The 65,799-nt window shown below is 35.6% G+C and overlaps 2 protein-coding genes and 1 long non-coding RNA gene across 4 annotated transcripts; 1 reads left to right on the top strand and 2 right to left on the bottom strand.

The window, feature by feature from the left end:
• Window positions 1–7,767: 7,767 nt before the first annotated feature.
• On the bottom strand, window positions 7,768–25,445 carry LOC121992648 (something about silencing protein 10-like). The gene is made up of 19 exons (XM_042547150.1): window positions 25,288–25,445; window positions 24,808–24,931; window positions 24,677–24,724; window positions 24,553–24,599; window positions 21,887–21,998; window positions 19,880–20,040; window positions 19,611–19,766; window positions 19,327–19,457; window positions 14,827–14,911; window positions 13,700–13,879; window positions 13,429–13,572; window positions 13,298–13,360; window positions 13,065–13,207; window positions 12,829–12,958; window positions 8,710–8,975; window positions 8,546–8,612; window positions 8,384–8,452; window positions 8,095–8,300; window positions 7,768–8,006 (listed from the first exon to the last, which is right to left on the bottom strand). Exons 2-18 carry the CDS (start codon window positions 24,917–24,919, stop codon window positions 8,169–8,171), a joined length of 2,046 nt encoding a protein of 681 aa, XP_042403084.1. The 5' UTR covers window positions 24,920–24,931; window positions 25,288–25,445; the 3' UTR covers window positions 7,768–8,006; window positions 8,095–8,168.
• Window positions 25,446–41,029: 15,584 nt separating this feature from the next.
• On the top strand, window positions 41,030–46,288 carry LOC121992647 (NADP-dependent malic enzyme-like). 2 transcript variants are annotated; one of them, XM_042547147.1, is made up of 20 exons: window positions 41,030–41,186; window positions 41,686–41,867; window positions 41,954–42,074; window positions 42,160–42,234; window positions 42,335–42,486; window positions 42,565–42,670; window positions 42,764–42,829; window positions 42,948–43,043; window positions 43,129–43,200; window positions 43,306–43,389; window positions 43,514–43,612; window positions 44,185–44,232; window positions 44,328–44,381; window positions 44,490–44,588; window positions 44,706–44,795; window positions 44,897–44,974; window positions 45,046–45,120; window positions 45,207–45,297; window positions 45,722–45,850; window positions 45,952–46,288. In XM_042547147.1, the coding sequence occupies exons 1-20, from the start codon at window positions 41,157–41,159 to the stop codon at window positions 46,038–46,040; spliced, it is 1,836 nt and encodes a 611-aa protein (XP_042403081.1). In that variant the 5' UTR covers window positions 41,030–41,156; the 3' UTR covers window positions 46,041–46,288. The 2 variants fall into 2 exon arrangements, with proteins under 2 accessions (XP_042403081.1, XP_042403082.1); XM_042547148.1 differs by having other exon boundaries at window positions 41,033–41,186; window positions 41,670–41,867.
• Window positions 46,289–52,642: 6,354 nt separating this feature from the next.
• On the bottom strand, window positions 52,643–53,069 carry LOC121990268. Its single transcript, XR_006114531.1, has 3 exons — window positions 53,024–53,069; window positions 52,841–52,924; window positions 52,643–52,692 (listed from the first exon to the last, which is right to left on the bottom strand). It is a non-coding gene; the product is annotated as an uncharacterized LOC121990268 (long non-coding RNA).
• Between the last annotated feature and the right edge of the window lie 12,730 nt (window positions 53,070–65,799).

Raw genomic sequence — 65,799 nt, 5'->3', positions numbered from 1 at the left:
ATTTTTCAGTTTTAAAATAAAATTTTGAAAATAATTTTTAAGTTTAAAATTAGAATAATTTTTAAGTTTAAAATTAGAATAATTTTTAAGTTTAAAATTAAAATTTTGAAAATAATTTTTAAGTTTAAAATTAAACTTTTGAAATTAATTTTTAAGTTTAAAATTAAAATTTTGAAATAATTTTTTTTTAAGTTTAAAATTAAAATTTTGAGAATAATTTTTTAAGTTTAAAATTAAAATTTTGAAAATAATTTTTAAGTTTTAAAATTAAATTTTTGAAAATAATTTTTAAGTTTAAAATTAAAATTTTGAAATTAATTTTTAAGTTTAAAATTAAAATTTTGAAATTAATTTTTAAGTTTAAAATTAAAATTTTGAAATAATTTTTAAGTTTAAAATTAGAATAATTTTTAAGTTTAAAATTAAAATTTTGAAAATAATTTTTAAGTTTAAAATTAAACTTTAGAAATTAATTTTTAAGTTTAAAATTAAAATTTTGAAATAAATTTTTTAAGTTTAAAATTAAAATTTTGAAAATAATTTTTAAGTTTAAAATTAAAATTTTGAAATTAATTTTTAAGTTTAAAATTAAAATTTTGAAAACAATTTTAAGTTTAAAATTAAAATTTTGAAAATAATTTTTAAGTTTAAAATTAAAATTTTGAAATTAATTTTTAAGTTTAAAATTTAAATTTTGAAAACAATTTTAAGTTTAAAAATTAAAATTTTTAAGTTAAAATTACAATTTTGAAAATAATTTTAAGTTTAAAATTAAAATTAAAATTTTGAAATTAATTTTTAAGTTTAAAATTAAAATTTTGAAAACAATTTTAAGTTTAAAAATTAAAATTTTTAAGTTTAAAATTACAATTTTGAAAATAATTTTTAAGTTTAAAATTAAAATTTTGAAAATAATTTTTAAGTTTAAAATTAAAATTTTGAAATTAATTTTTAAGTTTAAAATTAAAATTTTGAAAATAATTTTTAAGTTTAAAATTAAAATTTTGAAAATAATTTTTAAGTTTAAAATTAAAATTTTGAAATTAATTTTAAATTAATATTACTAATTTGAAAATAATTTTTAAGAAATAATTTTTAAGTTTAAAATTAAAATTTTGAAATTAATTTTTAAGTTTAAAATTAAAAATTTGAAAATAATTTTTAAGTTTAAAATTAAAATTTTGAAAATAATTTTTAAGAAATAATTTTTAAGATTAAAATTAAAATTTTGAAAACAATTTTAAGTTTAAAAATTAAAATTTTTAAGTTTAAAATTACACTTTTGAAAATAATTTTTAAGTTTAAAATTAAAATTTTGAAATTAATTTTTAAGTTTAAAATTAAAATTTTGAAATTAATTTTTAAGTTTAAAATTAAAATTTTGAAATTAATTTTTAAGTTTAATATTACAAACCTTATTCATCTCACCCGATCTATATTATCAATTAGGGAATCTTATGATTTTGTGAGATGAAATTAGATATTATTTTTTTTTATGGAGTTTTGGTTTATCTTGAGTTAGATTCAGATTTAGCTTTGGTCTCCACAAATAGGCATTTTTCGGATAAATTTCTAAGCTTGGTGAGTCACATGGACGTCATTAGAAGTAACCAACCTTTCGAGATTTTCCGAATAGTCCTATCCACGGAACTTAGTACTAAATCTTGGTCTAACTGGTTAGGATTCATTTAAGAGTAGCTTCGGTCAGTTCCACTTGGCCAAATGCACCAGATCGAAACCATATCTTTCTAGACATGCGATGCCCAAGCTTTCCTAACGTACTATCATCCAAAAATTTCACCAGTACCATGATTCAAGTTAAACTTGGTCTCTTTTTAACTAATCTTAATTACCCTGCCGGGTTAATTAGTTTTGGGTTACCCTGTCGGGTAAGTTAGTTTTGGAGGTGCCAGCTGTTCTGGAGCCTCCCCCTGAATTATTGGCCATTAGTTTAAGTTTTGATTTTAGGCTTGTGTCGATTCTTTTTATAGTTATAGTTAACTTGGTGATAATTTTGTTGATTTTTAAACTGTTTAGATTTTGAATTTGATTTAGTTTTGTATTTTGGATTTTGGTTTGGTTTATTCAATTTTATATAATGTATTTTTTCTTTAGGTATATAATATTGATTGAGTCCTACTTGCGTGGTCAGACACGCTTTTGGAACCCAAGCTAGATTGGTTGACTTGTATTGGGTTATTAATGATTTGAAGGTTTTATTTGAATTCGACTTATATCCTAGTCCGGTTTTATTATAACATGCTTTTTGATTATTTAGGATTAAGTCTAAATTTTTTGATCTGGTTGTGAATTTTTCTAACATCTCCTTTAAATTGTTTATTTCATTTTTTAATGATAAATTCTCCTCCTCAAGTGTTAGATCTTGAGTTGGATTCGAATTTTTTAGTTGTTCCTTGAGGTTTTGATTTTCCTCAAGAAGTGATTTGTTTTCATTTTCTACTTTAGTTAATTTACTATTTAAACACGAAATGATTCTAAAAAACTTTTTGTTTAAATTAAAATATACCTCATTCGAGCCTTCGGAAACGAGTACGGACTCGTGGCTTGTCTTCATCTTCGGACTCGTCTTCGGTTTTTGATTTGACGGGCCATCGGTCGAGTGGCTCGATGTTCGCTCTTCTTCCTCCGATTACGTCCAGAGGTGGTCCCACGTTGCTTTGAGTGCTTTCTTTTGTTGGCTTTGGTTTTGTCGAACTTTAGTTTTGGGCATTCGTTCTATGTCTCCTTTTGTTCTGTGCCATTAGCAAGTCCGTTCTTTTATTCGGGCTGATCTTTTGAAGATCCTTTTTCAACTCCTCTTTCTCACAGTGAACATTTTTCTTTAAGTTCACCAGGTGTTCGTTGGTCTTGGTGATTCTTCTTCAAATTCAGCTTGCTTTTCTTTTCTTTGGAGGACCACCAAATAGAGCTATACCTTTCTCGGCTCTAGCATTAGATTTGTTCGTGTAATTAATTCACGACTCATCTAATTTTAAATTAGAAAGATCCTTAGAAATTTTGTAGGCATCCACTGATGCCCATAAACTAATACGTGGAAAGGCGTTTGTCATTACTTATTAAGTCTACATTCTCCATTGGGTGGCCTATCTCATGAGGCCGTTGAGGATGTCCTTGATCCTCGCGTGTAGTTGATTCGCTGTTTCTCCTTCACCGCACATTTATATTAAAAATTTTATTTAAAAACAAGTCTCGTACCTTAAGCGTCAACTCGTTCCTAAATGAGTTCGATCAACTTGTCCCATAGCTCTTTAAGCGTTCTTGTGTGGACCGACTCTGTTCTTCTCTTGTCAATCCGCCTTTGTAGAGTGTTGATTGTTTTATTTTCTATTGATGCTTTCTTGAGATGCTGTCCAGTCTTACGGATCCCACGTTCGGTGTTGTTGGAATTTTGTAGGGTGCCGTGATGCTCATCAACTGGTGATGCATTTAAGGCCAGACCTCCATGCTTCTTGGTAAAGTCGTCCCCACGTTGAAGAGTGGAGGTGCTGAATCGCTTCTTGTTGGGACATTACTGTGCACAATTAAAAAAAAAAATCCCAAGACTTGGTCTTGGATTAGTATGTGGAAGAGAAAAATAGAAAAAATCTAGATTATTATTTACACTAATTCCAATTGTTTAGAGAAATATTAAGTTAACGGAAACACCGATTTTAAAGTTAATAAAAAAACAAAAAATTACCCCACAATACGATTGGTGGTTGCACCAAATCGAGTGATACTAACAAATGCGACTTGCAAGACCGTTAGATTCGATAGAGGTGAATATCGATTAAAACGAGTATAATGTGGAAAAATAAAATAGACACGGATGTTTTTACGCCGTTTGAACTGGCGACTCCTGCTCAGCCCGTGGTCCTTGACCACTTTGGGGCAATCACTAACAAGTCGAAATATGATTACAATATAGTACGAAATGCTAGTAATAAAGCAATAAAGGAAAATTAAGTAAAAGCCGGAAGAGCACTTTTGTGGGGCGTAGTTGGCGTCGCAGGCGTCGACGAGCGGCGGCAAGATCAGCAGAAATCGCGCACTCCCGGAGATTCATAGCATCGGGATGGATCCAGTTCGATTGTTACCTGATTCAACTCTCTGGCCCAGGAAACCCTCTTCAACTGCTTCAATCCAGCCATGCAACTCGACCCGATGAAGAAGTTAAACGAGCAGCAGACCGCTCCGAGCAAGGCAACGATTCCTGGCCTGGCGAATGAAGAAAGGGAGGGGGATCTGCGGTAACGATCTCTTCTAGACGGTTTCGGATGGATAAAGAGTATGACTAAGATTAGTCTTTTGAGACGGAATCTAGTCACCGATCTCGACTTAGACATCCGAAATGGATCTAGGATCGGCCTAATGTCCCCTTCCGGAACGCGTCCTCTGATGCTCCCCTCGATTGACTTACCTACCGCTTACTTGCACTTCTGGGTCAGCGAAGTTTCGCCGACTATCTGGTGTTGGTCAACGGACTTTGTAGCGTCCAGTCAGCCCGTCGATCAGCCGATCGATCTAGCAGATCTGGATCGATTAGCCGATCGATTGGAGCATGCCCAATCGATCAGCTGATCGATCGGTTGATGCCCCACGAATAGAACCCCTTTGGATCGATCCGTGGATCAATCCAGAGGTCCCAATCGTTAGTGTATCGCTCGCGGTATGTCGCGATAAACCTTGAATCGATCGCCGTCGATCCAGGTAATTTCGAACGCGAGCTGGCGCTCTGGATCGATCCAAAGCCTCCCGATCGATTAGAGCAATCCAATCGGTGGGATCCGACAGATGGCGCAGATAAAGGCTGTTGGCGTGCGTTTTCTTCGGTAGAACTTCTACTGTTCAATCACGATCTTCACCAGCAACTCCACAGCTCTCACTAAGCTCCAGATCGCCAGTTCTTGAAGGTTCTTGGAGGTTCTTCCAAGTCAAGAGGCGGATCAAAAGCAAGAAGAAGAAACGCTAGGGTTAGGGCTTTTGTACTCATTGTAAGCTTGTGCTTGTATTTCATTATCTTTCCCTTTCTTCTTGTATTGAGAGTCTTGTAGGGCTTCTCCGCCTTTTGTAGTTACCATAAAGGAGTGTTTCATAGTGGAGGGTGCGTGAGTAGGTGTGGATCCTTGGACTAGTCACCTCTTGTGAGGTGGATACCAAGTAAACCATCCTTGTTAGCATTGGTGTTCTTGTTTCTTGTATTTCCGCTGCATATCTCTGAAGAAACAAGCAACGACGAGCACCTAGCACGCGACGAGTTATTCACCCCCCCTCTAGCTACATTTCGGTCCTAACACTAATTTGGTTAGACATGATGGACAAAAAAAATTTGAATCAATTCAAATAAAAATTAATGTAATTCCGAAAGCCTCTTTAATCTATTTATACCCTCTAATTGAATTCAATAGCATAAATTATAGACACTAAATTTATTGTTAGAGAAAATAGTCTGTTACCAAAAATATTGAAAAATTAGCTCAATTTAAATATATAGAATTAAATTTATTTATCTGTCAAAATAACCTGAGTAAATAAACTCAAGCTGTCAGCAAAGGTTGGTATATGCGAAGCACTGAGTCCAGACTTCACAATGGTTGAGTGACAGAGTGGGTTGAGACGTCGAGCGTCCGGTTGGGCAGAGAACCCAAGCGAGCAGTGTACCCGAGTTGCCGAGCGAGAAGAGCGGACTAGTGATCGGCTGGGCAAAGTAGCCGACCAAGTATAGCGGTCGAGCAATAGATTAGTCTGAGTGACCGATCGGGTATAGTAATTGACCGGGTATAGCAGTCGAGCAGTAGAGCAGACTGAGTGACCGACCGGGTATAGTAGTAGACCGGGTATAGCGATCGAGCAGTAGATCTGTCTGAGTGACCAATCTGGAAAATTAGTCGACTGGTATAGCGGTCGAGCAGCAGATCAATCTGAGTGATCGATCGAGCAAAGTACCAAGCGGGCGAGCGAGCGTGCGACTAGATAGGCTTGCGATCGAGTAGACAAAGAGGTCAAGCAAGTGACCGACCGAGCGGGCAGACAAATCGGTCATGCAAGAGGTAGATCGGGAGCACCAGGCGGCCGGGAAGAGAGGTTGAGTCGCCAAGGGACTAAGTGGCCAATTGGGCGGACAGAGAGGTCGACCAGGAAGGCTTTTCTATGTGTGTAACATTTTGTCTGTAGTCGCAGTCTCCTTTTATATAGGAGCTCATAGCAACGGACAACATTAATAATCATTTAATGATTATTATTCATCGAGCTATGAAACACCAACATTTCACTAATCTCTAATTAACGCATTCGTTACAAATAAGCAGCACCACCAATCTGGTTCAGTATAATTAATGCATTCAATGTGTGCAGGTCGTGCTCACACATGATTCAACTTGGTTCAGTATAATTCAGAACCTGAATTTACACCCCCCCCTGTGTACCCACGCATGAGAGAGAGTCTCTCCCCATGCATTTGTTCACATCATCAATGCATATGAATCAATATAAACCAATCAATATGCCTTGAAACTTTCAATGTGGAACCAAAGTCTCATTCACAATGAAGTTTCTTCCTTCTTCCACCTCTTCTTCATTCACATATATACAACTTTTTTAAACTGATAAAGACTCAATAAAATTTGTTAAACCAAACTAGTTGATTGACCTAGAAAATTTCAAATCAAATCAGTTCAAATCAAAATTAATGTATTCTCAGAAGTCTCTTTAATATATGTATGTCCTGTAATTGAATTTAATATCATAAATCATGATCAATGAATTTTTAAACCGGTAAAGACTTAATAAAATTTATCACAAACACATTATAAATCCTAGGATAATGATATTTACTAATTAATATCATCAATAGTTTTTAGGACTCTCTTGTTCTAAAAATATCAAACTTTTAAATTTTTAAATGATATTAGTCCATTAATCAGTTTCATCTGAAATTGACTAATAGGTTTAGAAAACTTTGAATCACTTAAACTAAAATCAATGTATTCCAAGAAGCCTAAAGCCTCCTTAATATGTTTATGTCCTCATATCTAAAGTCGATAACGTAAATCGAGAATAATAAATTTTGAATAGATAGAGTACAAATATAGAAAAATCTCAAAGTTATTTCATGAAAAAAAACTATCAAATTTAAATTCATGAGCATAAATGCATTAAATAGGTTTACAGACATGATTTGGAATTAATAACATTTTTTGATATTAACTTTAATATTAAATTTTGAAATGAAAAATTAAAAAGTTTTTCCATTTCCAAACAGGCCCTGATATGCTAATATTTACATAATAACCACTTGATTTAGTGGCCGTATAGGATTGCATAAGCGAGGGGCAGAATGTCGTGGTTAGGTTGATTCAACGGTAAATCATCTTTCAATGATAAACTTGCATTCGGAATTCCACACTCGTATATTATAAAAAAAAATTCCCTACCTATAAGCCTCGCCATGCTCTTTCATGATAAATTTGCATTCGAAATTCCACTAGTATATTATAAAAAATATTCCCTACCTATAAACCTCGCCATGCACTTCAATCATTGACCAATCATTGCAGGCGGCCCTAGGCCTAAGAGGCGTCCACACACATCGCTCAATCTAACGATCTCATGTATGTGTGTGATATAATTGCATTAAAATGCATGATAAAGCTATCATAAAATTATTATAGTATGACTTAAAAAATAACCTCTTACAAAACAAATCAAGACAGTATGCAATAAACTCCCTTTTAGGACCAACATTGATGGAAAGTTCAAATACCCAGATTGACAGAAACTTCATATAAAATACTAGTAGTCCACCTTAAAATACTAGTAGTCCACCTTATAGGATTGCATTAAAATACTAGTAGTCCACCTTGTTTAATCAATAAAATTGAAAAAATACCTATAAAAATTAATATGTTCAACAAACATTCCTCTGAAATGCTTTGAAAAATACATATCATTTTTAACAAAAATATTTATCGTGCAATATTAAGTCTTCTTTCAGATGACTATCTTGCCTGCAGGTGAAAAAAAAAAATAAGATTACAAATTTGATACTCAAAGATTTAACAGACGGATAGCACACCAGCAAGAGACAACACATACCCTCCCTCAACAGGAAACAAGTCCGGTTGAAAATGAACTTGATAGATAGCACAAACACCCAAAACTCGTCATCCTCAACTTTTGAATCTAATACTCCGGCTAACGTTCATGTTGATTCCAGTCGATTCTCCACCGTATGGACCACTCGGCTTCCTAATTTCACGCACCTGCCCTTTTCTCCTTTTAAGTTGCTTTTCGTGTTTATGCTGCAACAACAAAGGCATTAGCGTGTATACTCTATACAATATAATTTTATCCAGTATGTATACCCATTAAAACTAATAATTACCCTGTATTTCTTCCGTGGATTTTTGTTGAGCTTATTCCGAGAACGAGTTAGCCCTCTATTCTTCTCCATCTGTGACACAAAATGTACATGTAAACTCAACAAAATGTACATCTCAAAGAGAATGTGAGATATTTCTACTAAGAGCATGCGGAAGGAACACACCTGATATGTGATATGTCTCTTACCATCAGCATCGGCTTCAGCTCCCGCAGGTGGAACATCTGGTTTCCTGTGTCATGTTAGAAAATTAAAATGAGAATCCCGGAGAGCACTATTATTTTTTCCCCAATGAGCCCATAGAACTTTGAGTTTTCTTTCAAACCTACCGTGCATATTTTTCTGCTTTAACCATGAGCTTTTCAACCCTTTGCCTTTTTACCTCTTTATAAAATTCATCCTCTGACTCATTTGATTCATCTGCTTCTTGGACATTAGTGTCATCCATGGACCCACCAGTAACTCCATATTCATCCGGGGCCAGATCACTGTCATCTATAGCTCCTGCCTTTGCAAGAACTCGCAGTTCACGTTGCCTACGCCTTTCACCAATATCATCTCTTTTTGGCAAGTCATCATCACCACCAGAGACAATCTAGAAAAAGAACTCTTAAAATTATGTTTTTAACAAAAATATTTAAAAAATAGTTTCCCGAAATAAATATCTGCTCCTCAAAGTCATATAGGAATGATTCATTGTATGGATAATAAAAGGAAAAGTTTGTCTCTGTATATAAAATGATTAATTGTATGGACAACAATTAATTGTAGTATAGGTGTTCGACACATTTAAGACTAGAGCTAGAATGTTTATTAGAATTAAGATCTCCATAGTATCACGTCAAAATGATCATTGTCTACATAGTATTACGTCAAAATTATCAATGTGAATATCCAAAATCTGAATCTATGGTTGATAAGTTAACCAATAAGCACATCATGGGACTAAACTTCTAAAGTTTGGTTTTCCATAAGGTAGTAAAAAGTTTGTGCAATGACAAATTGGCAATATAAGAGACATGGTGCATTAATGTAGAATAGATTAAAATTAATTATTCCTAAAATAACCTATGAACATTATCTCAAATGGAATAATAGGACAAGGACGCAACATGGAAAACACATTGATGCTTTAGGAAATAAGTAAAATAGCATGTGACAAAAATTGTTGGCAAACAGGCACTAAGTAATAAATATTTACATTGGGCTTTCAACTGATGGATGGAAGAGGAGTGAACAATGAATTACAATATAGGAAGGAAGATGACATTCTGCTTTAGCTAGTTGTTGAATTCCAAGGTTCGAAATTTAGAGTTTGTGTCGATATTTCAATCTTTTATTAGAAAAAGTGTCTCGGTATCATGCTGACGTTTCACCATATGGTGCCAGCAACGAATTAGAGGTGAAAGGAGGAAAGAGATTAAAAAAAATAGGACAGTTATATAGATGTTTGCTTTCCATTTGGAAAATTAAGATTAGGACATCATACAAACTTAAAAAAAATAATAACATTAACTCAATTTTAGCATGCTAAAGAGACTTGAGTGTTCACATGAAATGGTAGTCGTCAACTTGATTAGCACAATGACATAGAAGATATTGTCTTAGTACCAATTTCAATAATTTATCAAACGATACATTTCAACCATTTCGTTTGACACAGTATGGGATTTTGTAAATTCAATATCACAACATCAACTTGGCTACACTTTTCATGTTAGACTTAGTTTGCAGCTTAGCTCCACCTTTTTTGCTAGACTAAGTATGTCAGCCAAAGCTGATCCTATTTTTCAATTTCTCAGTGAATCCATTAATAGTTAAATGAAATTGAAGAAATTATATTTTGGATGACTAGGAATAAAATTTGATTAGCATGTAATCAAATTTCTGCTGGTAGTATTAATCGGTTAGCAAGCTAATTTGAATCTCAGTATAAGAAAATTCAAAGAGTAGTGGAAATTAGAAAAAAAATGAAAAAGGTTAAAATAGGAAGAAGAAAGTAAGCAAGGAAGTTTCATGTTTAGGAATGTCACTTGTCACACTTTTCCTCAGTTAGCTCCCATTTGCAGCACAAAATCAAGTCAATGAAAAATCGGAAGTGCACAATGAGAAATTCAAATACTTGGGTTAAAAAAGATCAGAATTAAATTGAAAATTTAAAAACAACTTTGAAGCAAAATTAAATCTTTAAAGCTAGATACAAAAAATTATGGAAGGCACCACCAGTAAACACAAAATAGTGTTCATGAAGATTAAAGGTATTCATAAAATGCATATAAACTTAAAAATCATAATAAGAAGTTATCAAACCATAAGCTATAACTTATTTATTCACAATAAAAACACTAATAGAAAATATGGTACGAATAATAAGATGCACAGTTAAAATTTAAAATATGCTTACAATATACCTAATTGGTAACTTTGATAAAAATAGATCAAATATCCTAATAAACAAACAATTAAATCAATATTATTAAGACATATGGAGTTGCTGCCACCCCGGAATCTGTCTAATTACTGATGGTGCTTGAATCCACCCTACCATTTACTATACTGTTTATAATCTCACCTCACACAAACACAATGCAACCAGTGCAATCAACTCAAGACCTCTGATAGACTCTTCATTTACTCCCTCTGTGTACTGTGTACAAATCATATAATGGCAACTCCAACACTTTCAAGTTGGGATTCGATATTCTTATTTAGAAGTGGACATGCCAAGACACTTAGCTCTAACACCTATATGAGATACTCATAGACGAGTCTAAGTAAGATAGCTAGAGACAATTTTCCATCTTGCAATACTTCAAGCTGCCATGATGAACTTAGGCCAGATGGAGCCAGCTTTTGTCTAATATTAATCCAACTCGAAATTTTTTACTTTCAAAGAAAATTTGACATAACATGATATCTTCCAAATATTGGCTACTATCAAGTGGATATCAAGGATTAAATAAAGTATGAGCATAACACAACATGACATCTTCCAACTCTGTACCAACATTCAAAACAAAAACTATCAGATCTATCAAATATAACCAATTTTAAGATGCCACTTTGATACACTTAAGTTCCCCAAAATTTACTACAACTACCTCAACTTATAGTACTACTTTCTAGGTAAAATCCAAGACTTCAGGGATTATTTGGTTCAAGTACATCTTTATATATGACAGGTAAATCTAAATTGTTTATCTTTTCCACCTTTCTATCTATTTCTATTGTTGATGGTTTTCATATTCCAATTGAAGGGCAAGACTCTGTTTGTATCCCTCATTATTCTTAGGCGATTATTTACGTTTAATATATGCAACCAACTTTTACTAGCTTTTATATTCCCCAAGGCCTTATCCACACAACCATAAAGGTGTATGCACCTCAATGGAATGATATTGCAAAATGTAAGAATTGATATCTGCTTGATTGCATTTTTAAAATGGTTTATATGCATATACCAAAGCAATATTACAAAAATAAGTTTCTTATTTACCTAATTAATCATTCTTTTGCACTCAATAGTAAAATACTCATTCCACATTTTTATCTGAAATAAATTATTTTTCCTTTACTACCAAGCAGTTTTGGTTGTTTATCCTCTGTTCATATTTTTAGATCTGAACAAGGCAAATTTAGACCACGAACTGTTCATTTTATCATTCCAAGTAATCTTGACTGTGAACCCAAAAGAGTTAATAGGCATTATGATGCAATTTTTCTTCATTCTTCTGTGTTTTCTGATGTCATATTCTTGATTTTTTCCCATCATCTTCTAAAACTATACCACTTCCACCAAAACCCACATTGACATCTTCCCTAGTATTATGTACCCAAGAAGATATCTTCGGAGTAGCAACATCTGCAACCTCAATAGCAGATCATCAGACATTGACTTACCGATTCCTTCTGGAAGGTAAGCATACTTCTCCTAAGTATCATATAGCTAAATCGCACTTGGGCAGAACGATGCATTTGGGCAATCCATACCTAATGAGTAGGGCCAACAAGAGCTCAATAGGAGTCCAAATTTTGGGTTAATTATGCATTTAGTCCTCAAAGCCCAAAACTTAGTTTCTTACTAACCACTATTCACTTTAATGTTTCAATTAACTTAATTACAAACGTTAAACCTGGCATTATCTCTATCTTCATATTTGTCTTACTTCCTCATTTCCTAGGATTCCTTTAGGTGGTGATTTAAACCATCTTAGTTTCATAACTCTTGGAAAGATTACTTTAAGGGGTAAACTAAACCAAAATCGTTAGCCTCAAGTGATAGGGAATTGGGAACTTGAATGCTGACCGGAAAATTTATTCGTGGTACTTGAACTGATCTTGGAAACTAATCAATAAAAGAACTCTAAAGAAAAGCTGTAACATAAATCAACATGCCACAATGACAAACATGAAGAATTGAGAATATTTGAGATTTAAGAAAGCCATACCTTTGTCTTGCTTGATTTATTTCCAAATAACTGAGAAGGTTTCCGCAACTTTGATGAAGTAGAAATGCTCTTGGAATTAACCGATATTTGCTGCACATCATCATCAAAATCCTCCAATACTCCACGATATCTGTTAAGAAATAAAAAATTCTCCACACAATATTTAATGCATAAAGTTGATTGAAGCTAACAAGACCAAAGGGAGTAGACATATCGTGTAAAAAAACTTAGCTTACTTGTTAACAGCCTTCTGATCACCATTTTGAACATTTTCAGGTTTTGACTTTGTTATATTATAAATACCTTTCTGCTTCAGCTTTTCTTCTAGATTTGCTCTTACTTTCAGCATTTCCAAACTTTGAATGCCAATTTTAGCATGCTGGTTCATGATTATGTGGTGTTGTTAGTACACTGAGTACATTACCAATTCAAATTATCAAAACAAGCTTATCAAGTTGTTCATGAAAACCTTTTCTAGGTGATTAGGGTTGATTTTTTTAGCATCCTCTGATGAGTTATGTTTCTCAGAATCCTGCATTTTTATAAAAGAGAAGTATAAGAAATAATAAGAATGTGATGTTTAATCAATACAAATTATACTTTATTTGGTTCTGCTGAATAGCTATGTTTTTCAGTTTTGTCTTCTAATGGTACATGTCCTATAAGCACATTGTCTGAGCTGATTGATGTAGCATTTACAAGCTTCTCTAACTCTGAAGGAAGGTTGACATCCACCAACTTAACCTGTTGAAAAAATTGGTATGATATAATACATAATTAAGAAAGATGAAATGTAACCAGCAAAGAATAAATAAAGAAAAGGCAATTTACAATTTGTGCATATACTTGAAAAAAATAAATAGAAATGCACCTTCTCCAACAGATCCTTGATCTCAACCAATCGTGATACTACTGGATGATCACGAATAGGGTGCCCCTCTGACTTGAGAAGGAGATAATAACTTATTGTCTGGCAATAGACCAATAATAAAACATATTTTACCTCCTCAAAATGCATTCCTACTCTACGTCTGTCAGTCCTTTGCCCAAACTGCAAGTGTGCCAAAGAAAAAGAAACATAATCCCAGTGTATTTGTATCGAAGAAAACATTGACTTAAGTAATAAAACACCAAAACCAGAAAATAGAGCAAGTATTAACAGAAGTTCTTATATTACAAAAACAGACAAATTAGTGATCCTAAAAAGGAATCACAAGACAAACAAGTTAAAACTCTGTGCAGAGATGCAAGTACAAAAAGATTGATCCATCAGTATATGCCCAAGAGATCATTTTGTAATTTGTAGCATCACACAGTGAGTTGTCTGTAACGCCATGCTAGGATGAAAATTTGACTCTAGCACCATATTGACAAAAAAACATCAAAGGTAGTTCTCCTTGTTGGTGCAGTATCAGTGTTACTAAAACATGTTAATAATCTATTAATTCGATAAGAATGTACCATTAGATGAACACTATATGGCAAGATGTATAAGTAAAATCCTGACTCCATGTCATTTAAATGTTCATAGGCTACAGCAATAAATCAAATTTCATTATGCGCCAGTTGGAATGAGCCAAATTTTTCTTTCCACACACCAATAGACCAATAGAAAAGCGAGAAGGCACAAGATGCATGTTGCAAGAATGAGCCGCCATCCTCCTCCACAAGCAAAAAAAGGATACTAGGGTCCTCTTCATAAGACTGTTAAAGATGACTATATATCATGGTTATCCTGCTCTACTGGTTATGTGTATCATGGTAGTTATCCTGTTTCTACTGGTTATGCATATTTTGGTCCCTACACATTGCCCAACTTCTGAATATCACACTTAATTGAACTTATTTGCTGCGTTAATTATTTTTACTTTGCAGTGTTCTCAATTACTGAGGACTGTCATTGATGAAACTGAAAAGGGGAGGTATTGCAAGAATGATATATGACAAGAACTCTTTTATTGGAGCTATTACAAAAGGGAAGTATAACCAAGTGTTTACCTTGAGAAGGGCTGGTTTCAGTTTTTGAACTTCGACAAGAGTTTCATTTAATTCAGAAAGCAAACCAACCAATTCTGGAGCAGAACTGCAAAGAACAAATTTCAAATTGCATACATAGAACACAATCGCATCACAAACAAATGCTAACACGTTCAAGATATTCAACTAGGCAATGCCACATGCATTTTGATTATATTCAACTTGGTCTATGGAAGTGCATTAGAATGACATGGTGTACTTTCCAGCATTTGGATATAGTGATTTGGATTCCACAATCTAAAACTTGGAATGAGAATCTCATCTCTAACAAATATATTTAGTTTAAATTCATAAATTAGTATGCAGAAAAAAATAGTTATGTTAATTGATTTAATAGAGAACTTGGATGGCCATATCAACCCAGCCAACCAAACTAAGTTGACCTGGCTATTCCAATCGATTGACTTAAATGATGGACCATGTGAACCAAACTAACTTGACCCAACTAGTTAACCAAACAAACCCAACAAAGCATACTTAGCAAACCACAATGGTTTGGCCAAGCAAGCCATTCTGGATCAATAACCCAATTAAGCAATCTCAATTCATGGGGTGGGCAAAGTGAGGTGAACTAAGTCACATCAATGAACTCGACATGACAAACAAGGCAGCTCAACCAGGTAATCCAAGCCCACTAAATTGGGTGATGTTGTCCACTACAGTGAGCGAAATGCATTGACCCAATTAGGCAAATTGAGCCATGTTGACTAACTCGACCAGGCAAATAAACTTAGGGTTGTAAATGAACTCAACATGAACAAGCTTAGTATTCGGCTTGATAAGAACTTATTTATGTTCGTCCAATACATCAATTAAATAAATAAGCTTGAATGACTCGTTAAATTAAACATACAAGCTGGTGAACAATCAACATACTACATAAACAAACAGTTTGAATTATCAACCTCAATAACCAATCAAACAAGAAAAAGTTTCAAACAAGCAAACAAGCTTTAATAAAAGCTCGATAACATCTAAATGAACCAAACTCAAGCCAAGCTCGAACCAAGTTCAAATACATAATAAATAAACCAACCCAAGTTTGAACAATTATTTCAATGGCTTGGTTCATTTTGTGGCTTGGCTCGGTTACCGTATCAAACAAGCTTGAACACTCAAAACTTGGCTCGGCTTGTTTACAACCCTTTATAAACTTGAACACACTAATTCTATCTAGAGAACTAAGATACTCAGCTAGTCAAATGACAATGTGGATTTTTCAACTCTGTTAAACAATCACAACCTTACAATATCTAGAGCATGGTAGGCAATATCGAAACCAGTATCAGGATCAGGTAATTCAAAGACATGTCAGTAGTATTAGTAAGATCACGAAAATTAAACTAATATTGAAAACAAGGAATGTATGAAGTAATAAAAGATGAAATCGCAATGGTGTATTAATTGCTGTTAAATGAATATATTGTTACACATTATATAATACAAGTTTGTTAAATGAGATTATATAATTTTTCTGTATATTTAGCAGCATACAATAATTGAAAAAATCAATTATTAATTTTTCTAACTATACTAGAAGTTCATACTAAAAATAATTGAATATTAGATTCATGATTTCTTTAGACAAATAGATATTAGTTATATACATACATAAAAAGTTATTTGTACATACATACATATGATTAATATTTGTACATTTATTAGTTATGCACATACATATATTGTTATAGTCTTATAGATACATAAGTACACAAATAGTTTACTAAAAAATATTTGTACAAGTATTTAATTGGATATTCAATGCCCACATGATATTTAAAAATAATGGTAGTTACTAATCAATAACATTATAAATAGGCTAAATTGTACAGACAGAGAACTTGGTGGGTTTTGTAATATGAAAATGATAAAGTAATAATTATATGTATTTATTCTCTACTGTATTTGTAATTGACAAACTGTCTTTAAAGAATACTACCTATTAAATGTTAAGCATTGCTATGCATTAATTATTGTGACCATAGTTATTAAACTGGGATTAGACCAGCCAGTCCAAACAGAAACAAATGAACCTGGGTGCCTCTCCAGGCTGCTTCCATAATCAGATTAGATAAGCAATTGAACCAGCCAAAGGATCAGTTAAATTGACCAATTTTTGTAAAAATGCTAACCAAGTCTTTTGACAAAATTGGCCAAACCATGTAGAATTTTAAAGATCTTAAATACCCTTTATATAACAAAATAGCTTTGAGCAATTGTAATTGGCAATTTTGACTCAATGAACTGAAGCTTAGAGGCTTGGATCGGGTTGTGGAGATGAAGATCCCAGGAGCTTGTGAACTTGAGAGCTACTTGGTATGGGTAACTGCAATGGCGCTCATGGAGAATCTTGGTGGATTTGAGATTTCTCCTGGTGGATTTGAGAAATGATGCCTTCGATCGAGGTGATGCTCAGATAGGGTTTTGCACTAAGAGCTCAGGAAGGAGCGCTCCATGGACTCAAGGACCTAAAGTCCTAACAATGTGAGAATTGTAAGTTATTATAAGATTATAATTTTAGGGTTTCATTTGATATTTGTAACATTATTGTAACAATGTTATGTCTACCCACGTAGTAGGGGAGCTATCTAGGTTTTGCTTGTTGAAGCCTCATAAGTGTTCTCAAGTATTGTAATCAACCGGCTCAAATCTTGGACCTTAAATAACCAACAGTGAAGAAGAAGTAATTTAACTTACAGTGAGTTACTAGAAGGTAATTGCCTATGCATTAAACAGATGGTCTTTTTCATTGGGAAATCCACAAGCAATCCACAAACCCCCTCCCGTGGCAGTCTCCTAGCAAAAGAGTTATTGGCATCCAATTGTTATTTGTGTGATATTCAAAATGTGTTTGTTGTAGCTTTTCTATATAAGCTCTTAGAGAGCTTTTGGACACTAAACATTAACGAAGATAGTTCTAATTTTCATGTGCCAGTCATCAACAAATGCCCAAAAGAATCCAAGAGCTTCAATAAGTATTATAAGGCTTCAACCCACAAACTCATAGTAATTTACTCTCTTTGCATTCGTTTCATATCTTAAGGAAATGAACTTGTGAAATCCTAAAGTTGAGTCAAAGGGTTATCCTCAAAGCCAGGTCATAAAGTTACCAATGGACTATAAAGGCTTACCACATTGCCTTATTCTATAGGATGGTAATAGTCGATATTATGGGAATGACATATTGAACGTGCTATAGGAAGTAGGAATCTAGTAACGGTATAAAATCATCATGTTTATGCCGTGCTTCACATTCTTTAATTTCCATTGCGAATTTATCAGACATGCCAATCAATCACAAATGAGCACACTCTCTACTAATCATTTGTGCTGTTTGTGTTTTTGTACAAGGAATTTGTAATTTGATTATGTCATCTATTCAGCCCTGTACAATTTAGAATGACTGAGTTAGATCAAACTCAACAAGTAGTAATTCAATTTTAATCCAGAAATCAAGCATCATCAAGAAACTCGACAAGTTGCTAATGAAAATAGGCTTAGATTTACTGGAAGGGGGCTGGATTTGGAAAATGGATGTTTCTTCGAAAAAAGCAAGCATTATGACTATTGGACAGTTCCAATAGGAGAATCTTTTCAGACTCTAATTGAAACCTAAAATATATCACCAAACTCTAGATCTAAGAGCAGTTATTGCAAGATGTTCTGATTAACAGAAGATTGTTATTGCCATAATGATTCATGTGGCAAGCTAGGGCTCTTTGACACTAATGTTTGAAGCTCACTAAGGAGATCTACCTTCAACTTAAGGATGATTAGAGTGATTGGTCAGTGGAGAAGGCATTGAACAAGGGTTGTTACTCTACTATGAGGAATCTAAACTAATGAAAACAACACGTAAGTAGTGGCAATAGTCAGAGTTGTATTACAAACAAGTATTAAGGTTATTAAAATATTAATATACAAAATAAAAGAATTATTGTAATTACACTAAGAATTGGTATTATCAATAATAAATATTATTTGATTAATATTAATTAGATTACGATTTATATAAAATAATACAAACTTAATAAATATAATATTGATATCATTCCCAATTGTTATTATTCATATTACTAATAGCAATTACTTATAGTAAAAAATAATTTAACATAAAAAAAACAAATTATTTTATTTTCTTGCATTTTAAATTTACTTTTCTTGATCTAATTTTTTATGCAAGCAATACCAAAGCTTTGGAATGTCATACATTGATAGTGATGCTAATTTCGACACCATGTTTGATATTCATTCCACTGTACAAAAGTAAATGCTAATTTCCAGAACCATGTTCCATAGTCATTCCACTGTACAAAAGTAATCCAAATACATGTCTATATCATTCAATTTTTTTAAGGGTTGCAGAGAATATCAGATTCATATAACATAAGCTTTTCTCAAATATTAACTTCTATTAGAAAGATTGGCAGATTTAGACTGAAAAAAATGAAAGGAAGATACCTATGTACAATATCCATCTGCTCCTCTTTTGACAAAGAAGTAATGTCTTTCTTAATTTCTTCAAAACTTCTAAACGGATCATTTTCCTCAAAACCAGATTTCATTATAGCTGCCTTTCTAACAAAATCCTCCTGTTAACCAAGTTTTTCTCTTATAGAAGAATATTTTATGAAATAAAGAGCGTAAGTTTGAAATTTTTTAGTATTCGCTCTAAAAAATTCATACTACTAATTAATTAATTACAAAACGAAAGAAATCAGTACAAAAGCAAAAGTAAATCTAACCTGGAATGTTTTATTCTGTTTATCATAATTAGTATTATCTTCTTCATAATTTTCTAGGCCAAAATCTTCCATCAAAAGGGATTTTGCCTTCTCTCTCTGAATCTTCAATACCTCAGCCTCCTCCTCTATAGGAAAATCTTCATCACTTGATTGAAGCTGTAGTTGCAAATCAATAGATAGCACAACATAGAAAGAGGCTAAGTAACAAATCTATACCATACTATAGCTTGGTGGAGAACAGAAAATCAGAGTGAGCAAACATTCACTACCTCATAGTCAACATTATCAGCACTATAATATAAGTTCTTCCATCTACCCCATATAGCTTTTCTTTGATCTTCATCTTCTTCAGGATCATCCATCTCATCATCATCATCACCATCATCATTGCCTCCAAACTTAAGCTTTAGATATCTTGCTTGTCTTTCAACTGGAATAAGATTAAAGATGAGTATTTTTCTATTGTTACTATGAACGCAGAAAAATCATACAAAAGAAAAGTAAACCATGTGAAATTTCACATGAACACTTAGTTGCAAAATAAATTTATATGCATGTCTCAACATATATGCAAGATTAGAAGAAAGATTAATACTAAGTAAAAATAGAATAGAGAAGAACAACAACTATATTGGCTGTTTATTCTTTAGGATTTTACAAAATATTGCCACTGTGATTGCAGGATTACAACTCAAACCATGGGATCATCCAGAATCTGCTACCAAATGTATTAACACAGTGATTATCAATAATCTGCTACCAACTTCATATGACTGTCAATTTTGTGATTCAAACCATCGAAATCCTATATGCATAATTAAAGCCTAGACAATCACTTTCTGTATTAGGGAAGGAACTGGTCTAGAATTTTTAGAACCTACCTTCTTCTGAGATAGCGCAATCTTCAAAACCAAACAATGAGCTGAGTCCTGTTTTGATGGGTCTGCCCTATCTTCTCTAATGAAGTGAAAAAAAAAATGTAAAAAGTTGTTGGTTGATCGGTTGTTGACCAATGGAAGCATGGGAGAAAGAAGGCTAACAAAGATTTTTCATTTGAGCAAAAAAGAGAAAGAGGAGATAGGTTTGAAAATCCAATCAAGCCTCTTCCTAGACTGACTACACGACTAGCACTGAAGTTAAAAAAAAAGGAGCAACTCAGTACTTGGCATTCACGCCAATGCGAGGTTCCGATAAAGTGTTGAATCACATTGGGTCTAATGTACGCAACCTTGCCTTACATTGTAAGAGAATGTTTCCGCGACTCAAATCTATGACCACAAGGTTATGCAGCAACAATTTTACCATTGCGCCAAGGCTCTCCACCAGACTAGCACTGAAGTAACCATCAAAAATAGAGAAAGAGAATATTGATTTTGACAATTCAGTCTAGCGGAGTGTGTCGGTGCCGTTGTTGTTTCGGTTGGCGGGCGAAATTAGCCAGTACGGCATGAGATTTTAAATCATGCTAAAAACATTTTAAAAAATCACATGTTTAAATTGTGATATGTTTTACTAAACCTTTTATTTTTTTCAAAAAATAAAATAAAAAGTTGAACTTCTGTTCCTTATTTTTTTGGCATTAAAAGCTTCAGAATCATCAAGCTCTAGTGTGATAGCACAAATTTATAGTGATTTTGCAAAAAATAATGATAAGGGATTATCATTATAGTCATCTCTTGAACCCTTTTAAAGAAATATTTCCTGTAAAATCATCCCAAGACATGCCAAAGCAATATACATCATGAGAACCGAAAGGCAAATAACATTAAAGCATGCTAGAACTATGTCCATCACACCAGCACATGGCACATTACAATTACAAGCCACATCAAAAGAGAGCAAATCCTTGTTGATGTGCTTCTTCTTATGTTGACACTAGGAGCAAATGAAATTTGAAATAACTATAAGAGCTCAGTTAAGTATCACTACAAAACTATCATGTTAGTGCTCGAGAGACACACCATATATCGCTGGGGTAAAAAGTGGGGGCTCTTCAAACCATGTCCTAGAGAGTAGATCCTTGTTAATATGAATATTTCATACACTAACACTAGGAGTAAATGAAATGTGAAATAACTGTAAGAGCTCAGTTAAGTATCACTACATACTATACTGTTAGGGCCAAAGAAATAGATTATAGATCATATTGCTGAAGGATAACGAGTGGGGAATAACAATGTACTTTGCTTACATTAAGATACTTATAGAACAAGATTTAAATTAAGTCGCATTTGGAAACAGAATAAGATCTCAATAAAATTATAAGTCATACTTACTTTTATCAGCAAAGTCTTTCTCTTTGATACTATAACTAGGCCCATCAAATTCCTTGTCATCGTCATCCTCATCCTCATCCTCATCCTCCTCAATCTCAGCATCTTCACTACCCTAAACATCAATAAAAGAACAAGACTTAAATAAATAAATCAACATAAGAGGATAGATATAAGAAATGTGAGTTGAATAATTACTAGCAGAAGATATGCATTTGCATGCACATACATATTGCTTACAGTAAAAAAATCATAATAACCCCCCTCTTTTTCACTAATATCAAAGGAGTGTACATCTTTGAAAACACGAACTCCCCAATTTATATCATCTACCAAATATTGCTTTATGGTCTTATGGAACTGATTTAAACCATGATTTGAAATCTCGTACCATATCGAGCAAAATGGTTGAAACGTATCGTTCTGGAAAATCACATAAACTTGATACCACTCGGCACATGTCGTAGTTTCAATCTTTGATCAGAAAGATATAGTTCCAATATTGTGCCAACGCTCCGATGCATGATGCCAATGACAGATTGGAAGTTGAAGGAGGAAGGAAATGAAGCAAAGGAAAAAGACATTGTTTATGTTGAGTGGTATCGGCTTTCAATAATTTACCGAAATAATATGTTTCAACAATTTCACCGAGCATGGTACAAGATTTAAAACCATGCTAAGCACAAACAATATCTCTTTCCTATGCTTCATCTACTTCCTTCGACTTCAATCCATTATCAGCATCATATATTGAAACATCGACACGACACCGAAAGCAATATCATTCCCATCAAAAATTGAAACTTTGACAGAACTTGAGATTTTTCAACCTTAGTTTAAACCAATTCTGGATGAAAAGAAAACAAAAACTCAAACCAATCATCTCCTCAACTACCCAACTTCATCTCTTCCTCTACTACCACATCACCTCTTCACAGGCATCTTCTAAATTGCTGCATCAAAACCATCTCCTTCTCAATCTCTTCCTATCCTCATTAAGGTCCTTGCCACTGGACACTCTCCTTCTCAATGTCACCTCTATTGTCAAGCTTCTGCTCTTCCATCCTTAAGGTCCCTTCCCACCTGCCAAAACTCCTTAAGTTCCTATTCACCTCCAAGACTCACTCAAGTATGTTATTATGAATTTCCAATCAAAATGAATAGTTTTGACTAACTATTCACTTGTAACCGGTCATTATCAAGGGGGAATACCATATAATTTTTTTCTAAAATTGTTATTTGTAAAAGAGAATTTATTTGGAGAAAATGAAGAATTTGAGATCCACTTTTGTATGTTTAGCAATTCCATGAGGAAAGATATTTAAGGATTATGTTTGGCATTTGTCTAATATTTTTGTTTAAATTTTTTTCATTAGGAATTTCTTGTTATATTTTGTTAGACTATAGATTATTTTCTAGCCATCAATGTTGGTTTAATTACAGTGCATAATAACACTTACAAACGTGCTCTTAGTACCAAAATTATTGATTCAGATAGAAGACTGATGAGTTGTGCAATCGATAGGGAAAGGGAACAATTTCTTAACAAATTGTTCAATTTTCACCGTGCACTTGTTAGTGGTAAATTCAATGTTGTTAGCTTTTGAATATGTTCTTATAGCATGCTTGTTGTATGTAGAAGATTTGTGATATATACCCTCTATAGGGAAAGAAACAATTGTATGTCAAATTGTCCAATTGCAATTGTTTGCTATTTTTAGAGGTAAAGAATGAATAACTTGTTGCTATTGTTCTTGTGATAGGAGTTATTTTTCTCTCAACAGAAAGAATGAACAATTTCATAAGAAGCTGTCTAATTGTAACAGTTGGCCATGTCAAAGGTCAGATCCACAGATCCCTCCTTATTATGCCTTGAAGGTGTTCTTGTGACAGTGGTGTTGCTGTAATGAAGGATGGAAATCTTAGCCCTCAACATTAAAAATAAATAGTTTGGCATGAAATTATTCAACTATTCATTTTAACACTTCAATAATAGTAAATAATAGGTATTATTTTCCAAGCACTTTTCTTTTAAAAAAAACATAGTTGTTTGTGATAAATAATAGGTGGTTTTGGCCCATAGAACAGAATAACAAACAAAAGGCATGGAGATAGAGAAGAGAGGAAGGACTGGGAGGTGGAAATGAATAGACACGTGATGAAATAGTGAGATTTGCAAACAATAGAGGGCTTGAAGGAGACCCAATGGTGGAGGATATGGCATTGATGGGGAGAGGGTTGAGAAAGAGCTCGAGGAGGAGAGGGCTTTAATGCAGATGAACGTGAGGAGGAGAAGATGGCCATGAAAAGGGGGTGGGAATGACTAGTTAAGGATGTTTTTTGTTTTAACTATAATTGATGTAAACTAACCAAATAAGGGCATAATAGCAGATGACAATGTAGGGAATGCTCTTTCAGTAATTTTAAAAGAATAGTACCCCTATGATATTCATGAAAAAAAAAAGCTCTTATGATTTTTGCCCAATCAACAATAGATTAAATAGTTGAATCTATATTTGTATATTTATTGTTAAATAGTGAAAAACCAAACGCACTTGGTAGTTGATAAGATTTAATGGGAAAGGAACATTCAATTTGTCAACTCTAAAAATATAAACACAAAAAAAATAGATAACAATTCTAGTATCAATTCTATATATACTTCTCACCTCAAACTCAAATACAGGCTCCACTAAATCTTCATCCTCTGATTCATCTATCCATGCAACAAATAAACTTTAGGAATTTCAAAGAATCTATGCTGGAAGGAGTTATAATTGTATCAAATCTCACCATGATCGTCATTGACATCAAAGGGAACGATATCCCGTTGCTTATGAACTGCAAGTTTGAGATAACTCAGATCATTACAAAATGTCATACCAAAAAAACTAAACTATGTCGGGCAGAATATTAGTTCTTACATTCATCAATCTCATCATCCATGTGAGTGTCTCTTAAGGCATCCTTGTCACTTGAGTGGATTTTGCTTCCACTTATTGCATCTTTTCTTGGTCTTTTGTTTCCTTTTCCCATCGCCCAAATTGCCTAAAATGAATACATTACACAAAATGAAATCAAAAAAGTAATACATAAGCAAATGAAATAAGATCAGAAAAAAAGAAGCAATTTTTACGAAGTTAACCGACATAAAGAAGACGTTTCGGACTTAAACAAACACTGCCAACACTGTCAACGACATCTTAGCCACAACGAGAAGCAAAACCAAGAGATAGGGAAGAAACAGATCATGGTTCGTCGGAACGGACGTGGAACGGGCGTTCCGGCACGGGAACGCCACACGCCGTTCCAAAGTTCCGGAAAATAAGTGGCTTGCTCTGAAACGCCGTTCTCAGACGTTATAACGGTAAAAGAACGCATCGGAATGGATCGGAAATGATTACCTCCGGATGAATCGGACAACGTCGGAGGCGATCCGGCGTGGCCTTATCGGGCAGCTCACAGGGCGCGCTGTCGAAGAAGAAGAAGGCGGCCGCGGCGGGGGGTTTAGGGTTTCGGCGCGTGAGACGTGACAGAAGACAGAAGACAGAAGACGTAAGTTGGTAATAAAAATTTAGAACTTAGATTTTGATAAATAAAATACATTTTCTAAAAATATAATCATTTTAATATATAATATAATAAGATATAATAAAAAAATCATTTAAAATTTTTAAAAAATCTTTAAAAATTAATATAATTATATAAATCTATTTTCTTATCAACTATTATTTATAAGATTTTTTTCAATTTAATTAAATAAAAAATTTTAAAATCAAACTGAATTAAGAGAATGTCTGGCTAAACTTATTAAAAATAATTTATAAGTTCGTACAGCTTATAAGTTGTTTTAGGAGCTTATAAGTTGTTAGGTCTTATTTTAAAAATAAGTTGTTAAAGTGTTTTGGTGAACTTATTACAATCAACGTAAAGATATTGATGTGTTTGGTATTATAAGATCTTTTTATTAATAAAATTACCAAAAAGGGTATAATATTATTAATAGAGGGTTTTGAGATTTTTATTAATAGAGGATTTTGGGTGAATTTCTACATCAAGGGAGAGAAAATTAGAAAGAGACGTTGGCGAAGAAGATGACACAACGTTAGAAGAAAAGTCGGCGGAGATAAAAAGATATTAGGATTATTATAATTTATGGAGGATAAGATGAGTATTTATGAAATTATATAAGGATATTTTAGATAAATGAATTATTAAAATAAGATTTTTTTTAAAAAAGTAGGGTTTTCCATACTTTTTTAAAAACAGTTTATAAGCTCAAAAACAATTTATTTTGACAGCTTATAAGCTGTTTGAAAAAAAATTTACCAAACAAATTTGAAGAGTTTATAAGCTCCAAAACAACTTATAAGCTGTTTTAGAGAGCTTATAAGCTCAGCTAAATAAATAGATTTTTTTATAAAATATTGAAATATCAAAATAACTCAACAAAATTTTTAAATTCAATTTACTTGTTGAGTTTAATTTAATTGTTATTAACCGTCGAACGTTCTTTCATGCTAAACCCAATTAAATTCATAACTTACAGATCTCGATGACTTAGATTGTGTAAGGCTTGAATTAGTCCATGGAGTCTCTTCGAAGCCGTGTGATAGTTAAGATATAGGATGTTATCATATAAGGTATTGGGATTAAAACTTATGTCTGAGCATGCATTCCCTATGTCTTAGTCACTTACACTATTAGCTAATAGTTATCCATGATTTATCTCTTCTGTATTGATCTAGATATGGGTATTGGGATAAATATATCACCTTATGCCACTTGAATTAGTCCATGGGTGAGAAGAAAAAATTTCAAAAATTGAATAATATAATATGAATTTTACAGTGAACTTAATGTTATTTATTTTGATTAACATGTATAGGTGTGAAATTAAAAATTAATTATGAATTTTATTGTAGTTTTGTTTAAAATAAAATATCTATTCATGAGATGATCCAATTTAATGATAAAATTTTCTCTCTCGTTCTGAATTGGACTGGATTGAGAAATTTTTAGCACGTGGCGGTGACGGACTGGCTTGATGTATTCCACCAAACGATGAATTTTAGAAGAATCGAGCCACCTCGCTAGTGATTCGTTCATCTAATGCCTCGTCAATTTAACCCTAAATCAACATAAAAAGGATAAATTACGAATGGTTAAGATCAATATAAAGGAGGTAAATCATGGGTGGCTACTAGCTATTAGTGCAGATGATCAAAATATGGAGAAAGTTATGCTCGAACGTGCCGAGTTTCGACCTCAATACCTCATATGACAGTACCTCATGTCTCAATCATCATGCCTGAAAGGACAGCTCTACTCTAAGAGTCTGCTTGGTTAGAGGGAGTTGACCAAAGGAAAAGGTATGGCAAATAATTGATATGCTTGGTGAGTGAGATTGTTTACTAAACAATAAATTCCATATACTAGTATATAGGTTTCCTCCAATCCATAATAAATTGGGGTCTTCTTCCTACTTTCCCTCCATTTCCTTTTTATGCCCTATTTATTTTTTTCTCCCATCCAAATCAGTTGTCCCTCTCCTCAAAATTGTCCTCGTCGCGACTCTACCCTCTTTGGGGTGCGTTGGTGAACGTCGGTTCTCACTGCGAAGTTAGGTTTTTTGTTCGACAGTGTCCTCATCGTGACTCTTCCCTCTCCGCGAAATTAGGTTTTTTCCTCAACGTCATCCTCGTCGCGACTCTTCCCTCTCAGTGACATGTTCTCACTGCGACTCTTCCCTCTCCTCGATGCAGTTCCTCGCTCGGTGAGTTATCTCCTGATTTTGTTCATTTAATCTTATTCTGCGATCTTGATCTAATTTTTTTTTCCCACAAAACTGAGCACAAGTTCTTCTTCCAAGTCGTCTTTTAGGTATTTTTATTTTTGTCTCAATCTTTCTAGTTGCCTTGGCATTTGTTTTCTTTGTAGTCTTCTGTGAGCATGTTGCGCGCTAACCAGGTACTGATACAAGCAATTAGAATGTATTGTTTTTCTTTGTAGTCTTCTACGAGTTTGTTGCTCATCATAATGCATTTTTTCCACTCATTTACTTAAATGAGAAATCAAAATTCATATATAAAAACTGTTAACTAGCTAGAGGTAAAAATGGTTCTTTATAAAACTACAGTATATGCCCAAATAATTCCAACAAGGAATACCCTTCCAAGTCATCTTTTAGGTATTTGCAACTTTGTCAATTTGTATTGTCTTAGCCTTTCCCATTGCCTTGGCATTTTTTTTGTGATCTTGATCTTTATCTGATATGAAGAATAATATTTTTAGTAGCTCTTCGTATGAAGAAGAATATAGAAAACAAAACTTGAAACACATGGTTATTTGATTTATATGGAAGATGTACCTCGAGAGATTTGCTTGCAATATATGATGTCCATGGTTTGTTTCTTGTTTTAACAATGATAACTAATTTGCTTGTTACTAGTAATGCTTGCACTACCTTCTAATCCTGAAGTTACAATTGCTAGATTTTTTTATGCAGATCAAATGGCTCGCCTTCCTATTATCGAACAATGATGAAAACTATAGAAACTATTATTGCTTCAACAAACAACAACAATATGTTGGTCTTGCTATTTGTTCTATATTATGTACACATTTGTTCATACTTTTGAGATAATGTTCGTTATATCAAAATAAAAGAAGAAAAAAGAGTCAGTCGAATGAGATGGATATGTAGGTTGACAGTAGATTATGATTCTGCTTGCATTAGTCAACTTTGCATGGATAGAACAATCTTTAGGATATTGTGTGATACGATAATAGACATTAGAGGACTAAAACCCACTAAGAATACATCCATAAAGGAGATTGTAGCAATGTTCATATATACCTTGGCTTATCACAAAAAAAGTAGAACAATTAGTCTACTTTTTTACTGTAGTACAGAAATAGTAAGTCGACAATTCCATCAAGTTCTTAATGCAACTTTGAAATTATATCATATTTTGCTCAAGAAGCTAGAACCTATTACTCAGGATTGTCAATATAAGAAGTAGAAATATTTTCAAGTGTTTTTTACATTTAATAGTAACTTCAATATTTTTTTTATAATAAATGATAATCGTATATTTTTTAACTTTGTAGGGATGGTTAGGAGCCTTAGATGGAGCATTAATTAAAGTTACACCTTCTACCGAAGATAAACCACGTCATCGCGTTAGAAAACACTATATTTCAACAAACGTAATAGGTGTTTGTTGCCCAAACATGCAATTCATATATGTATTGCCTGGTTGGGAGCGCACACATGATGGTCTTGTGCTTCGAGATGCGATCTCAAGACTACATGGTCTAAGGGTCCCTCAAGGTACATTTGTGTTGCAATGTATAACTTGCTCTGTTTTTTTTAATGTTAATAACTAAACAATTTCATTTATTATTCAACAATAAAGGTTGTTATTACTTGGTTAACTCTGGATATTGCAATGCAAATGGATTTCTTGTCCCATACTGAGGACAACGATATCACCTAAAAGAATTTCATGGCCATCGACCAGAGACACTGAAGGAATACTTCAACATGAAGCATTCCAAAGCTAGGAATGTTATAGAAATATGTTTTAGGTTGTTAAAGGGAAGATGGAAGATTCTTGTATCACCATTATCTTTCTCCATTCAGACCCAAGTTCGCATTATCATGGCATGTTGTCTTATGCATAATTTGATTCGCAAGTTTATGAGTTTTGATCCACAAGAGTCACTTATAGCAGATGAGAAAGAGGAATCTGATGGGGAAGTGATGATGAAGAAGTAGAATATATTACGTAAATTAATCCAAGCAATGAGTGATCATCATTTAGAAATAATATGACAACCAATATGTATAACACATGGTCCACTAGAAATCGTATTAATATTAGTGATTGAGTTATGTTATAACAATTGTGTGTTCTAATTTTATATATGTTGGATCGAATGGGTGCGACATAGGGGGGTGAATATCGCGCTTATAAAACTTTTCTTTTACTCGTTAAAAATAAAGCCGTGCAACAAAAAAATAAAGAACAGTTCGGTTACTTGGTTCGAAGCCTAGGTCGACTCCTACTCCAAGGCCCGCGATCCTTGACCGCACTGATAGGCAATCCACTAATACTCTTCTTTCCGAAAACCTCAAAAAGAAGCAGTGCGTACAATATGTAAGATAGTAACACCCTACTATCTTGTAAGAATTTAAGTACAATGCAAGATTTTCTAAAATAAAATATACCGACAATAATTTACGATGAAGCTTGGTTGACACTTCTGGATGGAGCAGCTTGCGAGTTATAGAGCAGTAGCAGAAGGTTGCACAGAGATGCTTTTCGAAGCAGAACAACGTTGCCCAGCCTCGGACCTTGAGCTCTCTTTTATAAGAATCGTCAATGTTCGGTCGACCGATCCCTAGGTTCGGTCGACTGAACAAGCTCCCTTCTTTCCTGGATGAGATCTAATGCTGATTCGATCTTCGGCAATTAATGACCATTAAGGGTTCGGTCAATCGATCCCTTTGTTCGATCGACCTAACATGCTCCTTCCCCGTTCGTCGAGATTTATCGAGATTCGCATTTACTGTGCCTTTAATGTTGATCATTCGGTCGACCGATCCTCTGGTTCGGTCGACCGATCAATGTAGTTTCCTTCTGCTTTTGATCGTTGCTGATTGAATTGATCTGTGCTGAGTCAGTCAACCGATCAGGTCGAACCTGTAAAGCAATGTTAGATAGAGTATTCCTGTAACACAAAGGTTAGCACAGTCATATATATAATGCATGAGTAATATTAGATAAGAGAATTGTCTTGATCTTAACTTGAAAAACCTTCTCGGTTTCTTCAGTTTGATCAGCGACCTTGGTTGTTCCTTTCAGGAATACGACCTCACTGTCGCTCCTCCAGTTGCTTACCTCAACTTACCTATCAAACATTGGTCCTCCAGACTTGTTTGGACTTTCTCTGCTCAGTGTCTGATCACCTGATCCACTAAGGTCTTTCCTGCAATACTACATTAGCCAGCAGCAATAATAGTAATACAAAATGCTATGGTTGTCACGCCCCAGAGGGGTCCCTGCCAGACAAAAATCTGACAACATCTCCCCTGTATGGGTGACAATTTGAAGCAATAAATACACACAATACATCTATATAATCATCAGCACGCACGGCTGGAACATACATAAAATAAAAATAACATAACCACGCAGTTAATATACGCAGTCTACCCGGCTGGACATAAATGAATAAAACAACCACGCAGTTAATATTTAGTCCACACGGCTGTATAAAAAACGCAGCGGAAAAACGAAGAGAAACCCCACAATCCACAACTAAAATTTACTAGCCAATTAGGCTTACACAACCACAAGAACACGAAAGCAAAACACTACGAATCAAACTCCAAACACAGACCAATTCATACAATACCAAAATCATTGTATACTAAAAATACAAATAAAGTGGAAATAAAATCGATATAACGCAGGACACAGGACTGGCAGCCGACATCTCTCCAAGCATCCATGAATCGTCTACTGCTACCTGGCGAAAGAAAATCATTTTGTGGGTGATGAGTATTGGAACTCAGCGGGTAAAGAAAGATAGTGCATGAACATAACATACAACTAGAAAGTGAGCCAAGAGTATACAGTCTCATAAAGGAAATAACAGATACTAGAATAGAACCATAATAAATGCTCATACCTGAAACCATATCCTAGGCTAGTAATTGAAGGTGAGAGGTAGTACTAGTTTACTACAGTACTAATCATAACTACAGAGGAAATAAGTAAGGTATATACAAACTTCCAACAAGTAAACCAAGGACTAAACACCTACAATGAGGGTATATCTCAACATAAGCAAGCATATCAGCATAAGAAACAACAGTAGTATATACTAGCAACAACAGCATAAGCTAATAACGACAACATAAATAAGCAATAATAACAGCAGGTATAATAACAGCGTATGCACGGATGGTCATCCCGCCCACATCTCTGCACCACGACCCCTGTATGGTCAAGAGGTCGGATCGATGACAACTGTATCACCCAAAAGCCGCCACTACTCTCGAGTGACCGGATGGACAGGTGTTAAGAAGCTATCTAGCTACTAAGCAAAGGGGGTCCCTGCTGCTCGCAACTCCAGCTACCACTCTCCATGAGTGACCGAGTACGGCACGACAGGACAAGCGGCATCTCCTCCAGCAACCACTACCCATGAGTGGCCGAGTGTGCGGCGTGACCCGACGACTCACTCCCCCACAAGGAAGAAGTGGTCGCCTGCATGCATGAAATGACATGATGAGTACAATGCAGCATTCATCATGTAAACATAAGCAAAATCAGGTATAAGGTATGCTACATGAAGCCAGCATGCTCAAATACGGTACATAAGTAAACAACAAACAAAACATACAAGGTGGGTATCTCGTATCTGCTAGATATCATTGATAGCAATAAGAGACTGTATAGATATAGAAATGAATATCTCAAAGGTTTTGAGTGGAGGTATCAAGCATAGGAAAAATTACGAGTGGAGTCAAGGTAAAGCGGTCCTTATCCAAAATAGCTTATGCACTAAGTTCAAATAACTAAAGAATCAAAGTAAGAAGTACCCGTCTTTATTGTAGATCGTGTTAGGCTGTCTCCACTTCGAAACACTTTGCTCATAGTAGAGTTCTGCAATAAATCATATGATTACAACCAAATCTCCTCATACCTCAACTAGCTACTTAAATCAAATCCAAACAGAAAACCCTGATTGCACCAGTCCATTATACCATCTACAACATGCCATGAATCAACCCTACATAATTCATGCAAATGACCACTCACGACTAATCGTGTAACAGAACTAATCTGTTAGAACCCCAAGATGTTTTGATGTGATCAAACAAGTTAAGTTAGGTCCTGCTTTGTCTAACTCTTGTGTCTAAGTGTGCAGGAGCTTAGAAACACAGGAAGTCGAGCGGAAGATGCAGCTAGCGAGAAGGACGACACGGGAGAGAGCCGACGGGCTCGGTGCATCCGAGGGACGAGGTGACCGCGGAAGAGTACACCGGTGGACGAGAAGAACGTGCGCGGCGTTCGAGGGACGAGAAACCGGGAAGGAAGACTGCTCGAGGAAAAGGCCGGAACTTGGGTTCGGGTGAACCCTATTTCGGATGGGCGAGATCACCCAAGCTAAGGGAGCCGGAGCGTACAAGACCCGGACCGAGACGAGCTGAACCGGAGATGAAAAAGTCAACCTCTGTTGACTTTAGGGCTCAGGGCGCCCGGAACCATTCCGGGCGCCCGGAGCAGCCCAGGGCGCCCGGACCAGAGGAATTGACCAGATCGAGTCAAACTCGATCTGAACATTGGGGGATAACATTTTATCCCCCCAGGGCGCCTGGAACCCTTCGGGGCACCCCGACCAGTGCTATAAATATAGCACTAGTTTGCATAGATCATTTAACTCACTTGTAATTCATTTTCTCTGTGCTTTCTATTCTTTTGTACTGTCAACGCTGTAAGAGGCTACTCCGCCCAGAAGAGAATCAGATAGTGCGTCATCTTTGCCTTGGATTAGCAATCCTCTGATTGCAAATCAAGTAAACCCTTTGTGTCTAAGTATATTTCTAATTAGTCTCTTTTGTTTATTATTACAAGTTCTTTTAAATTAGTTGAATATCAGAGAAAAGTTTGTGGTTTATTTTTGTAGGGAAATTCACCCCTCCCCTCTTGTCGGCCTCTAAAGGGACCAACATAATCAACTAACATGGATAACGAATTAATCAAGTAAATCTCCAAATAAGTCCTCCATAAATCCATAAATCTATCCAATGAAACAAAGCAAAGCATTGATTCCATTTGATATTAATTCATTTCTACCCACACCTACCCCAATCCAGAATCTGAAAACTTTACCTTTCACATGCCCTGTTAATTTACCAACAAGGAGCAATGATTAGATGCCTATACCTCATCACTGATTTGGTAGAGTTGCTCCTTGTCAACTAGAACACCAAATCAGGCAAGGTCAAGCTCGTGGTCAAAACAAAGGTAGGTGGCCGACAGATATGCGACAGTGAGGTCGTTGTTGGAGCTTGATCCTGGTAAGAGCAACTTACAGAGGATTATTCACTGTGAAGAAAATCCACTTTAGGGCATCCACTCACCGTTAGGGCAAATGATGATCGACGACAGTAGGGAGAAAGGAGGGGCAACGGCGCGATCCTCGCGACTCACACAGGGAACTAAATCGCCGATGGCAACTCCTACACGGCCGGTGGTGTTTGCGGTGCTCGCATGAGAAAGAGATTGACGGGGAAGGAGAAGCTCGACGCCGTGTGGGGAGCTAGGGCAGGCGACTGTGGCTGGAGAGAAGAAGAAGGTCGGCGGCGTCCGGGGTGCTCGCGCGAGGGAGAGCCGACGTCGCAAGGTGTCCGCGTGGGGAAGGGCGGCCGTCGGGGCGGGCGGGGACTCACTAGAAGAGGGAGAGGAGAAGGATCAAGTCGCGTGAGGTGGCTCGGGGAGAAGAAGCTTGGCGCTGTCAAGGGAGCTAGGGCACGGGCTAGGAGGGGTTTTAGCAGTGAAAAAGGGGAGGAGGTTAAGGTTTTATTTATAACTTAGGTTTTGATTAATTCAACTATATGTTAATCAAATTGATCAACTCCCACATTTGGGTATTCCAAACAGGCTTTTCTCGGACCCATGAACGCATCCCCTCTAAATACGCCATACAAACTCCGATTAAATCTCAGAAAATTTCTAAAAATTCCAATAAAATTATTTGTCAAATAACCTTATTATTTAATTATTATTTTGGTACCATATTTTACAATGGTAAAACTAAACTTATAATCACCAAGATCCGCTGGTCCGGTCGACCGCGCGATCAACTTTTCTTGGAGTTCACTCCTCCAAGACTTCTCGCTACCTAAGGTTATCTCCCCTTAGAATTTTCACCATCTGGCTTCACGCACAAAAACCTAAGGTTAGCACCCCTTAGGGTTTTCTCCACCTGGCTTTACTCACCAGGACTCAATATTCGGCTACCAGGGATTGGGTCCTCCAGACCTATCCACCTAACTTCCACGATCTACCGAGATTTCTCTTGTCTCAGTATTCGGCTACCCAGGGATCAGGTCCTCCAGACCTATTGAATCCACCTGGCTTCTACGATATACCGAGATTTTCCTTGCCTAGCCTATAGCTAGGACTTCCCTTGTCTAACCGCAGTTAGAACTAGTCACTCGGTTGACTTCCCACCTTTGTCTAGCCATGACTAAGACTTCCCATGATCAAGCTCCATTAAACATACTTAAACATATTTGTCGGACATTAAAACCTTAGAGGTCGATTGCACTAACAATATATGTATTTGAATGGTACCAATTGTATTCGATATTATAAGATTCATATATTGGTATATTGTTATGGTGTTCTGTTTTATATATGCACTCGACATTATAAGATTCATCCATTAGTCATTACTAATGATTTAAAAAGTTCCTTTATGCTAATATGATGTTTCTTTCATACATCTTACACTGTCATCTTTTTTTTTAGGATGACTACAATTACACCATCAATTGCACGTGGAAGAGGGAAAAACAAACAATATTAGATGGATGAAGAGGTGGAAGCATTGGTTAACGCTCTTATAGAACTGACTTCCGTTCCTTTATGGAAGGTAGATACTGGATTTAAAATTGGTTATATAGTTCAAATACACAAAATGATATTAGATAAGATTCTAAGTTTCAATAAAGTAGTTATTCCTCAAATTGAATCCAAGATCAAATATCTTAAAGCCAAGTACAATCCCCTCTCTGAGATGTGTATGCAAAGTAAGTGCTAGTGGGATGACGTGGGGCACAAGATCAATTGCGAAAAGCAATGGTTTGATGAATGGTGTATGGCAAGAGTTTTGTATGCATTGATAATTTTTTAAGATAGTATTGTAGTGATTATTTCTCTTAATAGCAGTACATTTTCTAAAACATTATTTTTTATTTTGTACCTTTATTTGTATTCTTTTGTGTAGACTCTCCCCAATGTTGTTGGGTTGCGGAATTTAAATTTCCATATTTGTGAAAATTAGACATTGTGTGGGGATAGGACAAAGCCACAGGACTTGGTGCTAAAGATGTGGCTGATGCATGCATGGATGCTAATTGGCAAAAGAATTTGAGTGTGAGTTATTCCTTGGACAATGAAGATTAACCTGTTTTGGACATCCTATCACAAGGCTCACCTTCGAGTTCGTCATGTAACAATGGATTGAAAAAGAGAAAAAAAACTTTCACCAAGAAGGGAAAGTTTTTACAAGAAAAGGAAAGGAGCAACACCCCAACAAATCATTAACTCCAGATTGGATAACTTTACTAATAAGTTTGAGTCCATTTGCGATCAAATGACAACACATCATGTTACTATTACAAATGCTTTGATTGCCGAGTCCAAGCCAAAATCCCTAGGTGGTGAAACAATGCAGGAGGTTATTGCTGAACTACTTAATATTGACATATCTCTAATGGATGTTGGTAGGGCTACTGAATTTGTTACAATGATCTCGTCAAAGTTCAAGTTATATTTGCATTGCCAAGCCATTTACAGCAATCCTGTTTGCTTGGATTTATCTATCTATCTATCTTCTATTCCATGGAACATGTGTGGATTCATGTTTGTTTGCTTATGTTAAATAGCTATGTTATTTTGAATTGCCTTCGGTGTTTTTAAAGTTGTAATATTATAGTTAGGCACATGTAATATTGTGTTAACCTAGTTATGTTGTACGTTAATAGAAATATTTTGTAATACTAAGGCATCAGCTGGACAAAAGCTATTACGTTGTAATATTGTGTTAACTTAGTCATGTACTTAATGCATTTATGAGTATTTTAAATTGTACCTTTCTAAAATGTGTATTCACCTTTTCATGTTTAACCTGCACATTATTTCCAATGTTCCATGATACTTTAGGAACTGATCAACTTGTATCAATGCTGCAACTTTAGCACTTGTTGATGATGGCATTCCTATGCATGATATTATCACCTTCTACAGTCCTATATATCTTTCTTCCACACTCTTGCTTAGTGCCACAGTTTTCTTTGCTTATAAACAACTTTCTTTTCCTCTTTGAAGTTTTATATTCTAGTCTCACTAATATATTATTGTTGGTAGATCTAAACTATGTAGACGATAGTGTAGGAGGTCCAAATGTCACTGTAGAAAATAAAAAAAATTATAATCCTAATTAGTCTTATTGACTATCCTTAGGGGTGACCAGCCCGACCTCACAGAAGTTTCCCACCGACCACTAGATATCACTGTAGAGATTCTAGTAAAGATGGATAAAGTATCCTCTTCTTTAGGTACATAGCAAACAGAGTATTTTTAAATACGAGTTACTGAACATGTCATATTATCTATGTTGTTTCTCAATTATATTAAGGGAAAATTTGCATGTAGTCCCTAATTAGAAACAAAATTTTACATGCAATCCCCATTGATAAAGATCTTTGTTTTCACTCTCCAGTTAAATATAATGGACACTAATTTACCTAATTACCCTTGATATTTTTAGGTATAAAAAAATCTAAAAATAAGTATAATTCTTCTTAAATTCAGCACATTAAACTAGAATCTAGTATATTTTCAATCAAATCTTTTTCCACCTCAATTGAATGGAAAATATACTGGATTTTCTTTAAATGATGCTCAATTGGATGGAAATATACTAGATTTTCTTTAAATGATGTTGAATTTAGGAGGAATTATATTAAGTAGGAAAAAAGTTGTGCTCAATTTAAGAGAAAATATACTCGATTCTAATTTATAGTGTTGAATTTAATAGAAATTATACTTATTTTTAGATTTTTTTGTACCTAAAAAATATGAGGGCAATTTTAATAGAAAATATACTTGATTCTAGTTTAAAGTGCTGAATTTAAGAGGAATTATACTCATTTTTAGACTTTTTGTACCTAAAAAATCTGAGAGACAATTATGTAATGATATTTGCATGAAAGAGTTGAAGCAAATAAAACTTTGTATGCAGGGAGTGAAAACTGTTGGATCGTAAGCATTCGATAGAGGAGGGGGTTGAATATCGATTAAAAAAATATCGAGAATACGCAGCGGAAAGAGTAAAGCAAAGAGAAGTGACACAAGTAGTTTTTTACTTGGTTCGGAGCCTGTGTCGACTCCTACTCCAAGGCCCGCACACAAGGATGCTTTCGGTGGACAATCACTAATAATTCGAAATGAGAATTACAAAGAAAGTACAAGAATTATTAGAAAATGAAAAGACCGACAATAAAAAGAATACAAAGCAAACTAGCAATTTGTCGGAGAGTTTTTCACAGCGTCGCAGGAGCACAAAAGATCAGATCGTGAGTTGTTTTTGGAGCTTCAGCCTTAACCCTCCTTATATAGGAGGTTCGGGGCGCCTGGAACCTTCAGGGCGCCCTGAACATGACGTAGCTGAGCCAACTAGGGCGCTCCACTTGGCGAGGTGACGCTGAGGATAAGTTTTCACCTCCCGGCGCTCGGATCCATCCCGGGCGCCCGGACCCCAGTTTTCCAACAGCTTCTTTCCTGCAAGAAAACGTTAGTCTGGAGGCAAATATATAATACATATATCCTGCAAAACAAAGTGTTAGCACAGTTCAAGTTTAACAAGTAGAGTATTAATTAGATTCTGTCTCTCCGAGACCGGAATCTAGTCAAGATCTCGATTTAGAGTTCCGAAATGGTTCTAAGTCGGATTGGCGCCTAAGTTCCCTTCCCGGGAACGCGTCCTCACAGTCACTCCCCTCCAGTGACTTACCTTCGCTTACCTGCTAGACGTCCGGTCAGCCCTTTGACCTGTCTGGGCTTCGTGCCAACTATCCGGTCAGCCCGTCGACCTAGCTGGACTTCGTACCAAACGTCCGGTCAGTCCGTCGACCCGTTTGGACTTCGTGCCAGCTATCAGATCGGCCCGTCGACCTAGCTGGACTTCGTGACAGATATCAGGTCAGCCCGTCGACCTGTCTGGACTTCTCCTGCACACTCGATCAGAGTGTTAGATAACAACGAAACTAACTTAACATATTTTGTCATTCATCAAAACTCGAGTTAGACCGTTAGTGCTAACCGTACCAACAGAAACAAAGTCTTTTAGGTACAAAAAGTCCAAAAATGAGTATAATTCCTCTTAAATTTAGTATTTTAAACTGAAATCGAGTATATTTTCTATCAAAATTACCCCTTATATTTTTTAGCTACAAAAAGTCTAAAAATAGGTATAATTCCGGTTAAATTTATCACTTTAAACTAGAATCGAGTATATTTTTTTATCAAATTGAGCATGACTTTCTAATTGCCCCCCAAATTTTTTAGGTATAAAAAATCCAAAAATGAATATAATTACTCTTAAATTCAGCACTTTAAATTAGAATCGAGTATATTTTCTATCAAAATTGCCCCTCATATTTTTTTAAGTACAAAAAAACTAAAAATATATATAATTTCTATTAAATTCAACATTTTAAAATAGAATCAAGTATATTTTCTATCAATTGAGCACGACATTTTTCCTATTCAATATAATTTCTCATAAATTCAGCATTATTTAAAGAAAATCTAGTATGTTTTCCATCCAATTGAAATGGAAAAAGATTTGATAGAAAATATACTAAACATAATGTGTTGAACTTAAGAAAAATTATACTTATTTTTTGACTTTTTATACTTAATTAAAAATATCAGGGATAATTAGGTAAATTAATATTCATTATATTTGACAGGAAGTCAAAACAAAGATTTTTATCGAGGGGACTACATGCAAAGTTTTATTTCTGATTAGGAATTACATGCAAATTTTCCCTTATATTAATCTTAGGAAATATTTATTTCATCTAATGAACCATTTATATTAGTATTTCATGTGGAAAAGCAAATAAAACCATAGGTAACATATATAAGGTCCCATATGAACATTAGATTTGTGAACAATAGGAATAAAAATAAGATCTGTCAGAAATATTTAGGCCTCACTAAATACAACTAATTTTGTAATAAATATATTTTTTTATAAAATGTAATGTAATAAAAATATAATATGAGGCAGCAATTATGTAGTATAGTTAAAAATAAAATTAAGAAGATATATATTGATATTGATTTTTTCATTAGCAAATCAAACACCATCTATGACAATGATAATGATTCTCCAATACTAATCAATCATCATACTTCTATCAATTAGATCTATTCCCATTCCCCACTTCAATAAATCCTAATATTATTCTCATTCTATGTTTCTAACCAAATATACCCTAATATACTAGAAGATCTAAGATCATCTCTAACCCATAACACCATGATGTAGTTTTCACACTAAAATGATACAATTTCAGCACCAAATACTATTTCAACTTCAATCCATCCACACCATGTCATACCCAAAAAAAAAATTCATTAGAATATTCTATTTTTCTTATTTATAATTTAATTATCAACATACATTTAAATTTATTAATATTTTTATACGATAATTATTATATTTAAAAATAATTTATTAATTTATAAATATAATTATAATTAAAATATATTAAATAAATTTAAAATAATAATTTTAATAAATTCAATCTTAACAAATATGCATAATAAAATTTAAATAGACTACTAAATATAGTTAATTTAAATTTATAATAAATAATAATTACATTTAAATAGCCAATAAATAAAGACAAAGAAAATAATAATTATCAATGAATTACATTTAATTTTATTAATTATATATTAAAATTAAAAAAATAAAAACTCTCTTTCAGGCTAACTATGGTGATCTGAATAATGCAATATCAAAGATAATGTTGTACTATTCATCATATCATTTTTTTTTTGTGTTGTACTATTCATTTTATCATATTTGGTGTGTAATTTATGTATGGATTGAAGTATTTTGTACTTATTTTATATTAAATTTGATATTTTTACGATGGATTCGAGAGGGGCTAAGTATTTAAATTCAAGACTAACCATACATGTGTGATTACATTTACACCCATGGTTCGGTATAACTAGACCGAACCGAATTCAAAATTATCCGGTTCGATTTGGTTGGATTGTTTACCACTACCTTGTCATCCCTTTGAAGTAGCTTTTAAAGTTGTACGTGTCGTCTGCTACCTCCCTCCGCTTCCACCGAATTCGTTCGACTCGTCGATCTGCGACTCCCTCGCATTCTCTTCAACTTAATTTATTTGACTCCGACTCCTCGCTTCAGGGTCATGGTCTCCTTCTTCAACACCGGTTTCTTGGTAATCAGACCTCCCTTCCTCTTGTGAATTGTGATCGTATCAGATCTCAACAAATGCTCCTCCTTTTTGACTTTTGTTTTTCTCTTGTAATTTGATTCGCACTTGTGCTCATTGCCGTGTGCCCGCATAGTTCTCCTTGATCGCCTTTTGACTCTGAAACATCTAAAAAGTAATGATTTTTAGCTTTAAAATGTGTTCTTTACCTACTATAAAAAGAGTGTAAAGGGGGATACCGAGGAGGCGGTTGCATTGCATCAGTGGATCTGGGGATTGGTCTCCTCGCTCATTTTTGACTTTGAAAATCTGAAAAAATTGTTTTTTGGGTTTAAAGTTTTGTTCTTTACCTACTAGGAAATGTGTATAAAAGACGATGCCGGACGGTGTTTGTTGCATTGCATCACTGGAGCTGGGATTACTAGTGTTGCAGTGATTATGAGAAGAAGTTCTTCAAAATATTCATTGCTATTAGCTTTACTACTATAGGTTGTGTCGATCGCAGAGGAGGGCAGCGGCAGCGGTTGGGAGAGGAGGGACAAGAGGAGTTGCAGTGAGAGCAGGAGTGGAGAAGATGGCGCAGGAATATTCAAACGCAACAGTTGGTGGCGGGGTCGAGGACATGTACGGCGAAGATCGCGCTACTGAGGAGCAGCTCGTCACTCCCTGGACCTTCTCCGTTGCAAGGTCCGATTCTATCACCTACCTATGCTCTGCGTTTTGATACTTTGAACATGTTATCAAACTCTGACAACATCATCGTTTGTTCTCAGTGGATATAGTCTGCTAAGAGATCCGCACTACAACAAAGAGCTAGCCTTCACAGAAAAGGAGAGAGATGCTCACTACTTGCGTGGACTTTTGCCTCCGGTAGTTGTGACTCAAGAACTCCAGGTCAGTTTCTCTTTCTCCTTGAAGCATTATTCTCAATCTGAAAATCTCATTTCGTTTCATGTTAAAACTCATTACCATTCCACAGGAGAGAAAGTTTTTGCAGACCCTTCGTCAATACACCGTTCCCTTACAGCGTTACATGGCGATGATGGACCTTCAAGCTAGTGCTTTATTCCAAAACTTTTTTATTCTGTCTAATGGCATGGATTTTAATGCATCAATGCTTGTGCATCTTACACTAATGCTTTCCCAATCATCAGGAGTTAAATGAGAGGCTTTTTTACAAACTTCTGATTGACAATGTTGAGGAGTTGCTTCCGGTTGTGTACACACCAACAGTAGGTGAAGCTTGCCAGAAGTATGGGAGCATCTTTCGACATCCACAAGGTCTTTATATCAGCTTGAAAGAGAAGTATGTCCCTGCACGTTGCACTGTTTCTAGTTATATTTTTTTTTCCTTTTTGTAATTGAGGATTGTCATCTTTGTCAGAGGAAAAATTCTTGAGGTGCTGAAGAACTGGCCTGAGAAGACTATTAAAGTTATTGTGGTTACTGATGGTGAACGTATTTTGGGACTTGGAGACCTTGGATGTCAGGTAAAAGTTCTATTTATGTAGGATTCTTCGTTATATTGTTATCCATCTCAATTTTTTTTAGTTTATTAGACCTGATAACTGTCATTGGATTAGGGCATGGGAATTCCTGTAGGCAAACTTGCTCTTTATACAGCTTTAGGAGGACTTCGTCCGTCTGAAGTAAGCAATGTTGTGACAAATTATAGTTTCCATTGTCTTGCTTCTAGTCTCGACTTTTGTTTGATTTATCTACTAGTATATCTTGTTGGTATTCTGATAATTATCACTCTGTTTACAGTGTTTACCCATTACAATTGATGTGGGGACAAACAATGAAGAGTTACTAAACAATGAGTTCTACATTGGTTTAAGACAAAAGCGTGCTAGAGGCCAGGTTAGTTGTCATACATACTGGAGATTGTTGCAAAAGTTTAAAAGTTCATGTATTCTCAATGCTGTTAATATTAATGGCGTTTTAGGAATATGATGACCTTCTCCATGAGTTTATGTGTGCTGTTAAGCAACAATATGGCGAGAAAGTCCTAATTCAGGTATGTGAATCTATCAAAGTCCATTAGTGACTGAAATTAACGCGAACAATTTCATGCATTTTTATTTTTGTATCATTGTTACATTCATTTTTTTACTGTTTACAGTTTGAAGACTTTGCCAACCATAATGCATTTGATTTGCTAGCAACATATAGCAAGACCCATCTCGTCTTTAATGATGACATCCAGGTTAAAGAATTTATACCTTCCCACTGCAGCTTGTGCATAAAATTGTTGTTCTTCCTGCCGTCGTCTTTTTGTGTATTGTTTTTCTGTTAACTAATGGCTAGTTAATTATTTGCAACGTCAACAGGGAACTGCCTCTGTGGTTCTTGCTGGACTTGTTGCGTCATTAAAATTGGTTGGAGAGACCTTAGCAAACCATACCTATTTGTTTCTTGGGGCTGGAGAGGTAACTATCTCCCACTTTTCTAGATTTACTTTAATGATCATCAAGTTGTGTTTGCCCTAACTATTTAGGGTTAGCTACAATTACCTTAATCCCTCCCTTGAGTTATATGCATAAACAATAACAATGAATTTGTGAAGAATGAACATCAATGTTTCCATTGCCAGAAACAAAAGAAGACATTAGCACCAAGGTTTCTTAGTGATTGATAAAATTACGATATGCGCTTCCATTGACCACTCAATGGGCAGAGTAGGAACAGCCTTCTTGCAGGAAGAAAACTGAATATGCAGTATCATACTGAATCTGTAACTAGTTGGTCTCCTAGATGAATTGTAGCTAAAATGTTCGTGGATTATGAGAAGTGCTGCAGTCATTGATTAAGCAAAGTGTGAGTTTAAAATGACTTAAAATAATTTTGTCGTAATAAATACAAACCCAAATATGAACTTAATCTCATTTTTTCAGACTGAAGGCCTACTCTAGTGTGCCTATGATAGCAATTTGGTCTTTATCATGTTTCCCCATGTTTTGAACCACTTCCCAATGCTGAGTTTTTCCCCCCTTTTTGATAGGCTGGTACTGGTATTGCAGAGCTCATTGCTCTCGAGATTTCTAGACAGGTTTTATGATTAAAACTCACATAACTGTATCTCTTTCTTTTGCCAGACCTATATTATTTTCTCATTACACTGTTCTTTTTTGAGTTATTATTCAGAATGGTACCCCGATTGAAGAGAATCGTCGAAAGATTTGGCTTGTTGACTCAAAGGTAGCATAGAGAATTACATGATTATCTTTTGTCTAACATTACTTAGTCACTTTCTTGATCTTCTTCAGTTATGCTTTGATGCCTATTGTCTATTATCTTAATATGCAGGGACTGATTGTTAACTCCAGGATGGAATCTCTACAACATTTCAAGAAACCATGGGCCCATGAACACGAACCAATTAGCAATCTTCTTGATGCTGTTAAGGTATGAAATCACTTGAAAATGAGGTGGCATCAGTGAACTCACTTGAAAATGAGGCGACATCGACACATTGTTACACCTTTTTGCCCGAAAAATGAGTGCTATCATTGACTCTCGTAGGCTATCAAACCAACTGTGCTTATAGGAACCTCCGGAGTAGGAAAGACTTTCACACAAGAAGTAGTTGAAGCCATGGCTTCATTTAATGAGGTATAACATGTTCTCCACAGAGCCATTTTTTAGGGTCCGTCATTCTACTTGTTTGATTCGATGATGGAAGTAATAGTCAAGTTGCAATTCACAAATTTCAGAAACCTCTTATTCTTGCTCTGTCAAATCCGACCTCGCAATCCGAATGTACTGCTGAGGAAGCATACACTTGGAGTAAGGTTAGAACTGTTTTTTTATGTCTATTCTAGGTATCAAAAATAGGCATCTCAAAATTGTCTTTGATCCATAGGGCCGTGCAATTTTTGCCAGTGGAAGCCCATTCGATCCAGTTGAATATGAGGGGAAAACTTTTTTATCTGGCCAGGTCTGAACTTGTTCCTCCCAAACATACAATTAAACTAATTGGCCATCAGCTTCAAGAAGCATGCTGAAAACAGTGTACCTTTTCAGGCAAACAATGCTTACATATTTCCAGGTTTCGGCCTTGGTTTGATCATTTCAGGAGCAATACGGGTGCGTGATGAAATGCTTCTTGCAGCATGTAAGTAGAAATCAATGAATGCAATTACCCTTCCTACGATACTAAGGATAAATTTCAATGGTTTATGCTTTAGATACGGTTAAGGATCCGATGTTGGTAAACATTTTTTGGTTTAGATGAGAATTTCAATCCAACTATTCTTCCTGAGTACCAGCTAGAAATATTTTAGTTCTCTGGTTGCAAAAATTTAATACTGCTAAGAGCCGCTAATGATATAAAGATAGTTGAGACAAACATAGCTTGATAATAATTTATTTTGAAAAGGCATTAATATGAAAAGTTAACTACTTTGTTAAATGTGGTTTAAGACTTAAACTTAGTTCATATTCCTCAGCTTTAGATACAATTTGATCGTTTAGCTCCAAAGAAACGTTTATTTTTCTCTAGTTCACAAAATTCAACTTCATTTTGAAATATTTCGCAGCTGAATCTCTAGCCCAACAAGTGACACAAGAGAACTTGGATAAAGGATTGATCTATCCGCCCTTCAAGAACATCCGACAGATATCAGCACAAATTGCTGCTAATGTGGCTGCAAAAGTATATGAACTCGGTGTGTTCTTTTTTTTTAAAATGTATTCTATGCTTCATGCGATAAGAGCATACTTCAAAACACGATTTCCTTACTACCATCCGATTTTGTGTTCTTTTTAGGTTTGGCTTCTCGCCTTCCTCGCCCCAAAAACCTGTTGGAACACGCAGAGAGCTGCATGTACATGCCAACATATCGCAGCTACCGATAAATTGGTGAGGATTTTCAGAAAAGATACGGATGCAGAACTTGAATCCAAATTCTCACACAATAACACTGAGATTCTTGCTTAATTTATCAGCTGAGTTAGCTGCCATTGTTCAGTTAATACAGAAAGTTTTCAGTTTTCTAGCAGTGAAATGTCTTTTTTTTTGGAAAATATTTGGCATGTTCACATTGCGGTCGATGAAAAATGTTTAATCGATTGGAAATGTTAATTTTTTAAGTAAATGACTTTTATATGAATCGAGCAATAATCATCTTCTATGTTCATAGTTCTACACCAACACAACACATACTTGTTCATCAGTATTGTGATCTCTCTATATATATATATTAAAAGGAATAGAAAAATAGTTAAAGATCATTTATTTGAGCACATTTGGTGACCTTAAACATAATTAAAGCTAATCCTCATGATCATCAACTCCTCTTAATCCCTGTACAAGCAGCTTGTTCAGTTGGTCCCTCTTCTCCACCTCCTTCCTCATCTCCTCCCCTGTCTTAATCACCTTCTTGCCCTACCAAAATTCCACTCAAAACTTAACTTAACTCGGAATTAAATTAGCATAATTATTAATAAATTTACACTAAACCTGAGTGAAAATGCTTGATGCTTCCTTTGCTTGCTTGGTTTGGATTATTTCCACTGCTGTTTCCTGAAAATTAAAAAATTAAAAATAAAAACTCCAAAAAAAAAAAAAACTATGTAGATGGGAAAATTGATATGAAAAAAAAATTACTCGAGCATTGGTTAAGGCTCCTTCATGGAGTGTCTTAGGCTCCATCTCAATGGGGCAGCCAAATACCCTATCCATCTATTTTCTTGTATGGCTTGTGTTATATTTTGCATGAAATAATCTAAATAAATATGCGTATATATAAAGGAGAAATAATCACGGGCAAAAAGATAAACAAAGCACGAGAATAGGGATGCTTGTTTGGTGGATCTATACAACCTTTATGGTGAGAGAATTAATTAATATGTTTATATTATCTGTTGAATGAGCAAAAAAGCAAGGCCCCAAATTATACAAATTAATAATTTAATTAGCGTTGTTATAGCAAGTTGCTACAACATAAAAAAAATAATTGTTTTATATTAATCATTTAATCAAAACTATTATATACAAATAAATTTTAGGATTAAAATTACTTAAATTTTATTACATTCATTTTTAATCGGTCAAAATCATTGTAAAAGTTATTAAATAACTACTGCACCCTTATAAGCAATTCATAAATCATAAAATATGATTATGTCCAAAAGTTAGAGAGACGGATACTAAGGACATGACGCTACTATTGACTTCTGATGGATTTCACTCCCACCTATAATACAAGGAGCATCAGTGCCGAGCCAGGGAAGAGGTCCTGGCGATGACCTTCCGACGCTCAAGTCAGTGTCCGACGAATCAAGAAGAAGCAAGAACTGTAGCGCGACAGTAGAAATCACAAGAAAAGCATACCTCCGCTGATGCTTGGACCCCCTTTATATAGAGCCCCGGGAGTGCACGTGCACACTGTTGGGATCTAGTGTGCCAAAGACGCGGAAACGCAACGGAAAAAAAAATACTAGATCCTTTTATCCAGTAGATCCATGCGAAGGGAAGAAACATTTTCTTATTCATAATCTATACTAAGCTACATGATAGGATTATACCTTTGATGCGTGCCCTTCCCAATCCCGACAGCAACCTCTTCTTATTTAGATGCAGATCTCAGCGTGTTCAAGCGTCCGCGCCTCTACGGTATCCACACGAACAAGCCTTGCCTTTGATTGTCTTACAAACAAAGCAAGATGGAGAAGGAAAACACACAAGGTTGTGCTAGCAACTTCAATGGTGTGTTCGGCCAAGATAAGGAAGGAGGAAGAAGGTGGAATCTCAAGAGACACCTTTTTCTCATCTAATTCATCTTGTCAAAAATAAATGACAAAAATCTATTTATATTCATCCCATGAATACCAAGGGTCTTTTGTCTCTTTGTATTCCTCTTAATGAGTTGGATTTATTATATTGGATTAACCATTAATCCAATAACCTAATAAGTTTAACCCATTGAGTCAATGTGTCTAATTCGGATTGAACTCAATCCAATGAGTGAGTTCATTTGAGTCTAACTCAATTATTAACCAAAAGGTCTAATCATCTCATGATTGGCTCTTAGGGCTAATTACTAACAATCTCCCACTAGCACTAGTGCCAATCACCACTAAGATGACACCAACACTTTAGATTTACCCATTATTCTTAATATCCTTAGTATTTTAGTCAAACTAAAATACCTATCTCCAAACCAATATGTTCTTTGTGTGTGACCCTATAGGCTCTCGTAACGTTGACAATGTATCCAAATCAACATTTGCGATACATAAACAATGAGTGACATCTAGCAATACATCATTACTACCCAAGTGACGAGAAAGTCGAGATCTGACCTAACCTGTTCGTGGCTATTATCTTGTATGACTTAGTCCCTCTATCCTTGATATCTAGATTGATCAATGAGGCATAGACCGTATCATCCTCTTATCAATCTTTGTGTTTCTTGATCTCCAAGTAGACACACTTATCAAATAAGCTCAATATCTCATATTGACTCATTTATGCATGACCATGCTTTCTTGTGTCCTACTAATCAAGGGGCCCACAGATATCGCTTCCGTCATATGGAAGGGATAAATCCCATCTACATCACTCACATCCCTCCGCATAATTCATTGCATACCCAGTGATCGAATTTATAGTCTATCTTGTTACGGGTGACGTTTGACGATACCAAAGTATACAACTCCTTATGTAGGGAACCGTAGTGACTTCAGGTCTAAGGACAATTCATACCAATAGTCACATGAGAATGTCTATGACACTCATACGATGATCCATGAAACATTCTCATGGCGGGTCATTCAATATATATTCTCTAATATATATCCATGTGTCAACCTGATATCTCATATCCATGACTTGTGAGATCAAGTCATCCGTTGACCTACATGCTAGTCTCAACGCATTAATATTGTCCTTGTATATTAATGCTCGACTAGGAATAGTTAAGAGTAGTGTTCTCTACAATATCTCACTATCAATTCAACTAATTGAAATATTATAGATAAGAACCTACTACCCAATGACATTATTATATTTATTCATTCGGCACTGAACTGAAGTAAATATAATAACCATAACCTTTGTCTTCTAATGAAATAATGAAATATGATACAAAATGTTCTAAGTCAATCAACTCTTGATTGCCTCTTAGGGCTTACACTAACAATCTCCTTATGTCACTAGTATCAATCACTAAGATATCTAATATCCATTGACCTAGTGTGACCATCATGCTTTCTTGGTACCAAAGCCTTGGTCAAAGGATCCGTAATGTTAGCATTGTTTGGTTCTCTGCATATCCTCATATCTCATATATCGATGATCCCTCGAATGAGATGGAATTGTTGTAATATCCAATACCTAAGACCACCATTTATGTAAAATACATGCCCTAACTGCGATCTAGAATAATCCTTGTCAATTTGGAATCATCCTATCTGTTTGAGCAGCATTGTAACCCTTTACAGCAAGCTCTTCATTGCCTCCAAAGATCAAGAAATAATCTTGAGTCATTCTCAAGTACTTAAGAATATTCTTGACTGCTATCTAGTGACCTTCGCCTGGATCTGACTGGTATCTGCTCGTCATGCTTAACGCATATGAGACATCTGGGCGAGTACAAAGCATGACGTACATGATCGACCCTATAGCAGATGCATAAGGGATCTGATCCATGCGGTCCCTTTCTACCTTAGAAGAAGGATATTGAGTCTTCGAAAGATTCACACCATGTGACATAGGCAGGAATCCCTTCTTAGAATTCTCCATGGAAAAACGTTTAAGCACCTTGTCAATGTACGTACTCTGTTTAGGCCAAGCAATCTTTTAGATATATCTCTATAGATCTTAAGGCCTAAAATATAGGCTGCTTCACCTAAGTCTTTCATTGAAAAATAATTCCCAAGCCAAGTCTTCACTGACTGAAGAGTAGGGATATCATTTCCAATGAGAAGTATGTCATCTACATAAAATATGAGAAAGATGACTGTACTCCCACTAACCTTCTTGTAGACACAAGGTTTATCTTCATTCTTAATGAAACCAAACATTTTGATCGCATCATCGAATCGAAGATTCCAGCTTCTAGAAGCTTGCTTCAATCCATAAATGGATCTTTGTAACTTACAAACCTTTCCAGCATGCTATGGATCTACAAAACCTTCAGGTTGTGTCATGTACACATCCTCGAGTTGATTTCCATTAAGAAATGCGGTTTTGACATCCATCAGTCATATTTCATAATCATAGTAAGCAGCAACAGTAAGCATGATCCGAATGGACTTGAGCATCGCAACTGGTGAAAAAGTTTCATCATAGTCTATACCATGAATCTGCTTGAATCCTTTAGTCACCAATCTACCTTTATAGGTATGCATATTTCTATCCATGTCAGTCTTCACCTTGAAGACCCACTTACACCTAATGAGTTTGATCCCTTTAGGTGGATCAACCAAAGTCCATACTTGATTAATGTACATGGATTTCATCTCGGATCTCATGACCTCTAGCTATTTCTCAGAATTTGGACCTTGTACAACTTCCCGATAAAATGTAGGCTCATTGAGACCAATAAGCTCTACATCACCGTGGTCAGACAAGAGAAATAAATATCTCTCAGGTTGACGACGAATCCTATCAGATCTGCGTAGAGAATGTGCTACTTGAACAGGTTGTTGTTCCACAACTTCTTATGGTGTAACAAGATCCCGATCCACAACATCTTGTGGTACCTATTCAATTTCCATCACGGTGTCAGTGCTATTATCTTGAACTTCTTCAAGATTGATTTCACTCCCATTAGTTTTTCTAGAAATCAATTCCCTTTCTAGAAATACACCAGTTCTGGCAATAAACACCTAGCCATGTGTGGGATTATAGAAGTAATATCCCTTTGTTTCCTTGGGATATCCAACAAAGTAGCACTTATCTGATTTGGGTCATAGTTTATCTAAGACTTGTCATCGAACGTAAGTCTCACAACCCCAAATCTTCATAAAAGACATATTGGGACTCTTCCCTGTCCATATCGTACATGGTATCTTTATGATGGCCTTGGATGGAACTCGGTTAAGTGTGAAAGTGACTGTCTCTAGAGCATGCCCCACTACAACAAAAATGGATTCTCGCAGCGCGCATTGCGCACTGCACAATTAAAAGCCGTTGAAAGTCATAAATTATCCACGGTGTGCTTTTGCGTGCTGCGAAAAGTATTTTCCGCAGCGTGCAAAGCACGCCGCGGATACTATTATCTGTGGTGTGCTTTGCGTGCTACGGAAAATACTATCTGCAGCGCGCAAAGCACGCCACGAATAATAGTATCCGTGGCATGCTTTGCACACTGCAGAAAATACTATCCGCAGCGCGCAAACGTATGCTGTTGATGGTCTTAACTATATTAAAAAAAATAATTTGATGAAAATAATAAATTAAAATTTTACAACAAATTTAGTGCAAATCAAATCCATACAAAATTAATAAAAGTCATAGTTTTTCATTATACCACAAAAACTCAAAAGATCTAAAACAAGATATGAAATCTCTAACAAACTAGCAATTACATAACAACAATTCAACTTACAATCTAAATAAATTAGTATAATATGTATCAATCACACAATATTATAAATTTAGATAAACATGCGACTGTGCTTCCTATTGCATTATCGAGAAACTGCACTTTATCATTTGGTCGAATTAGGTCCACCTTTTCCACCAAAACCTTATCAACCCAAACTTTCCAACATGATCCACCAAGAATAACGCGATGCACTTTTGTGTTTGGATCTGTGGATGCAATTCGACCTTCTGCAACAACTAATTCATCGGCAGACCAATGAAGCAGCTTACATTTGGTATTAGCACAGATATCTCCATGATTCACATTTCTTAAATTTGACTGTAAATAAATAATACAAAGTTAATAATTCAATCATGTATATTTTTATAACAATTTTGTGATTTAGAAATACATAATTTATGATAATTACCTGGAAAACATGACCAAAACCATCACTTTTTTTTGCACCAATATTGATATCGCTATTGCTACCAAAATCATTCCCAATATCACTACAAATGCCACCACTAGCAATCTAATTTTACAACCAAATAGTGTCAAACAATGTCATCATGATAATTCAAAAGCATTTAAGTGTACATATCAAACTTATTTTATATATGTTGTTTACTTACTAACCTGTTCTGAATGATTTTGTTGTCTCATACTTTGTAAAAACATGGACCTCATTTCTTGCATTTCTAGTTGATTTTGTTGCCTCATTTCTTGCATTTGTTGTTGAGAATTTTGTTGCCCTCAGTTTCTTCCAGTGCATCCAAATTATGAGGACATTGATTTTGTGATGGATCTTGAAAACCCTTCTTGACAGTCAAACTACAAGGCTCACTATTTCCAGGTAAAACTGAATGCATTATTCTATTCGATGAATTGATGCCCAATTTTTGACGGACCCTTCGAATAGGACAAGTAGATCGAAAATCACTGTACAATGTTGAACTGCTTCGTTTCAATACCTATAAATAATGAGATAATTTGAAATTTGGAATGATCAGACACTATATCCCAAATATTTAATGTTGCAACAAACAATTTAGAAATTAGATGTTCCATAAAACAACCTAAAACTTTCTAAAAGGTTGACAAAAAAGGTCAATAATTCACCTGCCCCCCTGCTTGCTCATTGCATGGTGTCTTTTCAGAAAAGGTTCCAGCATAGTCATCTTTCAAAGATTCCTCGACCTTTGACTGAAAAATGCATTGTTAAGGGGCAGTTTTCATATTAAAGACAAACTGAAGATTTATATGCAGCCACATTATGTAATGCATCATGGTAACAACACTAACCTTAGCATACAGAGAGCCTTCCATTTTATCCGTTCCAGATCTCCCAAGAGACCTTGGAGTTAAATAACTACTTTCAGGAATCATGGTAGGCAATTGAGCTAGAGATCTTGGAATTTTAAGATCTAACTTTTTTGCACCATAATGTGAATTAGCTTGCACTTTTTTATTCTTATGAAAGAGATGGCTTTGCCAATTTTGAGACAAAGGGGAATCATTGGAAACCTTGGCCCTTGAAACCTTGGCACATATATATTCTTTAGCAAGTTCCACTGGTGTGACAGCATGACCATCAGTAGCCTATAAAATTCAAGAAGTGTTAGGAAAATTTAGGTTATCATAAAAGTTAGAAGTAGATTAGATGTCATGAAGAAACTATTAGATAACTCCTAAGGATGATAACAGAGTGTGATGAGTTGAAATAATATGTGTATATTGGAACTAAACGCAACCAACTCAAGTCCGAATCTTTTGAATTAGGGCAAGTCCGGAGACCATTTTTCATGAGAGCATGAGTAACCGCAACATTCAAATTTTGACCAAACTTCCATGCTACAACATAAATCCAAAATCAAAAAATCTTTGGATGGTATCTAATTATTTGTGTTAGGACCTGCAAATATCAAGAATATTAATACTAAGTAAATTACCAATTATTATATGAACCTCATGCCTATTAATCCACAATGAGAGAGTATTACATGGAGGACATGTCTAATAACCAAATATATCTTTTTTAGATAAAATAAGACATAGAAAAGTTTTTTCTTCATTTAAGTTCAAAACAGCAAGTTAGCAGATCAGTCTAAACTATAAATTAATAAAAAAATATTGTTCAAAAAGTGAATTACCATAACTCATGAACATTCCAGTAACTTATATCAAAGACATTTTGATGGAGACTAGGAATGCAACTTAAGTATCATTCTCTCATAATCAAACAAATTCAAAGACAAAAAAACAAAGAAGAGGGACTACAAACTCAAAAAACTCCATCTTTATAACTGCTTCATCCTTCCATGTCTTTTGTCTCTACAAAACTCAAGGTTTTTAAACCAGAGAATAAAATCCCCCCTTACCTCATTGTGACCCTCCAGTATATATCCAACATCCTTAGGACCCCTATGATGTCAAATAAGGACCTCTTTCATATCTTTGATTTCTTGTTCTTTTTGAAAATACCTTTGTCAGTGAGCTTGTCGCTTTCGGAGGCTGTGGAGGGCATCAAGTTGCTTCTCGTACTCAATATATGCTATAAAATCCTGCTTCAATAGGGAGAAGCGCTTCAGGCGATAGCTCAAAGTCCATACAGTGGCAAACAATCTTGGCAATCTCTTCACCGGAGAAGAGGCCTTGCCGCTTGAGGTCATCAAGCTCATCGGCCATTCACTCTATCCAATGCTGGATTTAATTTTGAGCTTGAAACCATCGAGGAGGCCAGAAGCGCTCCTCAGAGGTAAGAAATCGAAGTGAAAAGGGAGGAAAACAAAGATCAGGATTCAGAAAAGGGGAGTTACCTCATAAACCAAGATCAAGATCCCTAAAGGTCTTCTAACGGCCCGGAGGAGGTGACGTGAGATGGTTGAGGAAAGCTCTCCCATCCCATGGAACTTAAATGATAATCGTATTTGATCACTTGATACGTCTCCCTGTCTCTTCCCCTAGAACCCTAATTTGGCCCCCCCCCCCCCCCCCCAACTGTGTCGACTGTCTTCTCTACATCCTCCTTGTTCTCGTCTTCGAGGGCAATGTGAAGGGTCGCCTCAGCCCCAGCAACAAAGGACGCGAATGGATAATGAAGATTTTGGTAGGGAGAGGGAACGAAGGTTTCGGCGGTGATGAGATGGAGAGGAAGTCGTGGAGGCATGTGTGAACAAAGGCTTTAGCTTTAGGGGTAAATAAAATTCACTTAAGAATGATAAATAACATCTCTACATTTAATATTTTATTTTAACAGTATTAGTTGTACATCATAAATAATATTTACCAACGGCGTGTATTTTTTTATATATCGTCATTTATATAAATATAATAATATTAACAGTGTGCTCTGTAAGCCGTTAATATTAAGTTTTGACAGCACACACTGCATGCTGTAGAAAAGTCTTTTAATAGCGTATTTTTTCTGCATGCCGTTGTTTGTAAAAATATAATACTATCCGCAGCGCACTTAATTGAGCGCACCGTAAAAACTATTATTAACGACGTGCCCTAACCGTGCGCCGTTGATGACGCGCTGCGGAAAGTCACATTTGTTGTAGTGCCCCCAGAAGGAAGTAGGAAGATCTGTATGACTCATCATCAATCGTATCATATTTAATAATGTATGATTTCTCCTTTCTGATACACCATTTCATTGTGGTGTTCCAGGTGGAATGAGTTGAGATATTATCCCACACTCAACGAAATGGTTATGAAACTCTTGGCTAAGGTATTCCCCACCTCGATATGATCGAAGCATCTTAATACTCTTACCAAATTGGTTTTGTACTTCTTTTTTGAATTCTTTGAACTTTTCAAAGGATTCTAACTTGTGTCTCATCAGATACACATAGCCGTATCTACTGAAATCATCAGTGAAGGTAATGAAGTAATTATAGCCTCCTCTAGTTGCTATTCTGAAAGGGTCACATACATCAGTATGTATGAGTTCTAACAGATCATTAGCCCTTTCGCCATGTCCACTAAATGGAGTCTTTGTCATCTTGCCTCGAAGATAAAATTCGCATACCTCATATGATTCAAAATCAAATGAGTCCAAAAGTCCATCCTTATGGAGTTGGGATATGTGACTCTCATTTATGTGACTTAAGCGACAATGCTAGAGATATGTTTGGTTCAGATCATTAGATTTGAACCACTTGGTATTAATGTTATAGATTGGGGTTTCAAAGTCTAGAACATAGAGTCCATTTATCAGAGGTGCACTACAATAAAACATGTCATTTAAATAAATAGAACAACATTTGTCCTTTATTATAAATGAGAACCCTTTCTTGTCTAAACAAGAAACAGAGATTATGTTTTTGGTTAAAGCATGCACAAAACAACACTCTTCAAGTTCTAAAACAAGCCCAGTGGGCAAACATAAGGAGTAGGTTCCTACAGCGACAGCAGCAACTCTTGCACTATTGCCTACTCGTAGGTCCACTTCACCCTTTGTCAATAATCTACTATTTCTCAGCGCCTGCACATTAGTACAAATGTGAGATGCATATCCGGTATCTAATACCCATGAAGAAGAAATAGATAGATTGACTTCTATAACATATATACATGAGGCAGAAGTCTCACTTCTCTTCCTTTTCAATTCCTCTAGGTACACCCTGCAGTTCCTCTTCTAGTGGCCAGTCTCACTGCATTGGAAGCAGGTTCCTTCCTTAGCAACCCCACCTTTGGGTTTCAGTGCATGAGCCTTGCCCTTACCTTTGGCTTGAGCCTTACCCTTACCTTTAGGCTTTCACTTACCTTTGCCTTTAGACACCATCAAAATGGAACCCGGCTTTGCCTTCTTAAGGTTGAGTTCAGCAGTTCTCAACATGCTCAACATTTCAGGCAGTGGTTTCTCAATTTCATTCATGTTGTAGTTCATGACGAATTGACTATAACTATCAGGCAATGACTGCAAGATAAGATCAGTGGTCAATTTTTGGCCTAGTGGAAATCCCAACCTTTGTAGATTCTCCACATACTCGATCATTTTGAGCACATATGGCCCAACGGGACTTCCTTCTTGCATTCTGCTTTGAAACAGTACTTTGGAGATCTCAAATCTCTCATGCCCTTGCTTGTCCTTGATACAATTGTCTAAGATGTTCAACCATATCATAAGCATCCATGTTCTCATGTTGCTTATGAAGCTCAGGGTTCATGGTGACGAGCATTAGGCATGACACATCTAATGCATCATCTTGATGCTTGTTATAAGCATCCCTATCAGCTCTAGTGGCAATAGCAAGGGGTGCTTCAGGAATAGACTACTCTAGGACATACAGTTTCCGTTCTTGTTTGAGAACTATTCTCAAGTTTCTATACTAGTCTAGGAAAGTAGCTCCATTGAGCTTGTCCTTATCAAGGACAGATCGCAGAGAAAGGGTATTTGATGTACTTGACGACATGGTAATCTACAACAGAATAATGCAGAACTTAGTATCATATATTGATCATTTAATTAGGCTTTTAATTAAATGATTCTCCCACTGAATTCTAAAGCTTGATAGAAGCAAGTCACTACTAGCTCTAAACCCAAAAGCAAAGACATTCTAGTGGGACAAGATCCATATTATACTTCATCTTAAGTTAGCTTTGGCTAATCGCCCAAGACTTGTATAAATTAGGTAGGCAACGTGTACCAATTGGACAAGATTCATATTATACCTTATCTTGAGTTAGCTTTGGCTAATCGCCTAAGACTTAGTATAACTTAGGTAGACAGCGTATACCAATTACATCCTATGTAACTCTTGTATCCTTAGGTGAACAACATTGTTTGTTCGTTTTCCCATCTTATGAAATCCATATTATAATTCATCTTAAGTTAGATTTGGCTAATCGCCCAAGACTAGTATAATATGATTTACATCTTATAGGATATGTCTTTAAGTTCTCAATCCAATTGAAGTAACTTAATTAAGTCATACCCAAAGGTCAATAGTCGGACATCACAATTGTCCTGTCGCCCTCTACCAAGATAAAATGAACCACTTTACTTTGGCAAACCTGACTATAGATGATCGAGGTAGTAGTGAGTACCAAACTTTGGTAGACATATGTAAATGACCTAATTACCATAGCTACACATGCATCACATACATCATGGCATATCATGACATATATCAACATATACACAAGTTTAAACCTGACATGGTTATGACCCCCATAAACTACGATCTTCTCAAGCCAATGAGAAGAGCGATAAGTCAACCTAGGTCTAAGCCGCTTCTCCAAGCGCTTCCTTGGTTGTCGTGTGTTGTTGTCCTTCCTTCCTTTTCACCCGTCTTCCAGAAGACTAACTCTTTCTAATTTTGTACATTACAAAATCTAAAGAAACTCAAGTTACATTCGAGTGTAATCTAATTACAACAAGAATAAAAGGGAAGAAGGCACGACACGCAGGTTATATTTTGAATTATAACATTACACACATCCAATCACATTGGGGTTAAAGGGCCATAACCATGCACCATGTCATATCTATTCATAATACTTTATGACATAAAATTTACTATGATTTCAGCAAATAAATTATGAGCCGCAACGCTACGACGGTCCCGCTAAAATTTATTTTGCATACTCGTTATGAGTTGTTGCCATATCCGAAACCCTACTACCCACAATACCAACTATGTTTCGTTCTAAACAAAACATCTCTAGCCGAGACCTTGTTGGTCACACACCAACTATGTTTTGTTTCCAACAAAACACCCATTTGGGTCAACACTCAAGATTTGGCCGAGACACAAAATCTGACCGAGAGTCTTGGTGGCCGAAACTCATAAGGTTTTGCAAATCACAGTAAACTCTATCATGCAATTTTTATATCATATATAAAAATTCTGAAACTTAGCATATCCCTTTGCAAGTGGCTCTGATACTACTGTTGGGATCTAGCGCGCCAAAGACGCAGAAACGCAGCGAAAAAAAAAACTAGATCCTCTTATCCAACAGATCCATGCGAAGGGAAGAAACATGTTCTTATTCATAATCTATACTAAGCTACATGATAGGATTATACCTTTGATGCGTGCCCTTCGCAATCCCGACAGCAACCTCTTCTTATTTAGATGCAGATCTCAGCGCGTTCAAGCGTCCGCGCCTCTACGATATCCACACGAACAAGCCTTGCCTTTGATTATCTCACAAACAAAGCAAGATGGAGAAGGAAAACACACAAGGTTGTGCTAGCAACCTCAATGGTGTGTTCGACCAAGATAGGGAAGGAGGAAGAAGGTGGAATCTCAAGAGACACATTTTTCTCATCTAATTCATTTTGTCAAAAATAAATGACAAAAACCTATTTATATTCATCCCATGAATACCAAGGGTCTTTTGTCTCTTTGTATTTCTCTTAATGAGTTGGATTTATTATATTGGATTAATCATTAATCCAATAACCCAAAAAGTCTAACCCATTGAGTCTAACCCATTAATCCAATGTGTCTAATTCGGATTGGACTCAATCCAATGAGTGGGTTCATTTGAGTCTAACTCAATTAGTAACCAAAAGGCCTAATCATCTCATTATTAACTCTTAGGGCTAATTACTAACACACACTTCCCAAGGCGAGCACGTATCCCAAAACTTTCCTAGAAAAGATGTGTCAGTAAAGTGTCCCTGACACAATACCTTAACGGGCCGAGCATATATCTGAAGTGACAGTGGAAGCTTCCGCCGTACGATCCTCTGTCTGACCATGCTGCCTGCCAGCGGCACTAGCTCCCAAAAGGATGTCGAAGGATATCCTGCTGCGCCTGTCGCCTGGCCGAGCGGAATGGCCGCTCGGTCAGAATTCTGTTATCCTTGCGCTGTTTGTTATCCTACAGAGTGGGATGGTCACTCGACTGAAAGTCCGTTGTCTAAGTGTCGCTCGTCGTCGAGCTGAGCGAGATGGTTGCTCGGCCGGAAGCTCATTGTCCATATGCTCGATTGATGGGCCGAGTACGATAGCCGCTCGGTGGGTAGTTCACTGTTTGCGTGCTTAGTTGATGTCAGATATGCTACTAGGCCGAGCGGAGGAGCCGCTCGGCTCGTCTTCCGCACGTCCCTTGAGCGTCAGTTTGATTACTCCGTACCTATGGTTGGGATATGCCTCGCCCGACCGGTCAACACCGTGTGCCCGTTGACCATCCTGACTTTGACCTCCACCTTGGCCACAGGATGGGGCCTCTCATAATTACCGCATCACAAGCCTTCCCTTCAAGTCTAGTCGAAGGAGGCTTTAGTCTGACTGACTAGATGAGTGGGAGCCGACTCCCTCTCGATCGGCTTTCGACCCTGTGTGACACTTCTTGCCGATCGACCTATTGCAGCTTGTCATTCGGGCATGAGTGTGCTCCCTCGATCCTGTAGGACCGTTAGATTCGATAGAGGGGGGGGTTGAATATCGATTCGAAAAGTCGAGTAAAAATACACAGCGGAAAAGTAAATGAACACAGTTGTTTTTACTTCGTTCGGAGCCTGTGACGACTCCTACTCGAAGGCCCGTGGTCCTTGACCACTTTCGTTGGGCAATCACTAACAATTCGAATATAATTACAAAATGAATACATGGAATGCTAGTTAAACAAAGTAATACCGACAAGGAAATTAACTAAAACCGAAGGAGCACTTTGTCGGAGCTTTGTTGGCGTCGCAGCAGAGCAGCAGGACCAGCAGTAGAAGAGTTCTCAGATTGATGATTCTGAAGCTCCTGCCTGGGGCTTCTTTTATATGTTGCTCCGGGCGCCTGGATTCCTTCCGGGCGCCTGGAATGTGACGTAGCTGCTCAAACCGAGATGCTCCACGTGGCGACGACTTGGCTGGATATAATTTGCCTTCCGGGCGCTCGGACCACCTTGTTCCAGAAAACTCCATTTTCCTGCAAAACAAAGTTAGTCCGAGGCAATATATATCCTGCAACATAGATTGTTAGCACATTTTATAATAGTATGAATTAGCACAAATAGTATGACTTAGATTTCGTCTTTCCGAGACCGGAATCTAGTCACGATCTCGACTTAGACATCCGAAATGGATCTAAGCCGGATCGACGCCTAATGTTCCCTTCCAGGGAACGCGTCCTCGCAGTCACTCCCCTCCAGTGACTTACCTCACTTACCTGCCAGACGTCCGGTCAGCCCTTTGACCTGTCTGGACTTCTTGCCAGCTATCCGGTCAGCCCGTCGACCTAGCTGGACTTCTTGCCAAGCATCCGGTCAGCCCGTCGACCCGCTTGGACTTCTCGCCAGCTATCCGGTCAGCCCGTCGACCTAGTTGGACTTCGTGCCAGACATCCGGTCAGCCCGTCGACCTGTCTGGACTTATCCTGCACACTCGATCAGAGTGTTAGATAATGACGAACCTAACTTAACCTGATTTGTCATTCATCAAAACCTAAGTTAGACCGTTAGTGCTAACCGCACCAACAATCTCCCCCTTTTGATGGAATGACAACCTGGTTAAGTTAGTGATAAATATATGCAAAAATCAAGCATGATTTTCGAGGTTTTTAAGGTTTTAAGTTAGTTTTTCAAGTTTACATTTAGTTGCTCTAACTTAACCACGTAACCCTCCCCCTTTGGCATTCATCCAAAAAAAACAAGGGTAAACAATCATAGTGTAGAGTTACTGTAACAAGTAATCAAATTAAAAAACAGCTAATTTTGAAAAATATCTACAATTTTTTAACACAAAGTTAAAAATAGTCAAGTTGACTTGGGGAAGACATGTTGAGTAAATCAAAATTTTAAATCAGGTTTTTACTTTTCAAGTTTAAGTAACATTTATATTTTTCAACAATGTAAATTTTCAACTTCAATTTTTCAAAACAAAGCAAAAATTAAACAAGTAAGATTAAATTTGCCAAAAAAATTTTTTAAGGCTAATTTGATAAAAGCTCAATTTGGGAAGTTTAATTTTCAAGCATATGTTACAAAACTGAATAAATTTAAATTTGCAATAGTCAACTTTTTAAATCAGGTTTAAAAACTAGGTGGGATTAAACTTCCAAGTTTTTCAAACACTTAGTTAACTTTAACTTTTTGAAAACTGGTGTTTTAAAAAAGTTAGTTTTATAATAGATGTACAAAAGCATTTTTCAAACACACAAAATTTTAATTAATTTCTCCCCCTAAACTTGATACTTAAATTTAAACAGCTGTCTAACCAATTAGGTACTAACTAGCTATCAGAAGATAGTAGCTTTCACTTGGTTAGTCAGATTAAGGTGATTATAAACAGTCAGTGTTTGACTTGACTGATGATCTTAATCTGATTACTGTCTGATTTGTATTTAACGTCCAGACTTATGCTGATGTACTGAAATAAGCATCTTAAGTCCAGACAGTTGACCTATGCATCTCACCCCTTTCTATGTTTGTCAAACACAAGCAAGGTAAACCTAAGGTGTTGGTGAGATGCTCAAAAACTAGTCCTATGGGTACATGCTTTCTAAGGATTCAAAACTAGTCTAAGGCCAAAACTGTTTTTGAAAATCTAAAAATGGAAAGTTTTGAAAACACACAATTTTAACTTAAAATTTGAAAGAATTATTTTTGAAAACAATTTTGAAATTTAAAATTCCTAGGCTACCAAGATAGAGCATAATCAATGCAGGTCTGAAATATCACTAGATAAATCTAAAATATTTTACAGGTAGGTAGTGTAGCTAGAGCTACTGAGATGATGAAGGGGGTGGTCCAGATCCCAAGGATCGGAGAAGCGCCATCAGCTCAGTGTGTCGGGTGTCCCGATGAAAATCAGAGTTCTCCTGCTGGAGACTCGCCATAGCTCTCTCTAGTCCGGTCATACGGTCGGCCAGAGTGCGGGGAGCGTGATGTGATGCTCGAGCTGGGGGCGGTGGTGGATCCGGTGCGGCTTCCTCTGGAAACAGTGCGAGCATGAACTCGTCCCCCTGTGCGTCTGGATCGGGCTAGTGCTGTGCCCCCCTCCGCCAAGACATAGTCCCGTCATCCCTATCTATCTGGACACCAGCTAGGGAGAAGTTCCGAGCTGCTATAACATCGAACTCGGTCATATGGGCAATGTCTCCTCTAGTGACATCAATGTGCAACGAGGACATATAGGCTGACAGAATGTGACAAAATGGCATGTGGACTCGTCTATCAGTCACGAATCCAGCCGAGTAGATAATGGCGGAGAAGATATGTAGGCTGATGTCAATATCTAACCTATGACTAAGGGCATAGAGTAAGAACGAATGGAATGAGCGCATCACAGCGATGTCCCGAGTAGTCAGTGGTAAAATGCAAAGGACTAAAACCCTATAAAGAGCGTAGTCCTGGACCCGAAGTTCTACCTACCTAAACTGTGTCACAGTGGGATCTCTCTCTCCCCAAAAAAAATACGAATAAATCGTATCGAGAGTAATATGTGAGTAGGGATCTCCGAATGGTAGATCCCTCGGAGGATAGCACAAAAAGGAACAAGTAGATGGACGCAACTCTAAAAACTCTCAGATAGTCGAAGGGGAAAATGTGATATCAGTGCCCACTGCCCTAGTGGTATAGGTGAGATCGTCTACTTTCACTAGGTTATTGCAAAATTCGGCACACAGACTTATGTTTATTGGACTGGTACATTCGACAAGGTTCCTTAAGTTATAGTGGTCTATAACCTCTAAAACGGAGGGACATGACCCTAGAAAGAACGATTTATCTATGCAGCTAGTCCTAATGGCCTTATAAATGGTTGACTCAAACTTAATCCTTAGTTCTTCTGTGGGAAACCTAGGGTCAGTGCTAGCATTAGAGGGTCCAGCACCAGTATTTGTTCGTTTCCTACTGTTTTTTAAAAAAATATTCTAAGAAAGGTTTCAAAGATAACTTCAAATAAATTTTCAGATAGGGGAAGAAGATTTACCGAGGAGCCATCGATAAGATATAGATCTGACGACCTCGGTTGAATCGCAACAGCGTCTTCACCGCAAGAAAATTTGATTTAAAATACTCTCGCACTTAGGTTCGGAGTGAACCTTGGCAAAAGTGAAGTTGTTGTGGGGCAAGGATTGGGGGCGCCTGCTGCTCCCTATTTATAGGGAACTCCGGGCGCCCGGGGTTGATTTAGGGCGGGGCGCCCGGATCTCCTTCTGGGCGCCCCGGAGGGGAATACCAGGGGCGCCCGCCCCTGGTTTTTGACTTTTTTTTTTTTAAAAAAAAATTAGAGATTAGGTTTGAAGTTAAGTTTTAAAATTAAAATTTTGAAATTAAAATTTTGAGTTAAATAAATTTTGAAAAAAAAATATTTTTAAGTTTAAAATTAGAATTTTGAAATTAATTTTTAAGTTTAAAATTAAAATTAATTTTTAAGTTTAAAATTCAAATTTTGAAATTAATTTTTAAGTTTAAAATTAAAATTTTGAAATTAATTTTTAAGTTTAAAATTTAAAGTCTTGAAATTAATTTTTAAGTTTAAAAATTCAAATTTTGGAATTAATTTTTAAGTTTAAAATTAAAATTTTGAAATTAATTTTTAAGTTTAAAATTAAAGTTTTGAAATTAATTTTTAAGTTTAAAATTAAAATTTTGAAATTAAGTTTTAAAATTGAAATTTTGAAATTAAGTTTTAAAATTGAAATTTTGAAATTAATTTTTTTTAAGTTTTAAAATTGAAATTTTGAAATTAATTTTTTAAGTTTTAAAATTGAAAATTTGAAATTAATTTTAAAAATTGCAATTTTGAAATTAATTTTTTAAGTTTTAAAATTGAAATTAAGTTTTAAAATTGAAATTTTGAAATTAATTTTTTTTAAGTTTTAAAATTGAAATGAAATTTTGAAATTAATTTTTTAAGTTTTAAAATTGAAAATTTGAAATTAATTTTTTAAGTTTTAAAATTGAAATTTTGAAATTAATTTTAAAAATTGAAAATTTGAAATTAATTTTTTAAGTTTTAAAATTGAAATTTTGAAATTAATTTTTTAAGTTTTAAAATTGAAAATTTGAAATTAATTTTTTAAGTTTTAAAATTGAAAATTTGAAATTAATTTTTTAAGTTTTAAAATTGAAATTTTGAAATTAATTTTAAAAATTAAAATTTTGAAATTAATTTTTTAAGTTTTAAAAATTTTAGCCTTATTCATCTCACCCGATCTATATTATCAATCAGGGAATCCTATGATTTTGTGAGATAAAATTGGATTGTTAATTGTGGAGTTTTGGTTTAACTTATGTTAGATTCAGATTTAGCTTTGGTTTCCACAAATAGGCAATCTTCGGATAAACTTCTAAGTTTGGTGAGTCATATGGACGTCATTAGAAGTAACCAACCTTTCGAGATTTTCCGAATAGTCCTATCCACGGAGCTTAGTACTAAATCTTGGTCTAACTGATTATGATCCATTTAAGGGTAGCTTTGGTCAGTTCCACTTGGCCAAATGCACCAGATCGAAGCCATATCTTTCTAGACATGCGATGCCCAAGCTTCCCTAACGTACTATCATCCAAAAATTTCACCAGTACCATGATTCAAGTTAAACTTGGTCTCTAATCCTAATTACCCTGCCGGTAGGGGTGATCACGGATCGGGTTGGTTCGGTTATTGAGCTAAAAAACTATCCGGCCCTACTAGATCAGATAATGCAAAATCGGGACCTACATCCGGCCCTATATCCGGCGGTTCTTATGTATCAGATATCCAACGGGTTGTCAGTTATTTGGATATCCGACCCTATATCCAATGAAATATAAAATATAAATATAAATATAACAAAAAAAAATAAAATTTAAAATGATAATAGACATTACTCATTACACGTTATAGCAGCTAATTGGAAATAGCTATTACAACGTGTAGCAGCTTATTGGCAGTAGTTGCTACAACGTGTAATAGCTTATCAACATTAGTTGCTACAAGTAGGGGTGATCACGGATCGGGTTGGTTCGGTTATTGGGATAAAAAACTATCCGGCCCTACTAGATCAGATAATGCAATATTAGGACCCTACATCCGGCCCTATATCCGGCGGATTATTTTTTTTCGGTTCGGTTCGGGTTGGTATAAGCGGGTTGGTCGGTTTGGCGGGTTGACTGCTCACCCCTACCTGTCGGGTTAGTTTGTTTTG

The sequence above is a fragment of the Zingiber officinale genome, chromosome 6B (genome assembly GCF_018446385.1).
Source record: "Zingiber officinale cultivar Zhangliang chromosome 6B, Zo_v1.1, whole genome shotgun sequence".
Taxonomy (NCBI): domain Eukaryota; kingdom Viridiplantae; phylum Streptophyta; class Magnoliopsida; order Zingiberales; family Zingiberaceae; genus Zingiber; species Zingiber officinale.
The sequence above is the reverse complement of the archived record's forward strand: the minus strand, read 5'-3'. Positions and strand labels throughout refer to the sequence as shown.

Bases quoted from the DNA above. Each gene is read 5' to 3' on its own strand.
- LOC121992647 (XM_042547147.1), top strand. From the start codon at position 41,157: ATGGTCTCCTTCTTCAACACCGGTTTCTTG. The intron at 41,187-41,685 runs GTAATCAGACCT...TGTCGATCGCAG, and splicing joins TCTTCAACACCGGTTTCTTG to AGGAGGGCAGCGGCAGCGGT. The intron at 43,390-43,513 runs GTTAAAGAATTT...CAACGTCAACAG, and splicing joins TCTTTAATGATGACATCCAG to GGAACTGCCTCTGTGGTTCT.
- LOC121992648 (XM_042547150.1), bottom strand. From the start codon at position 24,919: ATGGGAAAAGGAAACAAAAGACCAAGAAAAGATGCAATAAGTGGAAGC. The intron at 24,725-24,807 runs GTAAGAACTAAT...TCAAACTTGCAG, and splicing joins GGATGATGAGATTGATGAAT to TTCATAAGCAACGGGATATC. The intron at 19,767-19,879 runs GTAGTGAATGTT...TTGCAACTACAG, and splicing joins CTGATAATGTTGACTATGAG to CTTCAATCAAGTGATGAAGA.